The sequence below is a fragment of the Pezoporus flaviventris genome, unplaced genomic scaffold (genome assembly GCF_033815535.1).
Source record: "Pezoporus flaviventris isolate CSIRO_AGI_PZ_B2104156 unplaced genomic scaffold, CSIRO_AGI_Pfla_v1 ptg000116l, whole genome shotgun sequence".
NCBI classification, from domain to species: domain Eukaryota; kingdom Metazoa; phylum Chordata; class Aves; order Psittaciformes; family Psittacidae; genus Pezoporus; species Pezoporus flaviventris.
In genome coordinates this window covers 3,159,305-3,230,761 of record NW_026892664.1, presented here as the reverse complement: position 1 = coordinate 3,230,761, position 71,457 = coordinate 3,159,305, and the positions used below count along the sequence as shown (strand labels likewise).

At 46.8% G+C, this 71,457-nt stretch overlaps 5 protein-coding genes and 3 pseudogenes across 5 annotated transcripts; 4 read left to right on the top strand and 4 right to left on the bottom strand.

The window, feature by feature from the left end:
• Positions 1–2,728: 2,728 nt before the first annotated feature.
• On the bottom strand, positions 2,729–3,688 carry LOC133282305 (olfactory receptor 5AP2-like). Its single transcript, XM_061478338.1, has one exon. It carries the CDS (start codon positions 3,686–3,688, stop codon positions 2,729–2,731), a length of 960 nt encoding a protein of 319 aa, XP_061334322.1.
• A 5,021-nt stretch (positions 3,689–8,709) lies between these two features.
• LOC133282337 (olfactory receptor 5J3-like) lies at positions 8,710–9,652 on the top strand (annotated as a pseudogene).
• Positions 9,653–14,769: 5,117 nt separating this feature from the next.
• On the top strand, positions 14,770–15,723 carry LOC133282357 (olfactory receptor 8U3-like). Its single transcript, XM_061478378.1, has one exon. It carries the CDS (start codon positions 14,770–14,772, stop codon positions 15,721–15,723), a length of 954 nt encoding a protein of 317 aa, XP_061334362.1.
• Positions 15,724–23,481: 7,758 nt separating this feature from the next.
• LOC133282304 (olfactory receptor 5J3-like) lies at positions 23,482–24,559 on the bottom strand (annotated as a pseudogene).
• A 5,374-nt stretch (positions 24,560–29,933) lies between these two features.
• Positions 29,934–30,911, top strand: LOC133282303 (olfactory receptor 8U3-like). Its single transcript, XM_061478336.1, has one exon. It carries the CDS (start codon positions 29,934–29,936, stop codon positions 30,909–30,911), a length of 978 nt encoding a protein of 325 aa, XP_061334320.1.
• A 3,748-nt stretch (positions 30,912–34,659) lies between these two features.
• On the top strand, positions 34,660–35,594 carry LOC133282302 (olfactory receptor 5AP2-like; annotated as a pseudogene).
• A 7,370-nt stretch (positions 35,595–42,964) lies between these two features.
• LOC133282354 (olfactory receptor 5G9-like) lies at positions 42,965–43,897 on the bottom strand. Its single transcript, XM_061478375.1, has one exon. It carries the CDS (start codon positions 43,889–43,891, stop codon positions 42,965–42,967), a length of 927 nt encoding a protein of 308 aa, XP_061334359.1. The 5' UTR covers positions 43,892–43,897.
• A 6,121-nt stretch (positions 43,898–50,018) lies between these two features.
• LOC133282301 (olfactory receptor 5AS1-like) lies at positions 50,019–50,525 on the bottom strand (the record flags this gene model as incomplete). Its single annotated transcript, XM_061478335.1, has 1 exon — positions 50,019–50,525. A coding segment is annotated over exon 1 (507 nt), but the record flags the coding sequence as incomplete, so codon positions are not given.
• Positions 50,526–71,457: the final 20,932 nt, after the last annotated feature.

Here is a 71,457-nt window from a genome sequence, read left to right as displayed (position 1 = left end):
CAGAGAGTTTGTGGGTGAGAGATAAAGGGAGAAAAGCGATGGGGGACATTACTGTGGGGATCTGTTACAGACCGCCTGATCAAGGAGAACCTACGGATGAAGCTCTTCATAGACAGATAGGAACAGCCTCACGCTCACAGGCCCTTGCTCTCATGGGGGACTTCAACCACCCTGACATCTGTTGGAATGACGGTACGGCCCGGCACAAGCAGTCCAGGAGGTTCCTCGATTGTGTAGAAGACAACTTCCTTCTGCAAGAAATAGAAGAACCGACAAGGAGATGTGCCGTGCTTGACCTTGTGCTCACCAACAGGGAAGGGCTCGTTGGAAATGTGATGCTCCAGGGCAGCCTTGGATGCAGCGATCACGAGATGCTCGAATTTGAGATCCTCAGGACTGTGAGGAGACCGTGCAGCAAGCTCACTGCCCTGGACTTCAAAAGAGCAGACTTTGGCCTCTTCAGGAACCTGCTTCGGAAGGTTCCATGGGATCCAGCCCTAGAGGGCAGGGGGGCCCAAGACTCTTGGTTGATATTCAAGGATCACCTGCTACAAGCTCAGGAGTGCTGCATCCCAACTAGAAGGAAGTGCAGCAGGAGGGCCAGGAGACCTCCTTGGATGGATAAGGAGCTCCTGAGGAAAATTCAAATGAAAAAAGAGGCTTATAATAAGTGGAAGCAAGGACAAGTGGCATGGGAAGAGTACAGGGATGTTGTTTGGGAAGCTAGGGACCAGGTTAGGAAAGCTAAGGCCCAGTTAGAATTAAACCTAGCTAGAGGTATTAAAGATAACAGGAAGGGATTCTACAAGTATGTAGCAAATAAAAAACAGACTAGGGAAAATGTAGGCCCCCTCAGGAAGCTCTTGGGAGAACTGGCTACACAGGATTTGGAGAAGGCTGAGGTTCTGAATGACTTCTTTGCCTTGGTCTTCACTGGCAAAGGCTCTGACCGCACCACCCAAGTCTTGGAAGGCAGATGCAGGGACTGTGAAAATGAAGAACTTACACCACTGTAGGAGAGGAACTGGTTCGAGACCATCTTAAAAATCTGAATGAGCGCTTGACACTGTCCCACACAACATCCTTGTCTCTAAATTGGAGAGACATCAATTTGATGGATGGACCACTCGGTGGATAAAGAACTGGCTGGATGGCTGCATGCAAAGAGTTGTGGTCAATGGCTCAATGTCCGGCTGGAGACCAGTAACGAGTGGGGTCCCTCAGGGATCGGTATTGGGACTGGTCTTGTTTAACATCTTCGTCGCTGACATGGACAGTGGGATTGAGTGCGCCCTCAGCAAGTTTGCCGATGACACCAAGCTGTGTGGTTCGGTTGATACCCTGGAGGGAAGGAATGCCATCCAGAGGGACCTCGACACGCTTGTGAGGTGGGCTGATGCCAACCTCATGGAGTTTAACCATGCCAAGTGCAAGGTCCTACACCTGGGTGGGGGCAATCCCAGGCACAGCTACAGGTTGGGCAGAGAAGAGATTCAGAGCAGCCCTGCGGAGAAGGACTTGGGGGTGTTGGTTGATGGGAAAATGAACATGGGCTGGCAGTGTGCGCTTGCAGCCCAGAAAGCAACCATATCCTGGGCTGCATCCAAAGGAGCGTGACCAGCAGGTCGAAGGAGGTGATCCTGCCCCTCTACTCTGCTCTTGTGAGACCTCACCTGGAGCATTGTGTGCAGTTCTGTTGTCCTCAACATAAAAAGGACATGGAACTGTTGGAACAAGTCCAGAGGAGGCCACGAGGATGATCAGGGGACTGGAGCACCTCCCGTATGAAGACAGGCTGAGGAAGTTGAGGCTGTTCAGCCTGGAGAAGAGAAGGCTGCATGGAGACCTCATAGCAGCCTTCCAGTGTCTGAAGGGGGCCTATAGGGATGCTGGAAAGGGACTCTTCATTAAGGACTGTAGTAACAGAACAAGGGGTAACGGGTAAAACTTCAACAGGGGAAGTTTAATTTCGATACAAGAAGGAAATTCTTTCCTGTGTGGGTGGTGAGGCCCTGGAATAGGTTGCCCAGGGAGGTTGTGAATGCTCCATCCCTGGCAGTGTTCAAGACCAGGTTGGACGAGGCCTTGGGTGATATGGTTTAGCATAAGGTGTCCCTGCCCACGGCAGGGGGGTTGGAACTAGATGATCTTACGGTCCTTTCCAACCCTAATGATTCTATGATTCTATAAAACAAGCCAGGAGGTGAGAAAATCAGTTTTTTTCTCAAGATAGAGATGATTCTGTGCAGTACAGTCATGCAGATCCACACATTGAGTCCAAGTCTGTTTGTGTCACATTATGTCTAATACCAGTTTTATACATTTTATTTGTATTCCTCTGTCACACATATGTATATTTACACACATACACACATAGTACGCATATTGGAGGGGAGGGACAAGGTCAAGAATCTTGCAAGAAAAGTGGATATTTATCAGTGACAAAAGTGAGAATTGAATAAAGCTGATTGGTGTTTCCTGTGAGGAAAAAGAGGGCTGGGATAATTCAAGGTAATCTGTTCCTACACGCTGGTGGCTGAGAAGTGAAATGAAGTTTGAGGTTCCTGCTCCTCTTGGTTTCCTTCCAAGGAAGATGTGATGGGGGTTCTATTTCTCATTAAATGCTCTCATTGACTGTTGTGCAGGAACTGTGAAAGAAGATGTATAAAGTCATGAGGATTAGTGGAAAATCCCATTAGTTTAGGCGTTCTCACTTGATGTAGAGTATTCATGTCCTGCATGATACAAGTCTTGCATGTTGCCAGTGGTTGAACAACCTCCTCCCGCACTTCAGCAGAGCCCCCTTCACCTCCTTGTTCCTCAGGGTGTAGATGAAGGGGTTGAGCATTGGGGTGACCACGGTGTAGAAGACGGAGGCCACCTTATCCAGGCTCCCATGGCTAGAAGAAGGTTGTAGGTACATGAAGAATCCTGTCCCAAAGAATATAGAAACAGCCATCAAATGGGAGGCACAGGTGTGGAAGGCTCTGGCCCTGCTCTGTGCTGAGCACATCCTCAGCACGGTGCGGATGATAGAGATGTAGGAGAGCAAAATGACCACGCTCGTGCCCACTAAGTTGATGGTGACGAAGGCAAAGATGAGCATCTCGCTGCTGTGGGTGTCGGAGCACAGGAGCTTTACTACAGGAACTTTGTCACAGAAGAAGTGGTCAATGCGGTTGGGACCACAGAAGGAACCTCCAAACGTGCACCATGTGTAGATGATGGCACTGAGGAAGGCGAATAGGTAGGATGATGCTACCAGCTGCCAGCAGACACGGCTGGAGATGATGGTCACATAAAGCAGGGGCTGGCAGATAGCAACATGGCGATCATAGGCCATCATGGCCAGGAGGTGACACTCAATAGCGGCAAAGAAAGCAAAGGTGAGGAACTGCATCATGCAGCCAGTGAAAGAAATGGTTTTGTCCTCTGATAACAGATCTGCCAGCATCCTGGGGGAGATGACTGTGGAATAGCAGATGTCAGTGAAGGCAAAATGAGTGAGGAAGAAGTACATGGGGGTGTGGAGGCTGGGAGACACCCGCACCAAGATGATAATGCCGAAGTTCCCCACCAAAGTGACAATGTAAATCAATAGAAACAAGACTAAAAGAGGGGTCTGTGCATATGGGCTGTCTGTAATTCCCAACAGGATGAATTTAGTCTGCGTGTGATTTCCTCTCATGACCAGGTGGTACCTACCAAGGCAAAAGGAAGGAAAACATCAAAATCATTGCAAACAGAAATTCACTTTTGGACCATATTTAACTGCAATCGATCACCAGTTTAACTGCCATGTTTTGGTGGAATTAATATTTTGTATTGCATTTTTTAAACCCAAATTATATGATTTTGTTTTTCATTTGAGGTATTTGGAAAAGAACAGAGAGTGCAATGAAGCAAAAACTGCCATTTTTGTTCTTCTATGCTGAGAAACATAAACTATGGATTTATTCAAGCACCTGATTTTTCAGGTTTGAGTGAAGAATCAGATCTTTACTCACTTTCAGATTGGAGGCAGTTTGCGTCAGAAGACAGCTTAGAGGAACCTCATAGGAGCACACATAAACCTTGAGCAAGAGAAAGTCACATTCCCATTGAAATGATAGCTTACACATTAATGACCTCCAGAATTTTCCTTTGGTTTTTAGTTCTAATGCCAGTCTTCAGATTGCATTTATCAAAGTGTTATACATAATTCAAAAAGGATAAAATTCACATTGCTAAAGTCATGATTTATACCTTTCTGAGTTCCAGCATGCTGAAGCACCCTCACACCTATGGGCATTATGTTGCTTGACCCAAAAAAGAGTTGATGTTATAAGAGGCTGAATCCAAAGGCTGATTTGTTAGTGACCATATTCTGTTGACAATCTGAAATGCTGCATTTCTTTATAACAGAATAAGATTCTCTTAAATAAATCAGTTCATCTTGCTTTAGCTGCCGATGTAAAAGAAAGACAACATGCATCAGACATTGCTCCCTCTTCTTATAAAGAAAACCCACATTGGTAAGGCTGTTTTCTGACACAGCTTTACCTAAGAGGATGAGAGAACATGAAGAATCAAACCCACTACCTCACTGCAGGTGAGGCTCTGCTTTGTGTTGGTGTTACCTCCTGTGCCTTCCCTCTGCCACCGAATGATGGGAGCCAAGGATTTATCCCCAGTGCAGCAAAGAACATCTATGTACCGGCATCACTTCTGTTAAGCACCTGATGTGAAGAGAGGGGAGCTCCTGCCAGAGTCCAAGAGCCCAGCTTGTGGTGCTGGGGCTGTAAATACAGTTGCATGTGCTCTGCTGGGAGGAAGCCTCCAGGGCTGCTCGTGCTTTTGCAGAGGAAAACAAAGAAAAGGAAAAGCAAAGGGTGTGAAATCACCTCTGAAAGGCATTGTGGTGCTTGGGCACCTGAGAGTCATGGAGTGCATGAGCTGTCTTTGAGCACAGCTACACAGCAGCACCAGTGATGAGCAGCTCTTGGGATGCTTCTGACATACTTGTGGATTATGCCAAGCATTCTATCTCTCGTTGCCAACAGAGTAAGAATGGGTTTAAAGACATTTCAGATCTTGTAGAGAGTCTCTAAATGTGACAGGAACCACAAGTGACTCCTTCTCTGGAGCTGCTGATATCCCTCTGTGAACACTTGAGTGCCCATTTTTCCAGCCCCAGTGGGATTATCCACATATAGTGCCTGGATGGCCAACACCTGAGCTGGTGCCTTAGGGCTTCCACTGTATTGAAGGATGAGAAATGGGCATTTGAGGCAGTGATGAATTGTCCCAGGGTGAACTAATAGGCCTTTATCCCCCTGAGCAGCCTCAGCTGGGGCGTCATCCCCACCCTCCACCCATTTGCCCCCCACCTCTATTTAAGCTCAGCCCAGGGAAGTTGGGCTATTTTTGAATTTTTCTTTCCTTTTTAGCAGGAGTTGTGCACATCTATGGAATCCTTTGATGGTGACCAAAGCTTGCTCATGTGTCTTCCTAGCAATTGCTGAACCTGACCCTGATCAGGGGATTGATTTGACCTGTGTTGGCTTGGTTTGGCTTGGTCTTGGACCTGCCTCATAATCCCTTACTTACTTGACACCCTGGAATCTTGGCTGACCTTGGCCAAGGTCTCTGTTCCTGCCCTACTGCTCTTGCTCAGATACTGTGGGATGGGTCCTGCACCCCATGGTGTTCTCTTTTGGTTCTGTTTAGACAGATTTAGAAGACAAACCCCTGTGGCAGTCTCCAGGCTCCTGCAGACTAGAATCCGTCACCCTCTGCACCCAACAGCCCAGCCAGTGCTCACTGTTCTGCCAGTCCCTCTCCACCCAGATTCTATCCATACATGGGCAACTTAGGAGATAGTCTATTCAGTGAGGGAAATTAGAGTGAGAAATCGAACATTACATTCAAGTGTTATTTTCTGGTCTGATTTCAAAGGCCTCTGTCCTTCCTAACTTTTCATCATTTAATTGCATTGATTGTGGCTCCTTTGTTGACCACAAGTAGAAGACACTTTTCCCCGACCTAAGTCACCATCAACAGGCTTACTTTGTAAGTGACATAGACAATCTGGTTTTTCCTTGTGTGCTTTAGCATGAGCTGGTCATGGACATGGCATGTGGGTGCTTATTTCCATTTATCTCACCATTTAAGTAAATAGGACTTAAGATGAATGTACAACACCCCTTAATATGAATGGGATGAGCCCTTGATGTGCCCAAATTCTCCTTACCACTGGGTGGTCTCAGCACAGTTCATCATTCTCAGTTATGAATTCCATTGCTCACAATTCCCTTCTTTGAAGTGAAATCTCTTGTGAAGCTGCAGCCTGGGGAGGGATTCCCCCTCATATTCAAAGGTGAATAAGGCCAGGAGCAACCTGATGTTACCATGAAGACCACAGGACATAGTTATTGTTCAGAAAGGACATCTAGGAGGTCACTGTTCTTATGCTGAATGTTGTAACAGGTTAGACATCTTTGTGACAATAATTAGAAGAGATATTCCATCAGCCTGTGTGCATAGAATCATAAAACAGCTAGGGTTGGAAAGAACCTTAAGATCATCAAGTTCCAACCCCCCTGCCATGGGCAGGGACACCTCACACTAAACCATGGCACCCAAGGCCTCATCCAACCTGGTCTTGAACACTGCCAGGGATGGAGCAATCACAACCTCCCTGGGCACCCTATTCCAGTGCCTCACCACACTAACAGGAAAGAATTTCCTCCTTAGATCCAATCTAAAGCTAAGCCTTTATTAGTAGTTTAGGCTGTTGTGACTCATGGGTTCTCATTCAGGGGCCAGCAATATACAACCAAGGTTCACGTGTCTTAGAGCCCTGAACTGTCGCCAAAACTGTGACAAACCCTTGTTCCCCAAGTGTTTGTGTCTGTTGCCTGCAAAGACCTGCAGGGAGAGATATAAAAGCAACACATTGGTGCAAGTTAAGAACATCCTCTGATGAAAAAAGGCTGGAAGCTCTTGAAGGTTCAGGAGAGACATTCTTGTTTGGAAGCTAGGAGGATGCCTTCAAGAGATAATCCCCTTGATTTGCTATGCAGATATCCAGTGTCATCTAATGTGGAAGAGAACTTGCAGCTGTAAGAGGTGACCCCCTTCCACAGGTATGTGAGAACATACCATGGAAGGTCCATGTTAGCCCTGCTCTGGTAGAAATCACTGCAGCAACTGGGGAGGCTGCTCAGAATTGTGCCAGGTAAAGATTTGCTCCTCTGTGTTGGTTTTAAAGAGATGAAATATTCCTGCTGGGATGTACTTATAGAATCCCAGCCTGCTTTGGGTTGGAAGGGAGTTTAAAGCTCATCCAGCTCCTACCCCTGCCACGGGCAGGGACACCTTCCACTAGAGCAGCTTGCTCCACGCCCCTGTGTCCAACCTGGCCTTGAACACTGCCAGGGATGGGGCAGCCACAGCTTCTCTGGGCACCCTGTGCCAGCGTCTCAGCAACCTCAGAGAGAAGAGCTTGTGCCTAAGAGCTCATCTCAGTCTCCCCTCTGGCAGGTTCAAGCCATTCTCCTTGGCCTGTCCCTACAGGCCCCTGTCCAAAGCCCTTCTCCATCTTTCTTGCAGCCCATTTAGCCACTGGTGCTTATCATGGTGCTTATGGTATGTTTAAGGAACCTTGCAAAATAAGAGACGAGAAAACTCACAAGGACAGATGAACCTAACCACTGGCCCTGAAATAGTGATATTCACTTTAAAATGTAAAGAATATTTCTACAAAGAAATATTCTGTTGATGGAGAATGGATCTTCGCTGAGTCTTCTGGTCCTGACACTCATCTGGAGGGGTAAGATTTTAATTCTCATCTTTAATCCTGTAAAGATTTAATTGTTTTATTCCGAACCTTCATGTTATCAGGGACAGAAACCTGTAATTCACACTTTCATGAGGGTGAGCAGCTTAACTTAATGCCTAATTTAGACAACCAGAGTTGAGTGAGTTTGCCTTAGCAGAGCTCAATGGTCTCATCATGGTGTTGACTCCTCTTATTTGTATATTCTCTCAATTGTACCAAGGGAATAACATCTTCAGACCCATGTGATCTCCTGGCTTCACCTCCCCAAGGTTTCCAAGACTGTAATATTAAATTCTTCATGTCCTGAATGAGTTTTAGGGTCATGCAGCACCCCTTCCCTTCTCCTTCCTTAATTCCCAGCAAATTAAAGGCTCTTTTTCCTTCATCTCAATGACTTTTCCAAAACCACCCAAGGAAAGCTACAGTGCTTTTAGTCTTATATGAGTTATAGCCAGAAGCTGCTTCCAAAATCAGAGCTGTCTTCAGAGAAACTTGATCACAGGGGATCAAGGGCAGAGCTGGTGGCTTGGTTTGTGTCACATCGATCCCTCTCCGCTGCTGTAGCCATTGGTCTCATCAAACTGTAGGTACCAAAATGGAATTGAGTGATACAAATGGATCTGCTCAGAGGTGTTTGGGGAAGCTGGGATGCTCTCACTTCAGAAGGGGCCTCCTCTTTCCTTGGGCTGTGTAAGAGGGCAAGCTTAGAGCAGATGGCCACAGAGCAGTCCATTCCACTGTAGCTCCCTGGAAATGAATAGTGGGGATGCCCTCGGTGCACAGGGTGCTAATTGTCAAGTTATCCCATTCCAGTTCAAATAAAGGCATGGTTTCCACTGTCCTGTATTTTCCAGGGTTTTTTCCTTCCTTGCCAGATACAAAAGCCCTGAATGGCAGAGCAGAATCACACCTCAGCAGCAGAGTTCATCCTCAAGGGTCTCAGTGACCAAGTGGAGATGAAGGCAGCCCTTTTTTGTGCTGCTGCTGCTCATGTACACCATCACCCTTCTGGGCAACGCAGGGATAACTGTAGCCATCCGAGGTCACCCACAGCTCCACACATCCATGTAGTTCTACCTGGGCAGCTTCTCCATTGTTCACATCTGCTTCTCCTCTGTGGTAGCCCCCAGGACTTTGGTCAACTTCCTGTGGGAGAAGAAGACCATTTCCTTTGCTGGCTGTATGGGTCAAGCATTCTTCTACATCGTCTTTGTGACAACTGAGTCTTTCCTGCTGGCTGTCATGGCCTATGGCCAGTATGTGGCCATCTGTAACCCCCTGCTCTACTCCTCTGTCATGACTCGGAGGTTATGTGTGGGGCTGGTGGTAGGGTGCTATATTGGGGGTGTCCTGAACTCCATCATTCAGATGACCTTCATCATCAGGCTGCCCTTCTGCAGCTCCAATGTCATCAACCACTTCTTCTGTGATGTTCCTCCTCTCCTGGCTCTGTCCTGTGCCAGCACGTACATCAATGAGATGATCCTCTTCTCCTTGGCTGGTGTCATTGAGCTCAGCACCATCTCTGCCATTCTGGTCTCCCACGTCTTCATCTTCTTTGCCATCCTGAGTGTCCGTAATGCTGAGGGCAGGAAAAAAGCCTTTTCCACCTGCATGTCCCACCTGATTGTGGTGACCATGTTGTATGGAACAACCATCTTCATGTATTTACGCCCTAGCTCTAGTTACTTCCTGAACACTGACAAAGTGGTCTCTGTTTTCTACACGGTGGTGATCCCCATGCTCAACCCCCTCATCTACAGCTTGAGGAACAAAGAGATGAAGGATGCTCTGTGGAGAACTGCAGAAAGAATCACAGTCAGGCTTTGAAAACCCTGATCCAGGGATGTGGGTAACATGAGGCTTTGTTCCAGAGGCTGTGGAGCCTCCACCCATGGACATGTTCAGAAGCTGCCTGAATGAGGCCAGGAGCAACCTGATGTGACCATGACTAGTCACTGATGTGACTATGACCAGCAGGACATAGTTATTGTGCAGAAAGGACATCTAGGAGGTCTCTGTTCCTATGACTGGCAAATTATACACATAAACATATATGTATATGTGTCTATATATACAAAAACACAATATTAAATGCGTCCTAAACTATATATTTATATATAACACAATATATTCTTGTGTTAAATGTCAACACCAACACCCACGATACTGATTTTCCTTTCCTCAGTTTAGTTGGATTCTCAGTGGGTGGGGAGGGTCCATCTGCTGTGGGCTTTTCCCAGGAAGGATGGAAACCCAAGATCTAAATGGATGAACTGATCTTTTAATGCAGTTATGGAGCAATGGGATATTGTGCGTGAGCCAAGTGAGTGAAATGCAAATTCTTCAACAGGTCTGTGTTTGGAACCAGGCTGCTGAGTTAAATCACAGTCAAATTGGGCTTTGCCACCTCTATTCCGGCGGCTGTAGAACTTCACCCTTTCAGTTTTCCTCCTCAAGTTCTGCCTTTCTCAACGCCTTTAAGAGGAGCTCTAAGGAGTTTTCTAATTTATACCCACAGTGGTTTGTTAAAAACAAAGGCAAGAATGTTATCAGTAGAGTTTGCTGCAGGAGAGTTGCACTTTGGTTTGAGGCAATGGGGATTAAAGAAACCCAAAGCAAACATGGAAACACACCAACACTCTGAAACAGCCGGAAAATCGAAGGTAATTCCTTTTCCTATGTGATTTTTGTTCCTTCTTGGTACCATTGCTCTCTGTGGTCACCTCCAAGAGGTGCAAAATGGTCACAGGAGTCCCTTTAGGTATCAAAAGGCAGTAGTTTTGAAATAAGTGGCTAGAAAATCCTGGATCAGGATTTCTTATGCAACACCACCATCTATTGGACGTTGCTGGGAATAGCCACTCCTTTTTCTTTAAGATAAAAACTTTTTCTTACGTGCTGGGAAGCTTTGGGTGGCCAAGTGGCTTGTTCTTACCCAAGAAACTGAGAAATAATAGATAAATAAACTAAGCCCATCATGTTGCCTCTACAGTTGGCTGATCCTATGTAGACAGTTTATTTCCTGACCCTGTTAAAGCAATGTCAGATAGTTTAAAAGCTTCAAACAAAGTCCCCTCACATTTAGAAATGATGCTTTAAAACCCACTTTTGCTAATGCAGTTTTAGGCTGAGGCTTCAGGTTGTATGAAATGTAGATTACTGTAGAATCATAGAGTGGTTTGGGTTGGAAAGGAGCTTGGTTCCAACCCCCTGCCATGGTCCGGGACACTACACACTAGACCATGTCATCCAAGACCCTGTGTACAACCTGACCTAGAACATTGCCAGGCATGGGGCAGCCACAGCTTCTCTGGGCACCCTGTGCCAGTGCCTCAGCACCCTCACAGGGAACAGCTTCTGCTTTACATCCAACCTGAACTCCCCCTGTTTCAGTTTGAACCCATCACTCCTTGTCTTGTCATTCCAGTCCCTGATGAAGAGTCCCTCTCCAGCATCCTTGTAGCCCCCTTCAGACACTGGAAGCTGCTCTGAGGTCTCCACACAGCTTCTTTTCTCCAGGCTGAACAGCGCCAGTGTTCTCAGCCTGGCTTCATACAGGAGCTGCTTCAGCCCCTAATCATCCTCATGGCCTCCTCTGCACTTGCTCCATGTCCTTCTGATGTTGAGGATATCAAATTCACTCTGCCTTTTAAATGTTTTTTCTCTTAAATATTCTGTGCTATCCATACACAATTTGAAGTGCTAATTCATGGTGTTTTAAATGATTCCTCTCTCCATCAGTTGTTTCCTCTAGATCCACAGATCCCTCTCAGAAAGTGTCCCCATTGCACATCTTTACTCCTGACAAAGCCATCCCAGATTTTATAATGAAAGCAAAGGAAAACACATCAGATCTCAAAACAGGTAAGGTCTCAACCTTTATCCCATGTAGGTGAAGGATTTAATTCCTTGTTGTTGATGTATGTAAATCACACCCATCACCACCTAAATAATCCCAGGGGAGCAGCTGGGCTTCTTTAGGTGCTCTCTGATGCTGAATTAAATGGGTGAGGATGCCTATAGAGTAACCAAGTTCCTGGGCTACTGGTGGATCCATCCTGGTAACCTGCATGGGGTTGGAAACCCACCTTTTGTTACAGAGCATTAAGTTCTAGGCAGGAATAGCCAGGGTCATTCCCTCCTAAGGCTTTCGGGGAGTAAAGAGGTGATTTCTGTCCTTTCCTGGAAGGCCCTGCAGCCCCCTCTTATCTTTGGGAGCACAGTAATGGAAGCATTTCTGATTGAAAAGTAAAGGCATTTGCATCAAAATGAAAAGGAAGTTGTGCTTTTATATTTTCATTCTAAGTAGCAGCATGAACTGAGATAAAGGAAAGCTGGATTTCCCCTACACTGAGGGTTGAACGCATCTGAGAGTGCTTCCCAAGAGGTAATCTTCTTTTTGAATATGGATATGACACACTACATACTGCTATGTACTAAAAAACTACTTTTGGGGATTTTTGAAGGCTGGATAAAACTCTTAAAGACAACAGTTTTGGGCTGGTATTGTTCAAATAAGACCTTCTGGTGCCATTAATTTTAAAACCTGTTGGGTGTATCCTGACCTGGCTCTTGGGAGCCCTTTGGGCTGACCCTTGCCTGGTCTGACAGCTTCCTGGTGCTTAATGTGTAATCCCCTGACTTGTTTTACCCCTGGCTCTATGAATACCACAAAGGACAAGGCTCTGGAAGGACGGGTAGATGCTGCATGGGAGAAGACAGAGCAGCATTACCCTTCTAGCTGGAGCCTGGAGAAGCTGGGAGTATTAAAACCCATTTCAAGTGGATCTGAGAGCAAAGAGGAAGAAATCCCTGATATGAAAACCCTGCTTTGTCCTGTGGCATCCACAGGATCCACAGGCCTTGTAGCAAACCTTAACACCTCTGCTTTATTTCAGGGCAGCAGAAACCATCCCCTTGAGGAATCAGAGGGATGCTGGTGCTGTGAGCATGGGGCTCTTTTGCTTCATATTTTAAACGATCCCTTTCTTCACTCATTTGATAGTTTGTGCTGTAAGACTCTCGAAAGAGCAGCTAGCCAAACAGTGTGTTATAGATCTAGAGAGCTGGCACCTTCCCCTTGTTCCTGTACTGAGATCTTGAGGATAACATCCACCATGATGGCTTCGGACTGTCTGAGGGGAGATTGAGATGAGCTTTTAGGCAGAAGCTCTTCCCTGGGAGGGTGCAAGGCGCTGTCACAGGGTGCCCAGAGAAGCTGTGGCTGCCCCATCCCTGGCAGTGCTCAAGGCCAGGTTGGACACAGGAGCTTGGAGCAAGCTGCTCTAGTGGAAGGGGTCCCTGCTCGTGGCAGGGATTGGAGCAGGATGAGCCTTAAGGTCTCTTCCAACACAAAGTACTCTGGGATTCTATGGTTCTATGAGAGCAAGCTAACTGCTACCTAACCAGGAGGTTGTGATGCAAGGTTTTGCTTGGCTGTAGAGTCTCAACAGCAGCTGGATGTTCCCTTATCCATGTCAAGAGTTGCATCTTGGATAATACTAGCAACAGTCTGCTTGGTGAGCCCTAGGGCAGCTTGTTGAAAGCTTGGCCAAAAAACAAGATCTTACCAAATTGGAGTAGGAAAGCCACAAATGGAGGTCCTTTCCCCAGGAATACAGGGATAAATATTCAGTCAACTCTTCAGCAGAGTGTGGACCCACAACCTGCATGGATAATATCTAAACGAGGGCTGCAAGGTATGGATTTTCAGATTAATTTATCTCCATTCCAGTGAGTTTGCTCAAGCTGCAGGGAGATGTGATTTCTGGGGGAAGCTGTCGTGCATAGCACAAGCTGCAGCCTTAGACACATCCCAGGTTTCATATCTGCCCTTGGATCACTTCAGACCAAGCACTTGGTTTGTCAAGCAAGAAAAAGTGAGGGTGAACCTTTGTTAATTGTGAGCTTCAGGTCAATTCTCCCCTGGCAGGAGATGTGTGTGTCTGGGCAGGTGGATGTTACCTCAGGGGGAGGATTGAGACCCAGACCCAAACACTTCGATTTTCATTACTTGGGTCACGTTTTCCAGCTCCGTGTTGATGGCTCAGGAGCTGCTTTGCCTCCGGCATCTCTATGCGAGCAGTGAAAAGCAGCTCTAAATCCCCATTAACATCAGGAGACCACACACGTTGCTCACAGGACATCTGAAATGAGGAGTCTGGCTCTGGAGGGGGAGCTCACCCCTTCAGCAAAGGGTCATCAAATAATGATGACTTAAGCATGGCTCTGCTTGTCAGATACCAGCCACGCGCACTCCTGCTTTGCTCTCTGGTGTAACTCTGTCAAGTGATGATTAATGTTAGGCAAGATAAATCAATGAGGATTTATTCTACCTGTCGTAAGCTGTGATAATAGGAGCTGCTGATTTCTCCCAGGGAGAACTTATCTTTGGTCAAACCCGAATATATCTTTTGTCTCCAAGTTAGGCATTGTGTCTAAAGCAAAATGAGGCAAGAAATCCTGGTTCTGCACCATCCTACCCTAAGGAAAGCCACATTTGCTCTCAAAGAGCTCCTCCTGGGTCACAGAGAACAGCTATTTATTCCTCATGTACTTACACTGGACTGGCAGCACCCAAAAGATGAGAAATAATTCCCTTTTCCCAGCAGTTACTGGGGAATTCAAGGACTTCCATGTGTCAATGGCTTGAGAGGAACTATGAGGAACCCTGCAGTTTATTCATTCTGGTGTTGCCCTCCCTCCTTTGCCTTAAAATATCTACTTGCTTCTAAGTGTGTTTGTGATGGTTGTGGTGTTTAGCCTTGGGAACTTGGTGTTTTCCTCTCTCAAAGAGAATTTACCTTATATTGACTTGCATGTATGTAAGTGGTGTAACTGATTGATAGACAAAACCTGACATTCTTAGCATTATTGAGGGATTTGGGCCTATTCAGCATTTCAATTTGAAGACATAAATCAGGCAAACTGCTTATAGGTTCAATATGGTTGAAGATAATTATACGTCCCCCTCTGAGCTTATTCTCCTGGGCTTCACAAACAGGGAATACTTGCGGGTGATGTGCTTTGTCTTAGTCCTTGCCATCTATGTGGTTACCTTCATAGGAAACCTGCAATTAATTACATTAATCAGAACGGATTCCTGCCTACACACCCCCATGTACTTCTTCCTAAGCCACTTGTCTCTCCTGGATGTCTGCTACTCCTCTACCATCATCCCTCAAGCCTTGCTCCATGTTCTAGTGGAGAAGAAGGTGATTTCTTTCATTAGATGTGCCACTCAGCTCTTCTGCTTTGCAACCTGCGCCACCACCGAGTGCTACGTGCTGGCTGCTATGGCTTACGATCGCTACATGGCCATTTGTAACCCCCTTCTCTACTCCATGGTCATGTCCCAAAGGCTTTGCATTGGGATGTCGGCTGGTGCCTACTTAGCTGGCGTGATCAGCTCTACCATACACATGGTTTCCATATCTCGTCTCCCGTTCTGTCGCTCCAAGACGATCAATCACTTCTTCTGTGATGGACCACAACTGCTAGCCCTCTCCTGCTCTGACACCCCTGCCATTGAGGTGATGGTTGCTGCCGTGGTGGGGTTCAAGGTACTGATCACCACGGTCTTCATCCTCATCTCCTACTTGTCGGTCCTTTCCATTGTCATGCGGATGCGGTCTGTGGTTGGTCAACGCAAAGCTTTCTCCACCTGTGCCTCTCACTTCATCTCCATTGCTTTGTACTACGGCAGCTCCCTCTTCATGTACCTAGACCCCAGCTCCAGCCAGTCCTCGAAGCATGACGAGGTGGTCTCCATGCTGTACTCTGTGGCTGTCCCCATGCTGAACCCACTCATCTACAGCCTAAGAAATGCGGATATGAAGAACGCCATGAGGACAGCAAAAAGTAGAGTCTTCTCCTCTTTGTCCATTCATGGTTCCTAGTCAGCTGAAAGGAGAGGGCTACCCTGCCCTGGTGAGAAGCAGCAGGATGGATATTGCACCTTCAGGGATGGCTGGATATCGGACGTTAAAGAGGATGGCTGGATATAGCACCTTCAAGGACGGGTGGATATAGCACCTTCACAAAGCAGGGACTAAACATACTTGGAAGCATGACAGCTGGAAAACACGCTTCTCCTTAAACCAAGGCTACATTCTGTGCTGGCATGGACAGGACTTTCTCAGGCTGCAGCCTGAAACCTGACAGTGTGTCATGGTTTAAACCCAGTCAGGTAACTTGTTCACTCACTCCCAGTGAGTGGTGCCAAGCTGACAACAATCAAGGTCCGTGTCCGTCTCCCCCCCCCCCCCCCCCCCCGGCACCGGGGCTCTCCCCTTCCCCGCTCCTGGAGGAACGGGGAGGAGGATCGAGAGAGTGCAACTCCTACGGGTTGAGACAAGAACAGTCCAGCAACAAATCACCACCGCTACTATCAGCTAAAACAATGATAAGGGAAAATAACAAGGGAACAGAATACGATACCACCGGCCAAGAAAGCGAGTTCCACCTGGAAGCCCCTGTCCTTCCGGGTAACTCCCAGTTACCCCCCACCCCGGGCATGACGTGCTGTGGTATGGAATACCTCCCTGGCTAGCCCGGGTCAGGCGCCCCGTCTCTGCTTCCTCACAGCTTCCCCTCCTCCCTGGCAGAGCATGAGCCTCACAGTGTCCTTGGTCAGGGTAAACATCACTTAGCAACAACCGAAAACATCGGCTTCACCAACACTGTTCTCAAGCTGGAAGTCAAAACACAGCACTGTACCAGTTAACACAAGGGACAAACATGACTGCTACTGCTGAACCCAGGACACAGTGACTGTGTATTGGAAAGAAAGTTGTTGTCCAAAGTGAGTGTTACTTAAATATTACTTGAAATTAATATATTTTATTATTTAAATGCTATTAAACATAACAATAAACTTTCTTTCAGGGTTCAGAGAGCAAAAGGGAGAAGGTGGTGGCTTTGCCCTGCTGGCATCAAATCAGCGGGTATCTAAGCTAATGTCTTGTATTAGCAAATGATTTCTGGTGTTATTTCTGGTTTTAAGGAAATATTAATCGATATGTCCAGGTATTTCAAGTCCAGACTACAAGTTTTTTTCACGTGAAATGACAGAGGGGATATTGAGGTGAGCTGTTAAGCAGAAGTTGCTCCCTGTGAGGGTGCTGAGGCGCTGGCACAGGGTGCCCAGAGAAGCTGAGGCTGTTGCTTCCCTGCCAGTTTTCAAGGCCAGGTTGGACACAGGGGCTTGGAGCCAGCTGCTCTAGCGGCAGGGGGCCCAGCCCAAAGCAGGGGTTGGAGCTGGATGAGCTTTAAGGTCCCTTCCAACACAAACTGCGATGCGATTCTAAGAAATAAAGCTTTGACAGTCTGTTGGTCAACAAAGCCCTTGTGCTAAATGAGGACAAGTCATATCTGAGGCTCTGCTCTGCTGCGATTTTAAGTAGGGGTGTAAAGGGGCTGAGTGCTGTTACAATGGAGGATCTTCTTCCCTCCTGAACAGCCAAGGTGCTGCTGGCCTGGGTATCCCGACAAAGCTGATGGGACTGTCTGCTTCTGGGACTTCAAGCTGCATTATTCACCCTGCACAAGTGCACCCATGTATTCTTAGTGCCTGTTTTTGAATTCATGTAGTTCTTTTCAATAATCTTTGAATTATATATTGTTCTTCTTTTCTAAATTTGGTTAAGGGTTATTTCTCCCTCTGTTATATTGATTTTCCCACTTCACAAGCCTTGGTCTTAGCCCAGTACTCAATGGGGAAGAAAGACATTCAAAATCACTCAGAAATCCTTTTCTACCCTCCTCCAGTGCATCTCCCCGACTGTCAGTCTGGTGCCTTCAAGCAGAAAAACAGGTTGACGTTGAAAACATCTAAAGCCACCTGTATACTTCTCCTTCTTCCTTCCCCACACTTTCATAGCTTGGTTTTCTCCTCTCATTGCCCCATTCTTTGTCTTTTCTAAATGTCTGGGGCAAGGTTATCATTTAATATTTCTACTAAGAGTTTTATCATGTCTCTTCATCTAGGAGAAGCATTCAGGGCACACCGGCACTCGGGATTCTTCGGATGAAGACTGGGAAATCTGACTTCATCCTGCTATATCCTCAAAGCAGCCACGTTTTGAGCCAATGCTTTTGACCAAAGTGTTGTACAATCACTAGTCAAGTGTATGGAAATAAATGCACCTGATGGAAAGGAGTCCTCATGACCAGCACAAGCCATCTACACAGAGGATGCTTTGTTGTGCTTGTTTTCAGCTCCCTTCAATGCAACATTAGATGATCTCTGTGAATGTAAAGGGCTTCCTCAGGGAAACACTGAAAGGAAGAGGTATGTGATAGATGGGCAAGGACAGAGCAAACTGTCCTGGGCCTGTCTTCCTGGGTAGGTCTCTGCAGGAGAACTGGTCTTGGAGGTGCTGATGCAGCCAGGAAGACTTTGGGGAGAGAGGACTTGAGAGGTTGTTTTGCTGATCAAGTCAAACTAATTATCCGATGGAGGAGGGTCCTTTGGGAGAACAGTTTGCACAACACAAGCCTCTGAGGTAATGCCTCCTGTGAGATAAAACCCCTCCACCAGCCAGCCTGGAGCATCCTGCTCCCAGGCATTTCTCCTTCAACCCATCGCATGGTCTCCAGGAGGAGCTGCAGGCACTGCATCCACCACCACCTTCCTCTTTAACCAAGCAGGTACAAAAGGGTTTGATGGGTGGTGGGTCCAGTTTGACCCTGGTCTTGCTGCCTCTCACATGCTTGATGGCATGTTGAATTTCACTCTTCTTCAGGGACTGTAGCGATAGGGCAAGGGGTGATGGGTTTGAACTGAAACAGAGAAATTCAGGTTGGAGATAAGGAAGAAGTGCTTTACTGTGAGGGTGCTGAGGTGCTGGCGCAGGGTGCCCAGAGAAGCTGTATCTGCCCCATCCCTAGCAGTGCTCAACGCCAGGTTGGACACAGGGGCTTGGAACAAGCTGCTCTAGTGGAAGGAGTCCCTGCCCGTGTCAGGGTTTGGAGCTGTGTGAGCTTTAATTTCCCTTCAACCCAAACCATTCTATGATAACCCATGGTGTGAATAAAAGTGCCCTAGTATGGGGTAGGTTTGCTTCAAAAACACCAATATTCCTGACCCCATCTACAACTGATTTAGCGATATTTTAGCATGAGAATATCCAAGCTAAAGCCTTAAAATTTTGGTTTATATATGGTATGTTTTGTATTTTACACCCTTAGGTGGATATTTGGGTTGGTCATAGGAAGCTCACTGCATTCACAGCAAGGCTCTGCTGGAGCCAAGTCCACTGCTTTCCCTTAACATTATGCATATTGGGGGTTCTTCAAAAGCAGATAAACTTAGAACTTAAAACAAATTTCAAGTACATGGCTTTGTGTGGTGTTGAAAAGGATGCAGCACAAGTAATGAAGCCACAGAAGAGCACTGATCCACTCTGAAAAATACAAAAAAGAGAGAAAAATAAACCTTAAAATTCCCAGAAATCAGTGAAGAAAATACAAAATCTTTTCTGTTTTCCACATTTTGAGATGCACTTCTTTGATTTTATTGTATTACGTTTGGATAGACGTGATGTTTTGCAGTGTTTCATTAGTGATGTGTGTATCAATCATGGTAAAATTATTCTCTTTTAATTTCAGGCTGTGTAATGAGCTCCTTCACCTCTTTGACTTCAGATCTTGGGCTACACAGAGAAATACAGCATTACAAATATATCATTTTCCATTGCATTGACTTTATGGATTAAACTCCAACTAAACTTCCACATTATTTCTCTTGTAGGGATGTATTTCAGTGATTCCTTTCATTTCAATCCAAATCCATCAACTTGTTGAAATGACAGATACAGGAAACCTCACTGTTCTAACCAGCTTCATCCTCTTGGGTTTCTCTGATGCCCCAGAGCTACGAACCACCATCTTCACAGTCTTCTTATCCCTCTATGTTTTAATGGTGCTGGGGAACCTGATGATGATCCTGCTGATCAACACTGACCCCCACCTCAACATCCCCATGTACTTCTTCCTGAGCCACTTATCTTGCATGGATGTTTGCCTTTCCTCTGCTATCATCCCAAAAGCTCTAGAGACCTTCCTGCTGGGGAGAAGCCACATCTCCTTTTGGGGTTGCTTTGCCCAGATGTATATTTTCGTGGCTCTGGCTGTCTGTGAGAGCTTCCTGCTTGGGGTAATGGCTTACGACCGATACACGGCTGTGTGCAAGCCCCTGCTCTACACCACTACCATGACCAGGGCGCGTTGCTATGGCATGATGGTGCTGGTGTACACCATCGGGTTCCTCACCTCCCTGGTGCACATCACACTGGCAGGGAGGTTGTCCTTCTGTCAGGCCAGGAGCATCAACCACTTCTTCTGTGAGCTGCCCACCCTCCTGCAGCTCTCCTGCTCAGACACAAGCACAAATGAGGTCTTCCAGGTTTACCATGCTGTGTTAAACACCGTGGGCCCTCTCCTGATGATCCTGGTTTCCTACACCTACATCCTCCACACCGTCCTGCAGATCCCTTTGGCCACGAGGAGGCTGAAGGTCTTCTCTACCTGTGCTTCCCACTTGGTTGCCATCACCATCTTCTACGCACCCGTGATCCTCACCTATGTCCAGCCTCATGAGGCATCCAGATGTTGATGCAGCCAGAAGGAGTCTGGGGAATGAATGGTTCCTTCAAACAGCTTCAGGTGATTTTAAGCATGGACTGAGTCTTTGATAATTCATCCAAATAAGTATCAGTTATTTAATAGCAGGACTGAGACAGCACCATGGTGGTTTGTGTTTAAATTGTGCTAAATGAAAGTAGTTCCCACAAAAAGGAGGCTCAGCCTTGAGGTAAGGCAGTGACCACTGTCTCCATTGCCTGGTTGATAACTGTTCATCCCAAGTGAGCTTGAAGATCTGAGGGAAGGACCAAAGGTTCAATACAGCTCTGGTATCCCCTGCAGTTCTGATACAGTTTTGGTGTCTATAGAATACTAGAATCATAGAATAGTTAGGGTTGGAAAGTACCTTAACATCACCTAGTTCCACCCCCCTGCCATGGGCAGGGACACCTCACACTAAACCATGCCACCCAAGTCTCTGTCCAACCTGGTCTTGAACACTGCCAGGGATACAACATTCACAACCTCCCTGGGCAACCCATTCCAGTGCCTCACCACCCTCACAGGAAGGAATTTCTTCCGTATATCCAACCTAAACTTCCCCTGCTTCAGTTTTAACTCGTTACCCCTTGTCCTGTCACTACAGTCCCTAATGACGAGTCCCTCGCCAGCATCCCTATAGACCCCCTTCAGATACTGGAAGGCTGCTCTGAGGTCTCCCCGCAGCCTTCTCTTCTCCAAGCTGAACAGCCCCAACTTCCTCACCCTGTCTTCATACAGGAGGTGCTCCAGTCCATGAGCATCCTCGTGGCCTCCTCTGGACTTGTTCCAACAGTTCCATGTCCTTTTTATGTTGAGGACACCAGAACTGCACACAATGCACAAGAGCGGAGCAGAGGGGCAGGATCAACTCCTTTGACCTGCTGGCCACTCTCCTTTGGATGCCGCCCAAGATACGGTTCGTTTCTTGGCTGCAAGCACACACTGCTGGCTCATGGTCCTTTTCTCATTGACCAGCACCCCCAAGTGCTTCTCTGCAGGGAACATAAGAAGGCCATGGAGCTGCTGGAGTAAGTCCAGAGGAGGCCACGCGGGTGCTCAGGGGCTGGAGCAGCTCCCGTATGGCGCCAGGCTGAGAACACTGGGGCTATTGAGCCTGGAGAAGAGAAGCTGCTTGGAGACCTCAGAGCAGCTTCCAGTGTCTGAAGGGGGCTACAAGGATGCAGGAGAGGAATTCTTCATCAGGGAGTGTAGGGATAGGACAAGGGGTGATGGGTTCAAACTGAAACCGGGGGGATCCAGATTGGATTTGAGGAAGGAATCCTTCACTATGAGGGTGCCGAGGTGCCGGCAGAGGGTGCCCAGAGAAGCTGTGGCTGCCCCATCCCTGGCAGCGTTCAATGCCGGGTTGGACACAGGGGCTTGGAGCAAACTGCTCTAAGTGGAAGTTGTCCCTGCCCATGGCAGGGGTTGGAAGTTGAGAGCTTTTAGGTCCCTTCCAACATAAACCAGTCTGGGATTCTGTGATACCTGATATGAGCATCCAATACATTTATCCCACGTAAGTGAGCTGGAGCAGTGCTAAGGACTTGTGATAGGCACACATAGGTTAACATGTGGCCAGAAGTGTGTCCCAACTAAAATCTTCCTGGGATGTGTGGTCCTTACATCTTTTCCTTTCTGGATGCTCAGTACCAGGTCTGTGCTTTGTGGATTTGACCATGTCACATCCCCTTCTGTATGTCATCACATTATTGAGGAGGAAGATGCTCTAAATGAAACAGTAGATGGAGGGGTTTTAACATTTAATCCAAACACACCATTTCTGTTTAATGAACTGTACAATTGCTGGAAGAACATGTACTTGTATAATGACAAACTGAATAAATTTGTGGTTAAAATAAGTACCTTTGGAAACCGTGGTCTTCTGCATCATGCATCATGCAAACAGCACAAACAGCTCTCAATGAGAGGCAAGACCCTCTGGTGTCCAAGCTAGGGACAAGGCAAGCTCTAATAGAAACTAAGTGTTATAAACATCTCCCCCTCCTTGTCTGTGTCTGTTTCCAGGTCTCTATTTGCTACATAAAGAGCTTATTGCTAAAGGTCTCTAACAGGTTGCAGTTGGTTATTTCTGCTTTGCAGAGCATGAAGTTCTGCAGCATTCCTCAGTGGTACCTTCTCAGTTAACAGGTTGTGTTGGGGAAGAGTTGGGTGGGAGGAAATATCACTTACAGCAGCCCCACAACAAGAAAACAGGGGAAAAATCATACTTCTCCCTAAAGTCATTACATTCAATCACACTAAAATCCTTGGCAATAGGGGAAAATCCTACTCTCAGCTGCTACTTCTCCTAAACCAGATGTGAGATGAAGCCCACAGCAAGGAAGCAAGGAGGTAAGAAATAGGTGGCCTTAATCTCCCTCTAACCCACACTGTGCTGAGACCTCTTTGGCTGAGCTGGATGTTTGCAGTGGTAGGAAGGAAGGTGCAGGATGACAGACACAGCTCTGCTGCCTCCAGGCTGGGATGTTCTGGTCACACAGAGATTCAGCATCTTCCCAATACTCAATCACAGCACCTACCATGCTCATCCTCTGGCAGCTCAGTGGCTCTGCTTCTCCTCCCATTTCCTTACTTTGCACTGCACACCCTTCTGGAAGCAAATGGGATTTTATGCATTTTCTTGCATTAGCCCAAAGTAAAGTGATGTTTTTCAGATGTACCTCCTCAAAACCCTTCATCCCTCCTTGAACATGCCTCCAGATGAATCACTGCTTGAATCAGTGCAACTTCTAAAGCTAAACTGAAGAGGGAAATTCCTCATGGGCTTATTTTTGCCACCTCCTATGATATCACATCTATTTTCCCCAAAACAAAAACCCCAAGAGATGACAAGAGAATATTTATCAGAGACCTATATTGATGGGATGCTTAACATCACAGAGCCTCTGCAGAGTTTAAAGCATGGTTAGGATGTGCTGTACCTGCTCCTGTAAAGACATTCAGTTCTTTCCTCCTCCAGACAGCTGACACAAAACAAGTTAAAAAGGGAAAGAGGAGGAGTTCTATCAACCAGCTGGGACCGGGTTGGTCAATGAGCAGCTCGCAATGAGGTTACTTGCTGTTGCTTTTCTAAGGGCATCTTTAACATCCTTGTTCCTCAAGCTGTAGATCAGAGGGTTGAGCATAGGGACAAGGAGGGTGTAAAACACAGCGGTGTCTTTCTCTTTCTCCAGGGAGTACTTGGAAGCTGATTGCATGTGGCTGAGCCCAGCAGGGACATAGAACAAGGTAACGGTCAGGAGGTGGGAGGCACAAGTAGAGAAGGCTTTGTGCCTTCCTTCAGCAGACCTAATCCTCAGGATGGACAAGAGGATATATACATAGGAGGTGATGATGAGGACCAGCACAGACATGGAAATGCTCCCATGAAGAATTACAAGCAAAAGCTCATTGAGGTGGCTGTTGGAGCAGGAAAGCTTCAGCAAAGGGTTAGTGACACAGAAGTAATGGTTGATGGTGTTTGGACTGCAGAAAGGCAACAGCAGCAAGCAACAGGTTTGGATTAGGGAGTTCAAAATCCCCCCCCCCCCCATGTATGATGCAGCCACCAGCTGAACACAGACCCCGTGGGGCATGGAAACCATGTAGAGCAGTGGGTTGCAGATGGCTACATAGCGGTCATAAGCCATCACAGCCAGCAAGAACACCTCTGTGGTCACAAACATGAGGAAGAAGAAATGCTGCAGGAAGCAGGCAGGGTAAGAGATGGTTTTGTTTTCCACCAAGAAGGCAAGAAGCAGCTTTGGAGCAAAGACAGAGGAGTAGCAAAGATCGAGAACAGAGAGATTGCAGAGGAAGAAGTACATGGGGGTGTGCAGCCGGGGGCTTGTCTTGATCACTGCCATCAGCCCAAGGTTGCCCATAAGAGTGATGAGATAAATCATGACGAAGATTACAGAGAGGAGTCTGCATCTTGGGCTCGCTTGTCAGGCCGAGGAGGATGAAGTGGGTCACTGCGGTGTGGTTGCCTTCAGCCCCGTTACTGTATTGCGTGGCAGCATCCCTGCGGGAAGGAGGAAAGATGGAGTGAAATAGGGAAGAGCAATGCCATGTGGCTTGCATGTACTCTGTCAGGTTGGACATTAGAACAATAAAGATTTGATAGTTGAGGCAACGCTTAACTGTGGTTCTTGGTGAATCTTCACAGGCAGAGAAACACATCCAAAAGCCCTTCAGAAATCTCTTAATCATGAGGCTAAATCAGACCTTTTCTTTTAAAATCCCAAACCCAATCTTGAACCATTTGAAAACTGGAGAAGAGGTGAAGAACTTGCAAACTGGTCATCACATTTCATTAGGGAGGCAGAAAAAGGGACTGTACATTCCATTTGCTCCATGAGAAAGACTGAAAATATCTGAGTGTGATGCCCCAGGAGCCCTGAATCCATCACCCCAGCTCTGATACAGCATTGCTGGATCCCCAGCTGCCCACAACAACTCATTGAGTGAGATACTCGAGTCTCAGGAGGTTTCCCTGGCAGCGTGGGGCAGAAAGTCCTGTCCTAGACAGCAAAAATAGGCTAAGCTGACACACTGCTGTCAGTAGAATCGTAGAACAGTTAAGGTTGGAAAGTACCTTAAGATCATCCAGTTCCAACCCCCCTGCCATGGGCAGAGACACCTCACACTAAACCACCTCACCCAAGGCTCTGTCCAACCTGGCCTTGAACACTGCCAGGGATGGAGCATTCACAACCTCCCTGGGCAACCCATTCCAGTGCCTCACCACCCTTACAGTAAAGAACTTCTTCCTTAGATCCAACCTAAACTTCCCCTATTTAAGTTTTAACCCATTCTCCTTTGTCCTATCACTACTAGCAGTTTTGGTCAGGTTCCAGCACAGAGAGAAATATTCCCCTCAGTGTGGCAGATGAGTCTAACAGAGAGTCAGTGCACTTAACTTCTGTTACCTGCTCCAGCTCAGGTATTAAAAGGCTTTAAACTAGATGTGTTGGGGGAGGGGAGCATCATTCCATTCCAACACACCCAGTCAGTTGCCAGAACCTATAATAAATGCCTGGAGCAATGTAGAGATATCCCAGCCGCTCCAGCCAATGAGCCGGCTTCAGTTGGAGCTCGGCTCAGATGCCTCTATACAAATGCCTGTAGCATGGGGAACAAAGAAGAGGAATTAGAGATGCGGTCACATCTATGGGGGAATGATATAATAGGCATCACAGAAACATGGTGGGATGGCTCCTATGACTGGAGTGTCGGAATGGAAGGTTACAGGCTCTTTAGGAAGGACGGGCCTGGCAGGCGGGGAGGGGGAGTTTCCCTTTGTGTTAGGGATACGCTGGAGAGTATGGAACTCTGTCTGGGGACAGGTGAGCAGTCCACAGAGAGTTTGTGGGTCAGGGTTAAAGGGAATATAGCTCTGGGAGACATTACTGTGGGGATCTGTTACAGACTGCCTGATCAAGGAGAACCTGCGGATGAAGCCCTCCATAGACAGATAGGAAAAGCCTCACGCTCACAGGCCCTTGTTCTCATGGGTGACTTCAACCACCTTGACATCTGTTGGGAGGACGGTACGGCCCGGCACAAGCAATCCAGGAGGTTCCTCGATTGTGTAGAAGACAACTTCCTTCTGCAAGTAATAGAGGAGCTGACAAGGAGAGGTGCCATGTTTGACCTTGTGCTCACCAACAGGGAAGGGCTCGTTGGAAATGTGATGCTCCAGGGCAGCCTTGGATGCAGCGATCATGAGATGCTTGAATTTGAGATCCTCAGGACAGTGAGAAGAGCGTGCAGCAAGCTCACTGCCCTGGACTTCAAAAGAGCAGACTTTGGCCTCTTCAGGAACCTGCTTAGGAAGGTTCCATGGGATCCAGCCCTAGAGGGCAGAGGGGCCCAAGACTCTTGGTTGATATTCAAGGATCACCTGCTGGAAGCTCAGAAGTGTTGCATCCCAACCAGAAGGAAGTGCAGCAGGAGGGTCAGGAGACCTCCTTGGATGGATAAGGAGCTCCTGAGGAAAATTCAATTGAAAAAAGAGGTTTATAATAAGTGGAAGCAAGGACAGGTGGCATGGGAAGAGTACAGGGATATTGTTCGAAAAGCTAGGGACCAGGTTAGGAAAGCTAAAGCCCAGTTAGAATTAAACTTATCTAGGGGTATTAAAGATAACAGGAAGGGATTCTACAGGTACATAGCAAATAAAAAACAGACAAGGGAGAATGTAGGCTCCCTCAGGAAGCTCTTGGGAGAACTGGCTACACAGGATTTGGAGAAGGCTGAGGTTCTGAATGACTTCTTTGCCTCACTCTTCACTGGCAAAGGCTCTGACTGTACCACCCAAGTCTTGGAAGGCAGATGCAGGGACTGTGAGAATGAAGACCTTGCACCCACTGTAGGAGAGGAACTGGTTCAAGACCATCTTAAAAATCTGAACATGCACAAGTCCATGGGTCCTAATGAGATCCATCCGTGGGTCCTGAAGGAGCTGGCGAGTGAAGTTGCGAAGCCGCTGGCCATCATATTTGAGAAATCATGGCAGTCAGAGGAAGTTCCCGATGACTGGAAAAAGGGAAATATAACCCCCATTTTCAAGAAGGGGAAAATGGATGACCCGGGGAATTAGAGAGCAGTCAGTCTCACCTCTGTGCCTGGCAAAATCTTGGAGCAGATTCTCCTGGAAGGCATGGTAAGGCACATGAAAATCAACAAGGTGCTTGGTGACAGCCAGCATGGCTTCACTGAGGGGAAATCCTGCCTGACCAATTTGGTGGCCGATGACACCAAGCTGTGTGGTTGGGTTGATACCCTGGAGGGAAGGAATGCCATCCAGAGGGACCTCGACACGCTTGTGAGGTGGGCTGATGGCAACCTCATGAGGTTTAACCATGCCAAGTGCAAGGTCTTACACTAGGGTGGGAGCAATCCCAGGCACAGCTGCAGGTTGGGCAGAGAAGATATTCAGAGCAGCCCTGCAGAGAAGGACTTGGGGGTGTTGGCTGATGAGAAAATGAACATGAGCCACCTTCAGTGTGTGCTTGCAGCCCAGAAAGCCAACAGTATCCTGGGCTGCATCCAAAGGAGCGTGACCAGCAGGTCGAAGGAGGTGATCCTGCCCCTCTACTCTGCTCTGGTGAGACCTCACCTGGAGCACTGTGTGCAGTTCTGGTGTCCTCAACATAAAAAGGACATGGAACTGTTGGAACAAGTGCAGAGGAGGCCACGAGGATGATCAGGGGACTGGAGCACCTCCTGTATGAAGACAGGCGGAGGAAGTTGGGGCTGTTCAGCCTGGAGAAGAGAAAGCTGCGTGGAGACTCTACTTTTCATCACTGAAAAACTACCTCCTAATTTGCTCATGTAGGGACATGCTCTGGATGGAAAATGACTGTCAGAGCAGTGAGCTCTGGCTGGGCTGTCAGGTGCAGAGGGTGATGGGTTCTACTCTGCAGGAGCCTGGGGACTGCCACAGGGGTTTGTCTCCTTTATCTGTCTAAACAGAACCAAAGGAGAACACCCTGATGTGCAGGGACAATCCCACGGTACCTGAACAATAGAAGCAGGGCAGGAACAGAGACATGGACCAATTTCAACCAAAGCTCCAGAGCATCAGGAAAGCTGGTGATGAGGAGGCAGATTCAAGACCAAGCCAAGTCAGGTCGAGTCAATCCCTTGTTCAGGATCAGGTGAAAAAATTGCGAGGAAAATATATGAGAAATCCTAGATGACCACCAAAAGATTGCATAGGTGTGCTGAACTCCTACTGAACTGGAAACCAGAACTCCTCTAGTAAAGCTCAATCTTCCTGTTCCGAGTTGAAATAGAGATGGGGGAACAACAGGAAGAGGGTGGGGATGGAGCCCCAGCTGAGGCTGGTCAGGGGGATAAAGGCCTATTAGTTAATTCTGGGACAAATCCTCTCTGCCTCAAAATGCCAGTTTTTCACCCTTGAATACAGTGGAAGTCCAGAGGCACCAGCTCAGCCGTTGGACATCCAGGCACTATATGTGGGTAACCCCATTTGGGCTGGAAAACTGTCCCTCCACAGAGGGACATCAGCAGCTTCAGAGATGGAGTCACTTCTTCATGTCCCATTTGAGGACCGTGTGCAAGATCTGGAATGTCTCTAAACCCATTTTCATTGTGTCAATATGTTCAGACCAAAACATTTGCATGGTCCACAAGTATGGAGGAAGCATCCTATGAGCTACTCATTACTGCTGCTGTTCAGCTGTGCTCAGGCACGGCTCACCCACTCCATGACTCTCAGATGCTCAAGCACCACAATGCCTTTCAGAGCTGATTTCACACCCTTTGTTTTTCCTTCTCTTTCTTTTCCTCTGGTAAAGCATGAGCAGCCCTGGAGGCTTCCTCCCAGGAGAGCACATGCAACTGTATTTACAGCACCAACACCACTAGCTGGACTCTTGGAGTTTGGCAGGAGCTCACCTCTCTTCACATCAGGTGCAACAGAGCTGATGCTGGCACATAGATGTTCTCTGCTGCATTGGGGATAAATCCTTGGCACCCATCACTCGGTGGCAGAAGGAAGTCACAGGAGGTAACACCAACACAAAGCAGAGCCTCACCTGCACTTAGGCAGTGGCCTTGTGTCTGCATGTCCTCGTGTAATCTGTGGTAAAGCTTTGTCAGAAAGCAACCTTATCAATGTGGGTTTTCTTTATAATAATATGGAGCAACGTCTGATGCAGGTTGTGTTTCTTTTGCAAAGGCAGCTTAAGCCAGATACATTGATTTATTCAAGAGTTAAATGAGGATGAATCTTATTCTGTTATACAGAAATGCAACAGTTCAGACTGTCAGCAGAATATAGTCACTAACAAATCAGCCTTTAGAATCAGCTTGTTATAACAGCAACTGTTTTTTAAAGCAAGAAACTGAATGCCCATAGGTTTAGGATGCTTTATCATGCTGGAGCTCAGGAAGGTATAAATCATGAGTTTAACAAAGTCAATGTTATTTGTTGTTAATGATCTCAAATAGTTTGTTTAAATGTGATTTGGTGACTGGAATGACAATCAAAAGCCAAAGAAAAGTGTCTGGAAGTCATGCATGTGTAAGCTGGGCTTTCACTGAGACTGAGAAATTCTCTTGCTTCACGTTTACGTGCAATCCTATGAGGATCCTCTGAGGTGTCTTCTGACACAAATTTCCTTCAAACTGAAAGTGAATAAAGATCTGATCCTTTGCTGAAACCTGAAAACACACCTGCTTGTCTAAAGCCAGTGTTAATTGTACCAGCATAGAAAAATAAAAATGCCATTTACTGCTTCAATGAACTACCTGTTCTTTTCTGATTACCTCATCTGAAAAACATAATATATGCATATAATTTTGGTTAGAAAATATATTAGAATAATCTAATGTGTGGCAGGTATAGTGGTCATTGATTGGAGATAGATGTGGTCCAGATTTGAATCTCCATTTTTGATCAGTTTGATGTTTCTCTTCCTTTTGCCTCAGCAGGGACCACCTGGTCATGGGAGGAAATCACACACAGACTGAATTCATTCTCTTGGGAATTACAGACAGCCCATGTCTGCAGACCCCTCTTTTTGTCTTGTTTCTATTGATTTACATTGTCACTCAGGTGGGGAATGTTGGGATTATCATCTTGGTGCGGGTGTCTCCCAGCCTCCACACCCCCATGTACTTCTTCCTCACCCATTTTGCCTTCACTGACATCTGCTATTCCACAGTCATCTCCCCCAGGATGCTGGCAGACCTGTTATCAGAGGACAAAACCATTTCTTTCACCGGCTGCATGATGCAGTTCCTCGCCTTTGCTTTTTTTAGTACTATTGAGTGTCACCTCCTGGCCATGATGGCCTATGACCGGCACGTTGCTATCTGCCAGCCCCTGCTTTATGTGACCATCATCTCCAGCCGCATCTGCTGGCAACTGATAGCATCATCCTACCTATTTGCCTTCCTCAGTGCCATCATCTACACATGGTGCCTGTTTGGAGGTTCCTTCTGTGGTCCCAACAGCATTGACCACTTCTTCTGCGACGAAGTTCCTGTGCTGAAGCTCCTGTGCTCTGACACTCACAGCAGTGAGATGGTCATCTTTGCTTTCATCACCATCAACGTGGTGGGCACAAGCATGATCATTTTGCTCTCCTACATGTCTATCATCCACACCGTGCTGAGGATGTGCTCAGCACAGAGCAGGGTAAGAGCCTTCCACACCTGTGCCTCCCATTTGGTGGCTGTTTCTATGTACTTTGGGACAGGATTCTTCATGTACCTACAACCTCCATCTAGTCACAGGAGCCTGGATAAGGTGGCCTCCATCATCTATACCGTCATCACCCCCATGCTTAACCCATTCATCTACAGCCTGAGGAACAGGGAGGTGAAGGGGGTTCTGGTGAAGTGCAGGAGCAGGCTCTTCAACCACTGGCAACATAAGAAAGTTCGATCATCTAGCACAGGCACAGTTCATGTCAACTGAGAAAGCCTATGGTACACTAAAACATTTTTTTCCAATACTCCCCATGATTTGATGTAGATTCTTCCACAGTTCCTGCACAAAAGTCAATGACAGTATTGAATGAGAAACAGACCCCCAAAATCACACCGTTCTTGGAAGGAAATTCATTGCATTTGTTTGTGCCTTTCAAAGAGAAGAAGCAGGTAAGGATCAAGGTCTCAAGCTGCACCTTTGAATGTCAAGGGGAATCCCTCTCCTGTTTGCAGCTTCACGAGCAATTTCACTTAAAGGAAGACAATGTAGATAACATAATTTGTAATACAGGATGATGAACTGTGCTGAGACCACCCAGTGTTAAGGACAATTTGGGCACATCAAGGGCTCCTCCCATTCATTTTAAATGGTGTTTTACATTCATCTGAAGTGCCATTTACTTAGATGGTGATATAAATGGAATTCCAGCTGGTGATAATCACCCACATCCCATGTCCATGCCAAGACCATGCTTAAGCACAACAGGAAACCAAACTGTGTATTTCTTATAAAAGTTAGGAATGTGGCTAGTTTCCCTAGATGAAAGAGTAAACTGAACACAGAATCAATGGTAACTGAGAGCTGCCTGCCTCTCAAAGAAGCCAAAACACACCGGTGTGGGAAAATCTCTTTCTCTTACCTGTTTTGAGTGGAAATCAACTTATATTTATCAAGTATGTGGGTGGTGAACAGTGTGTGCTCTGTCAAACAGCATCTAGATGGGAGATGTTGTCTTAGGTCTGGGGAAAGTGGCTTCAATATTTGTGAACGAGTGAGCCAGAATCGATGCCATTAATTGCTAAAGAGCTTGGTAGCACAGAGACCTTTGCTATTAGGTATGTGGCCCATATAGACCTGAGCATTTAAGACTGTCTTCTTACATATATAGAACCTATATATCCATAAAATATATAGACTCTTTGGATAAGTTATCTTGCTTTATCAGTTAGATAAGAGAGCTGACAGAAATTACAAAGCAGGGCCTAACATCAATGAGAGAAATGCATCTTTCATCTTAAAATAATCTACTTCATTAAATAATACCATTACAATTCCTGTACTTCACTAGAAAAAAGAAGAAGCCCCTGAAAATAAGATGAGGTCATAATGTAGGTTTGAAGCTATCACCTGGAGATGCTGGCAGCTTTGGAATATATTTTTGACAGGGCTAGCAAGGAGCCTGGTGGAAATGTCAAGTGTAGATGGGAAAAGACCTACACACAGGAGAAAAAAAAACAACCCAGTAAGGTCAATAAAAGAGTGTAGATAAATCAGATTGTCTGTGGTCTTGTTGCACAAACCAGTCACAGGGAGAAATCAAGACTTAGAAATGGTTCCAAAGCAAGCCTGGAAGCCTAAGAAAGAGGCTGGGGAAGCCAAAGTCCTCGGTATCACTGAAGCTCTGGTGTCCTCTGTCACAAAACCAGCAGATGAACATCATGCCAAAGCTACATCCAAACCAAAGTGTTGCCAATCTGCTGAAGAATGAAAGTCTAATGCTGTACTTGGTAAACGAGAAAGCACTGAGGAAAAGATAGTAACAATTGAAAATAAGGTTCAATTTATTACTCTACTCACCTCACTGAAAAGACTGTCTCCTAATTTCCCATGTAGGGACATGCTCTGGATGGAGAGGGACTGCCAGAGCAGTGAGCACTGGCTGGGCTGTTGGAGTGCAGAGGGTGATGGGTTCTGCTCTGCAGGAGCCTGGGGACTGCCACAGGGCTTTGACTTTTGAATCTCTATCAACAGAGCCAAAGAAGAGCACCACAGTGTGCAGGGACCATCCCACGGTACCTGAGCAAGAGAAGTAGGGCAAGAAAAGAAGACTTGGGTTAAGTTCAGCCAAGATTAGAGTGCATCAGGCAAGCAGGTGATTATAAGGCAGATCCAGGACCAAGCCAAGGGTCAAGTCAATCCCTTGTTCAGGAACAGGTCCAAAAAATGCTAGGAAGATAAATGAGAAAGCCAAAATCACCATCAAAGAATTGCAAAGGTGTGCAGAACTCCTGCTAAAGTTCAAAACAAAACTCATCTAAAAAACCTCAGTCTTCCTGAGCTTTGATAGAGATGGGGGACAAATAGGCAAAGGGTGGGGATGGAACCCCAGCTGAGGCTGCTCAGGGGGATAAAAGCCTATTAGTTAAAGCTGGGACAATTCATCACTGTGTGAAAATACCCATTTCTCACCCTTGAATACAGTGGAAGCCCAGAGGCACCAGCTCAGCTGTTCGACATCCAGGCACTGCATGTGGATAACTCCACTGGGAATGGAAAACTGGGCTCTCAAGTGTCTACAGATGGACATCAGCAGCTCCAGAGATGGAGTCACTTGTGCTTTATGTCCCATTTGGGGACACTACAAGATCTGAAATGTCTCTAAACCCATTTTTGATTCCATTGCCAATGTCAAAACAAAACCTTTGAATGATCCACAAGTACATCAAAAGCATCCTATGAGCTGCTCCTCACTGCTGTTGTGTAGCTATGATCAGGGATAACTCATCCACACCATGTCATTCAAATGCCCAAGCACCACAATGCCTTTCAGAGCTGATTTCACACCCTTTGCTTTCCCTTCTTTTTGTTTTCCTCTGGTAAAGCATGAGCAGCCCTGGACGCTTCCTCCCAGGAGAGCACATGCAACTGTATTTACAGCCCCAGCACCCCAAGCTGGGCTCTTGGAGTCTGGCAGGAGTTCACCTCTCTTCACATCGGGTGCTTAACAGAGCTGATGCTGGCACGTAGATGTTTTCTGCTGCACTGGGGATAAACCCTTGGCTCCCATCACTCGGTGACAGAGGGAAGTCACAGGAGGTAACATCAACACAAAGCAGAGCCTCGCCTGCACTGAGGCAGTGAGCTTGCTTCTTCGTGTTCTAGTGTCCTCTTTGGGAAAGCTGTGTCAGAAAACAGCCTTACCAATGAGGGTTCTTTTTATAAGAAGAGGGAGCAATGCCTGATGCAGGTTGTGTTTATTTTACACAGGCTACTAAAGCAAGATTCAAGAGTTAAATGAGGATGAATCTTATTCTGTTATAAAGAAATGCAATATTGCAGATTGTCAGCAGTATATCGTCACTAACAAATGAGCCTTGGGAATCGGCCTGTTATAAGATCAACTCCTTTTTAAAGCAAGGAACTTAATGCCCATGGGTTTAGGATGTTTCAGCGTGCTGAAGCTCAGAAAGTCATAAATCATGTATTTATCCATGTGAATGTTACTGTTGCAAATGATCTCAAATGATTTGATAAATGTGATTTGGTGACTAGAATGTAACTATAAGCCAGGGGAAAATGTCTGGAGGTCATGCATGTGTAAGCTGGGATTTCACTGGGAATGTGACTTTCTCTTGCTTCAGGTTTACATTCACTCTTATGAGCTTCCTCTGAGGTGTCCTCTGACACAAATTGCCTCTGAACTTAAAGTGATTGCATATCTGATTCTTTTCTAAAATCTGAAAAACCCACATCCGTGAATAACCCCATAGTTTTGAGTGTCCCGGCATAGAAAACTGAAAAATGGCATTTGTTGCTTCAATGTGCTCTTTGTTCTTTTTGAAATACCTCAACTAAAAACAATAAAGCATATAAAATTTGGGTGAAAAAAAATGTAGTAGAATATACTAAAGTGTAATGTTTTAAATGGTCACTGATTAGAATTAGTATGGTCCCAATCTGAATCTCTATTTTTCATTAGTTTCCTTCCTTTTGCCTCAACAGGTAACACTTGGTCATGGGAGGAAATCACACCCAGATTGACTTCATCCTGTTGGGAATTACAGACAGCCCATGTCTGCAGACCCCTCTTTTTGTCTTGTTTCTATTGATTTACATTGTCACTTTGGTGGGGAACTTTGGCATTATCATCTTGGTGCGGGTGTCTCCCAGCCTCCACACCCCCATGTACTTCTTCCTCACCCATTTTGCCTTCACTGACATCTGCTGTTCCACAGTCATCTCCCCCAGGATGCTGGCAGACCTGTTATCAGAGGACAAAACCATTTCTTTCACTGGCTGCATGATGCAGTTCCTCACCTTTGCTTTCTTTGCTGTTAGTGAGTGTCACCTCCTGGCCATGATGGCTTACGACCGGCACATTGCTATCTGCCACCCTCTGCTTTATGTGACCATCATCTCCAGCCATGTCTGCTGGCAGCTGGTAGCATCATCTTACCTATTTGCCTTCCTCACTGCCATCACCTACACTTGGTGCCTGTTTGGAGGTTCCTTCTGTGGTCCCAACAGCATTGACCACTTCTTCTGCGAGCTTTTCCCTGTGCTAAAGCTTGTGTGCTCTGACACTCACAGCAGTGAGATGCTCATCTTTGCCTTCGTCACCATCAATGCGGTGGGTGCAATCGTGGTTATTTTTCTCTCCTACATGTCTATCATCCACACGTGCTGAGGATGTGCTCAGCACAGAGCAGGGCCAGAGCCTTCCACACCTGTGCCTCCCATTTGATGGCTGTTTCCATGTACTTTGGGACAGGATTCTTCATGTACCTACAACCTCCTTCTAGCCACAGGAGCCTGGATAAGGTGGCCTCCATCTTCTATGCTGTGCTCATCCCCATGCTCAACCCCTTCATCTACAGCCTGAGGAACAGGGAGGTGATGGGGTCTCTGGTGAAATGCGGGAGGAGGATTTTCAGCTGCTGGCAACACTGAAGCTTTCTGTCATCCAGGACACGAACAGTTCATCTCAAGTGAGAAAGCCTATGGGGCACTAAAACAATGGAATTTTTCCCAATAATCCCCATGATTTCATTTAGATCCTTCCATGCTTCCTGCACAAAACTCAATTACAGTTTTTAATGAGATATAGATCCCCCAAATCCCAATTTCTTTCCTTGGAAGGAAACCAAAAGGAGAGGAACCTCATACTTCATTTCACTTCATAGTTAGCAGCCTGTAGGAAGAAATTACCCTCAATTATCCCAGGCCTCTTTTCCTCACAGGAAACACCAATCAGCTTTATTCAGTTATAGCTTTTGTCACTGATAAATATCTATTTTTCTTGCAAGATTCTTGACCTTGTCCCTCAGCTCCAATAAAATTCCTCCCTCTTACCTGTGAGCTCTTTATTAAAGCTGCTGGGGTGGGAGGGAAGAGGAAGTGTAGTTTTACATTTGCTTGTTGAAAAAGAGTTACAGAAAAGGTTTCAAAAGATTCATTGCATTTGTTTGTGCCTTTCAAGGAACAGAAGCTGGTGGGAATAAAGATCTCAAGCTGCGTCTTTGAATGTTAAAGGGAATCCCTCCCCAGGCTGCAGCTTCATAGGAGATTTCATTTAAAGGAAAAACTTACAGACAATATAATTCATAATGGAGGATGATGAACTGTGCTGAGACCACCCAGTGTTAGGGACATTTTGGGCACATCAAGATCTCCTCCCATTCATTTTAAGTGGTGTTTTACATTCATCTGAAATAACCTTTTACCTAAATGGTGAGAGAAATGGAATTCCACTTGGAGATAAGCACCCATATCCCATGTCCACGCCCTATTCATGCTCAAGCACACCGCGAAAACCAAATTGTCTATTTCACATTAGAATTAACTTTGTCGGAAGCTTCCATAAATGAACGAACAAAGAATTGATGGTAAGTGAGAGCTGTCTGGGTCTCAATAAAGCCAAAACACATTGATAGGGGAAAGTATCTTTCCCTTACCTGCTGTGAGTGAGAATTAACTTATATTGGGAAAGTATATGGATGGTGAACAGAATTTTTATGTGCTCAGAAAAACAACAGTATGAAAGCATACACGGTCATCGGTGGTGGGGCAACGTGGCTTTGACCTGCAGTCAATGAAGGAGCCAGAATTTGTATCATTAAATGCTAAAGGGCTTGGCACCTTGGATATCAGAGGGCTTCCTTCAAAATCTTCACCATATCTTGTTTTCTTCCATTTTGTTGGATATTTTGGCTTACACTATACATATAGAATCATAGAGCCACAGAAAGCCCAGGCTGGGCCTCAAAAGATCATCTGGTCTGAGCTTCTGTAGAAACAGGAGTCTAGATGTGCAGTCTCATGTGTAGGGCTCATCGCTGCTTGACGAATTAGCCCACTCTGGTGTCCTTATTTCCTCTTGTGTTTAAGAAAGTTTCCATTTCAGAGACAACTGAAATGCTCAAACATTTACCAGACTGGATGATACTTCACTAATAGAGCTCTAGATTGCCATAGTCTTGTGTGGAGGAAACTGCTCAGTGAGCTGGCAATAGAAACCTCAGTTTAACATGCCGGGGAGGCAGCATGGTGAATTCCAGCAACACAAGAAATAGGCTTGAGGTTTTGGAAATACATTTCATACTGAGAGGGGTCCTCTGCATAAGTGGTTCTGATACCTCAAATAGCAAGCACCTTTCTGGTAGGAAGAGCTGGACATGGGTCTCTTTGCCCTGTGCTTCAGGTGCTGTTAGATCAGCCTAAATGTTTTGGAGAAGGATATTGGTTTTTGAGGAGATGATTCAAAACCGGGCCTCTATTGACATGAACATTAAAGATGATATTCATATGACAGCCTTGTTAACCTAACAATTAGTTAGCAATTCTCATCTTTAGATACCATATAGTCCCTTCAGATCATCCAGTCCCAACCCCCTGCCACAGGCAGGGTCACCTTTCGCTAGAGCAGCTTGCTCCAAGCCCCTGTGTCCAACCTGCCCTTGAACACTGCCAGGGATGGAGCATTTACCACTGCTTTGGGTAAACAGAAGTCATGAAGTAACGTGTGTCTGTTCCTGAGCTGTCCCAGTTATTTCTTCACGATGATGTCTGCACCACACAGACATAATTCCATCGTCCTAGACCATTATCCCAGTGAAACATTCACATGAGCATGGGTAGGTGGATCAGATTGGATGAACCATGTCAGGAAGCATAAAGGCATCTGGGACAGAGTTCAGTTGCCTGAACATTGACTATTAACACCCTGGAGATGCCCCTGGGGCTCACTCTGAGCTTTCAGGTGTTGCTCCAGAATGACCCAACCCTTCTGAAGGTTGCAGGATGTACATGTCAAGTGCTTGCCAAGGTCCTGGGCACTTCAGGACAGAGCAAATGACACCACATTTCTATATAAGGGAGACCAAACCTGACCTGTGGCATTTCATTGCATCTGACTCCTTCCCTGCAACTTAAGTGACAGTTTCCACCACCAGTTATAGGAAAACATGCAAAAAAAGTGGTTTCTTAGTCCTTCAATTATCTTTTATTTTTTCCCCCTTTATAAAGTTTTAGTACAACTGAAAAGACAACTAAATTAACTCTTTCGAGACTGTTGGGAGGAGGGATTAGGAGTTCTGAAGTAGTTTCACATTCTTCAAATTTAGATGAATAAAAGTTGAGTCACTAAATCACAGTTTTGTGTCTCCATCCGTGCTCAGTGAAGGTGTGTTTCTGTATCTCTAGTATTTGTTCAGATAAAAAGAGCAGTTTCAAGAGTTCAAGTTTTAACACACACACAGACACACACAGACCTCTCTCCCCTCACTGTGTTTCCATCCCCATCAGAGGCTGTGGTCAGGCTGCATGAACTGGGCTCCTTTTAGACTCATTGAATCAACCAGGTTGGAAAAGCCCTTCAAGCTCATCCAGTCCAACCATTCCCAGCCCTGCCAAGGCCACCACTAAGCCATGGCACTGAGGGACACATCTACACAGTGTGTAAACACTTGCAGGGATGATGACTGCAGCCCTGCCCTGGGCAGCCTGTTCCAATGCCTGAGCACCCTCTGGGGCAGGAATTGTTCCTCAGCTCCAACTAAACCTGCCCTTGTGCAGCTTGAGGCCGTTCCCTCTTATCCTGTCTTTTGGATTAAAAGAAACTGAAAATAGTTTTGAGGGGGCAACTGATGCAGTTTGACCTCTAGGAGGCCTTCAGATCCTGACTGGAATTAGTTTAATCCAGAGAAAGCTATTCTGACATGCATATACATGTCCTTCTGATGTTCAGACCTGCTCTGGACCACATGCATTCTCACCAGCTCTCCTAGGATGTGATAAAACATCCTTTTATTCCAAACCACCCTAGAAGGGACCTGACTATCTCATAACTAGACAATGAATTTTAGATGTTGAGTCGGGTGACCCATGCTTATTCACCAATCCAAAATTCATAATGGTAGGGAAATCACATTTATGAAAGCCAGTCAGACATGGAGGATGGATGTAGTGGACTTCAACTTGCCTCAGTTTAACAGTTTAAGAACATTTTTAACAGGTAAAGAACTAAAGAGAGACACAAATAAATCCATCCCAAGACAACTAATCACAAGAAATTCAATGTATGAAGTGTCCTTGAGGAGGCTGAAAAGTGAAGAGAAATGCAATGAGCTTCCCCAGCTCCCTTTATTAGGGGTCAAAAGTAGGAAGGGACAAAGCAACCCATTAGCAAGAACCACATGATCTGCACATGCCATGAAGACAGGGATGTGTCTTTAAAGAGAGAGTAGGACCAAGCTTGCATGGGCACAGAAAGCCCTCCAGCAGGCCCGAGATCCAGGCTTTCACAATACAAGCACTCACAGCTATTTCCATCACAAGTGATACTGCTCACTTGCCAAAGCAAGAAGTGGTCCTTGGGGACCAACCACCCTTCCAGGAGTCATCAGCTTTAACAAGACCTTCTGGGGTTTACCAAGGAAGTTTCCTCATCACCACGAAAGCTTCTCAGAAAACTTGGATGTGATTTCCCTCACTCTTCATAAGAAGCCATCAGAGATTAATTAGGTGGGGATAACAAGAAAGAAACTTTCTTCTTTGCTAACAACAAAGTTCACTTCTACAGCTGCTTTGCTTGACAGAGATGGTTCATGTCCAAAGCCAGTGAGCTGGAGTGTCAGTGTGTTGGCATGTTTGTGTATTAAGGACAATTTCATGGGCCTGGATCATAGAATGCCAGAGAAGTTTGGTTTGGAAGGGCCCTTAAAGCTCCTCCAGCTCCAAGCCCTGCCACGGGCAGGGACCCCTTCCACTGGAGCAGCTTGCTCCAAGCCCCTGTGTCCAACCTGCCCTTGAACACTGCCAGCGATGGGGCAGCCACAGCTTCTCTGGGCACCCTGTGCCAGCGCCTCAGCACCCTCACAGGGAAGAGCTTCTGCCTAAGAGCTCATCTCAGTCTCCCCTCGGGCAGGTTCAAGCCATTCCCCTTGGCCTGTTCCTACAGGCCTTGGTCCAAAGTCCCTCTCCAGGTTTCCTGCAGTGCCCCTTATGGTATTGAAAGGACACAATAACATCTCCCTGAAGCTCTTTTCCCCTGTTGCTTCCCATTTCAGTCTTTTACTACACTCCTCACTGTTCCTCCCCGTCTCCTTCCTTTCCCTTTTCGGGCACCGCTCCCTCAGGCTCTCCTTTGTCTGGAAAGCCACACACTGGAAAGGAATCACATCCCCAGTGTAGAATCTACACATTTGAAACCCAAGCATTGAAATCCTTTCCAATCAAAATAGATAAAATACATTCCTCATGTGTTGACAGTTTAAACTCACCAGCTAAGGGAGACATACCAGACATCTCCAAAGAGGAGGGCACTCACCCTCTTTTAGACATGACTTGCATTAAAAACCAAACATGAGTGTCTCTCCTTACCTATTTATGAGCCAAGGTCCCATTACAGCTAAGGAGACTCAGGCCAATGCAATCAGCAGAGCTCATTCAGATCTCTTCAGCTGGAGCAATGGAGGTGTCTGCCTTGCAGTGAGAGGCATGAACCCCACCAAATCTCCCTCAACAATAAAGGAAACTGATGGACCCAGTAAACACATAGGAGTGACATGGTGCATTCAAATGTAAGGAGATAAGTGCTTGCCCAAGAACATAGGAGATGATTCCTATTCCAATCACTAAGTACCCAAAGAAGGGGAGGTAGCTCCTACCCAGCATTTGCTCAGCTGCCTTTAAACCAGATTTAACTACAATGAAAGCAGCTCCACCTGAGTGTGGGGAGCTAAAGCCATTAGGAGCTCCTCAGCAGGAATGCCAGAAGCAAGGCACCTCATTGCCTGCTCATCATGACCCAGCAGGAAGATTCATTGCAATGCTGGCTGCTGCTTCTGCTTCCTGGAACCTCATATGGTGTTTGCTCTCATGGTCAGATGATAACCCCATTGAAGGCAATGGCATCCCTTAGACACAGCAAACCACTGGTTTCCTTAAACACACACAACAAGGAGGAAAAAGCTTTCCCTTTTGAGAGCAGCACCTCCGAAGTGAAGCCACAATGAGCAGAGCAATAGGGTTGTACACACAGACTTGTGTTTTTGAGAAACTAAGAGCTCATATTCCTGTTTAAACACTTGGTGATGGTGAAGGAGAGAACAGCTGGACATAAAGTCATTGAATATTGTTGCAGAAGGCACCAGAGAGACCTTGTTGTGGCCTTTCAATACCTTAAGGGGACTACAAGACACCTGGAGAGGGGCTTTGGACAAGAGCCTGTAGGGACAGGCCAAGGGGAAATGCTTTAACCTGCCTGAGGGGAGACTGAGATGAGCTCTTAGGCAGAAGCTGTTCCCTGTGAGGGTGCTAAGGCGCTGGCACAGGGTGCCCAGAGAAGCTGTGGCTGCCCCATCCCTGGCAGTGTTCAAGGGCAGGTTGGACACAGGAGCTTGGAGCAAGCTGCTCTAGTGGAAGGTGTCCCTGCCCGTGGCAGGGGGATGGAGCTGTGTGAGCTTTAAGCTTCATCTGGGTTAAATAATAACCAGAGAATTATCAGGAAGCTTTGGGAACAAAGCAGGATTCAGATGATTGACCCTGGGTGCCTGTTAGCTGTGTGTTGTTAAGGAATAAGCATACCACTTAGATCCTGACTTAACTGAATCCAGCTGTTAGCGTAAGAACTGACACATAACCACCGGAATGGTTATATGAGGTGCTTTATTGCAGCGCTGGGAAACCAGGGGCACGCTCCCAAATCTGGCTTCAACCCCGTTACATCGCGCTCACAATTTATACACTAAAAATGTCGTCACTAATACATATTCAACACAGATTACATCATTGACTAATACATATGCATCAAGGATTGCCACATCAGTCTATTACGACATCAGCCTCTTCTGCCCTTGCGCATCCCCCCTCTGGTGGTCGTCCTGATGCAGTAAGGAGTCTTCCTCAGGTCATCCTGTTCACTTTTCTGTTCCTTGGACATGTCCCAATCATTATGTGGACGCCAGCATTCTCTTATTTTCACTTGACTACTCCTGGTATCTTCGTGAGTTCTGCTTCGGTAGAGTTTCACAATACTCCCCTGGATCCACCCATATACCCTTCCCCATATATGGCTATGTTAATTGCTTATCATTATAGCTACCATTGTAATATTTAGTTATAAAGTAACTAAGATACACAATAACAGGATTTCAACTTGTTCTTAATACAAAAGAAACCCTCTACTGATTAACAGATTTTCAAATGTAATCATCTTTTCTCTTTGTATTATTGTTTCAATGCACAATTTCACCTATTACTAACACAGCCATGGAGCTTCTCCCTCCAACCTAGGTTATTATTGTGTCTACGATATCCCTAAAGCTCAGCCATAGCTCTGGGTTTCACCATGGTCCTGGCAGAGGCTGCAGCTCTATGGGCTGAGGTAATGAACACAGTGGAGTATTTTGGGGTGGTTTAGGTATGCAATGTTTGCCCATCACCAATCAGCTCTCTGTGAAGGAAAGCAACAGGAGAGACATCAGGGCAGGCAATGCCATTGCTCCAGGCTGCCATGGGCTGCCACGTATCAGGTCTGAAGGCTGCTGAGCAACACAACAGCTCCTGTGCTCTGTTGTGATCAGGCTGCCATGGAGATCATGGCTTTTATTGCTGCCAACAGGGAGCTCAAAGGCAAAGGTGCGGAGCAGTGGATGGGGATTCCTTGATAGTTTCTGCCCTTTGCTGGGTATTAATCACTATCACGTCTTAAAACTCTTTCAAACTGTTTGCAGAAAACCCCACAATGTTGTTCAACCAAAACCAGAGCATCTCCCCCAGTACATCCATTCTATCTGGTCCTAAACTTACAACAATAAAGATCATTTTATTTTTGTGAGCTTCCTCAAAGCCTCCTTCACCTCCTTATTCCTCAGGCTGTAGATCAAGGGGTTCAGCATGGGAGTCACCACGGTGTAGAGCACCACAGCCCATTTATCTGCTGCCCTTGAGCTGTCTGAGCTGGGGAATAAATACATAAAAAAGCATGCCCCATAGAAGATGCTGACAGTGGTGAGGTGGGAGGTGCAGGTGGAGAAGGCTTTGCGCTTGCCCTCGGCTGAATTGATGCTCATGATGGTGGGGATGATGGCCACGTAGGAGAGCAGGATAACCAGGCTGCTGGACACACCAAAGAGAGATGCTGCAGTGGTCAGGATGATGTGGCTGAGGGTGGTGTCAGAGGTGGAGAGCGAGATGAGAGGGGAAATGTCACAAAAGAAGAGGTCGATGGTGCTGGAGCTGCAGAAGGACAGGGTGGACATGCTGATGGTCTGTCCCACGCCATTGGTCAGCCCCATGAGGTACGAGGCAGTCACCAGCTGGAAACAGCACTTTGGGGACATGACAAGGGGGTACAGCAGGGGATGGCAAATGGCCACGTAACGGTCATAGGCCATCGAAGCCAGCAGGAGGCATTCAGATACTGCAAAGATATCAAAGACAAACACCTGAGCAACACACCCAGCATAAGCAATGCTCTTCTTCTCTGACATCAAGTCAACCAACATCCTGGGGGTGATGATGGTGGAAGAACAGAGGTCCACAAAGGCCAGGCTGCCCAGGAAATGATACATGGGGGAGTGGAGGTGGGGGCTGGCCCTGATTAAGATGATGATGCCCAGGTTGCCCACAATGGTGACAACGTAGGTGAGCAGGAAGAGCAGGAACAAGTAGACCTGAGTCACCGGGTCCTGTGTGAAGCCCGCCAGGCTGAACTCGGTCACTTGGGTGCAATTGCTTTGTGCCATGGGCTGGATGGTGCTTTGTGTGTGAGCTCCTGGCTGGGGGTTTCTTCTCCAAGAGGCAGGGATGTCCCAGGTGGAAAAGGCTCTGTGTGGTGGGAGCTGCTCAGAGACAGTCCTGCAGGATGGAAAGGGAGAGTTCAGGCACAGCTCAATGAGGAAGAGCTTGGTGAAAGTCCTGTGCCAGCACAGGTAGAACAAAGGGGTGCTCAAGCAGTTAAACACCATGGCACAACGCGGTGCCTGCTCCTGTGACTCACCTTGAGATGTTGAGCAATGACCACTCTGGAAAGCAGTGGGAAGGTTGCACACCCAGGTAGCTTTACCTTAGCGCTGCAATTCATTGCCTGTGATAGTGCTGAACCTGGGGCTTGGAGACCATCCGGCTCAACCTGGAACACAGAGAAACATGGTGCTTTCGCAGTGCAGAGCTGATCCCTCATACTCTTGTGGGCTTTTCCCAACCACCCACTTCCTCCCTCTCTGCTTGAGTTTCTTCCTAACTGGAACGAATTCCTGACCTATGGAAAGTGCAGGTTGGACAGGGCAACCTGCTCTAGTGGAAGGTGTCCCTGGCCATCACAGGGGCTTGGAAGTGGGTGAGATTTAAGGTCTCTTCCAACACAAGCCATACTATGATCCGATGCAACCTTACACAGTGGTTAGTATCGGTTTTCCCTCCCCCTTGACACACTCTGTCAGATCTAAAACATTTTCATGGTTCTTTAACCTTTCCCTTGAGTCTCCAACAGAAATGGGCAATCCCCAGAGCTCAGCAATCCCTACTTGCACACATGTTTTGGGGAAAAAAACTCACCTTTTGGAGCTGCCTCATCTCAGCAATGGGGAGCACCCTGAATGTCCTGTACAGGAAAGTTTCTGGTGCTCATCCAGGAAACCTTTTTTGCTCAGAGGTGAGGAAGCCTCCTGAGGGTGCTCTCCACCAGGGTGATCTCCAAACCTGCCTTCTCAGCAGCTGCATGGGGAGCACACAGCACAAGCAGTTCCTTGGGAAGCCCAGAGCATCATCAAGAAGCCCACAACCCTGCAGTAGGGCAGGAGATGAAGACAGGAGTTGCTGGCTGTTGGCAAGGGAGAACCACAGGAGAATGATGGGCTGAAAGATGCTGCCCCTCACTTACATCTCAGCTCTGTCTCTGCTGCCCTCCTCATGCTCCTGGAGAAGGATGTGAAGATGAACGTGCCTGGAGCTGTGCAGGGAGCCTGGGAATGAGCCAGCATCAGCAAACCCCCTTCCTATTTCAAGTGATGTGGGGATGTGGGACTGTGAATCTCTTTGTGCCCCAGGAGGTGACAAAGCCCAAAGCAGGTCATTATCTCTTCTCTGTGCTGCTTGGTTTGGAGAAGAAATGTACCCAGCTTGAGCAAGCAACAGGGCTTTGGGCTCCCTTAGAGCAAAGCACAGAACAAGCCCAGCTTTGACATCCACTTCTGGAGCATTTCTGAGGCAGTTACAGCTTCACAAGGGCCATGGTTGACATTATCATGGCAGGGAGATGAGGGGAACCTCGCCAATGGGAGCTGGTACCAGGGTCCATCAGCAATCCCAGCACCACAGGCAATGAACCAGATTTAAACCCATTTTCAGTTCCTTGTACTCAAACCATAGCTCACAATTTTGGCTGCAAAGGAGCCAACAGAAGATCATGGTGACCTTGCTAACAACGAGGTAAATGCTGTCCTCTACTTCTTGTCCATGCAAACATCAATGCTCACATCACCCAAGGCACTCGGGCTGGTCAGGCGTGACTTGGCCTTGGTACCTCTGTGCTGGCTGCTCATGGTCACCCTCCTGTCCTTCCTCTGCCTGGACAGGGCTTCCTGGGGAATTTGGATCTTAACCTCAGTGGGCCTGAGGCAGCCCCAGTCCTTGTGCTCTCCTTGATGATGACATTCACCTTCTTCCACCCATCATGCTGGAAGCACAAGAGACAAAGGAGAGCCTGAGGGAGCGGTGCCCAAAAGTGGAATGAAGGAGATGGGGAGGAACAGTGAGGAGTGTGCTAAAGGACTGAAATGGGCAGCAACAGGGAAAAAGGCCCTTCTGAAGAGTGCTTTAGGGTTGCCCTTGTCACTGGTGGCCCTGATGGATGCTCCCAATCCCATCACAGAATCCCAGAGAGGTTTGTGTTGGAAAGGACCTTAAAGCTCATCCAGTTCCAACCCCTGCCATAGGCAGGGACCCCTTCCACTGGAGCAGCTTTCTCCAAGCCCCTGTGTCCAACCTGGCCTTGAACACTGCCAGGGATGGGGCAGCCACAGCTTCTCTGGGCACCCTGTGCCAGCGCCTCAGCACCCTCACAGGGAAGAGCTTTTACCTAAGAGCTCATCTCAATCTCCCCTCGGGCAGGTTCAAGCCATTCCCCTTGGCCTGTCCCTACAGGCCCTGATGAAGAGTCCCTCTCTTATTCTATCTGAGTAAGTTGCTTCACATGTTGTGTTCTCTTTTCTTGAGAGAATTGTCCAAATGTCTCTATTTTTCATGAAAACTCCATCGGAAACTTTGATTAAAAGCTTATAAAGTGAGCATTTCACTTCACACCAACCTAAATTCGATTTTGACTGGTTGCCATTGCATTCATTCATTATTCATCACAGTTCTTTGCAGAAGACCACGGTTTCCAAAGGTGCTTATTTTAAACCACAAATTTATTCAGTTTGTCATTATACAAGTACATGTTCTTCCAGCAGTTGTACAGTTCATTAAACAGAAATGGTGTGTTTGGATTAAATGTTAAAACCCCTCCATCTACTGTTTCATTTAGAGCATCCTTCCCCTCAATAATGTGATGACATACAGAAGGGGATGTGACATGGTCAAATCCACAAAGCACAGACCTGGTACTGAACATCCAGAAAGGAAAAGATGTGAGGACCAGACATCCCAGGAAGATTTTAGTTGGGACATACTTCTGGCCACATGCTAACCTATGTGTGCCTATCACAGGTCCTTAGCACTGCTCCAGCTCACTTACATGGGATAAATGTATTGGATGCTCATATCAGGTATCACAGAATCCCAGACTGGTTTATGTTGGAAGGGACCTAAAAGCTCTCAACTTCCAACCCCTGCCATGGGCAGGGACAATTTCCACTAGAGCAGTTTGCTCCAAGCCCCTGTGTCCAACCTGGCCTTGAACACTGCCAGGGATGGGGCAGCCACAGCTTCTGTGGGCACCCTGTGCCAGCACCTAGGCACCCTCATAGTGAAGAATTCCTTCCTCAAATCCAATCTGGATCCCCCTGCTTCAGTTTGAACCCACCACCCCTTGTCCTATCCCTACACTCCCTGATGAAGAATTCCTCTCCTGCATCCTTGTAGCCCCCTTCAGACACTGGAAGCTGCTCTGAGGTCTCCAAGCAGCTTCTCTTCTCCAGGCTCAACAGCCCCAGTGTTCTCAGCCTGGCGCCATACGGGAGCTGCTCCAGCCCCTGAGCATCCTCGTGGCCTCCTCTGGACTTACTCCAGCAGCTCCATGGCCTTCTTATGCTCCCTGCAGAGAAGGACTTGAGGATGCTGGGTGATGAGAAAATGAACATGAGCCAGCAGTGTGTGCTTGCAGCCCAAAAACCAACCGTATCTTGGACTGCATCCAAAGGAGAGTGGCCAGCAGGTCGAAGGAGGTGATCCTGCCCCTCTACTCTGCTCTTCTGAGACCTCACCTGGAGCATTGTGTGCAGTTCTGGTGTCCTCAACATAAAAATGACATGGAACTGTTGGAACAAGTCCAGAGGAGGCCACGAGGATGATCAGGGACTGGAGCACCTCCTGTATGAAGACAGGGTGAGGAAGTTGGGGCTGTTCAGCTTGGAGAAGAGAAGGCTGCGTGGAGACCTCAGAGCAGCCTTCCAGTATCTGAAGGGGACCTATAGGGATGCTGGCGAGGGACTCGTCATTAGGGACTGTAGTGACAGGACAAGGGGTAACGAGTTAAAACTGAAGCAGGGGAAGTTTAGGTTGGATATACGGAAGAAATTCCTTCCTGTGAGGGTGGTGAGGCACTGGGATGGGTTGCCCAGGGAGATTGTGAATGCTCCATCCCTGGCAGTGTTCAAGACCAGGTTGGACAGAGACTTGGGTGATATGGTTTAGTGTGAGGTGTCCCTGCCCATGGCAGGGGGTTGGAACTGGATGATGTTAAGGTCCTTTCCAACCCTAACTATTTTATGATTCTAGGATTCTATAGACACCAAAACTGTATCAGAACTGCAGGGGATACCGGAGCTGTATTGAACCTTTGGTCCTTCCCTCAGATCTTCAAGCTCGCTTGGGATGAACAGTTATCAACCAGGCAATGGAGACATTGGTCACTGCCTTAGCTCAAGGCTGAGCCTCCTTTTTGTGAGAACTACTTTCATTTAGCACAATTTAAACACAAAACACCATGGTGCTGTCTCAGTCCTGCTATTAAATAACTGATACCTATTTGGATGAATTATCAAAGACTCAATCCATGCTTAAAATCACCTGAAGCTGTTTGAAGGAACCATTCCTTCCCCAGACTCCTTCTGGCTGCATCAACACCTCCAAGACCAGTTCTCCTGCAGAGACCTACCCAGGAAGACAGGCCCAGGATAGTTTGCTCTGTCTTTGCCCATCTATCACATACCTCTTCCTTTCAGTGTTTCCCTGAGGAAGCTCTTTACATCCACAGAGATCATCTAATATTGCATTGAAGGGAGCTGAAAACAAACACAACAAAGTATCCTCTGTGTGGAAATATTGAATGATAACCTTGTCCCAGACATTTAGAAAAGACAAAGAATGGGGCAATGAGAGGAGAAAACCCAGCTATGAAAGTGTGGGGAAGGAAGAAGGAGAAGTATACAGGTGGCTTTAGATGTTTTCAGTGTTAACCTGTTTTTCTGCTGGAAGGCATCAGACTGACAGTCCAGGAGATGCACTGAAGGGGGGAAGAAAAGGATTTCTGAGTGGTTTTGAATGTCTTTCTTCCCCATTGGGTACTGGGCTAAACTGAAGGCTTGTGAAGCGGGAAAATCAATATAACAGAGGGAGAAATAACCCTCAACCTAATTTAAAAAAGAAGGACAATATAATTCAAAGATTAGTGAAAAGAACTACATGAATCCAGAAAGAGGCACTGAGAATACCTGGGTGTGCTTGTGCAGGGTGAATAATGAAGCTTGAAGTCCCAGATACAGAATGCTGGGTACTGCCCTTGCTACATCAGCTTTGTCAAGATACCCAGGCAAGCAGCACCTTGGGTGTTCAGGGGAGAGGAAGACCCCAAATCCTCCGTCCTAACAGCACTCAGGCTCTTTACACCCCTACTTAAATTTGCAGCAAAGCAGAGGCTCAGATATGACTCGTCCCCATTTAGCACAAAGGCTTTGTTGACCAACAGACTGTCAGAGCTTTATTTCACAGAATCCCAGCCTGGTTTGTGTTGGAAGGGACCTTAAAGCTCCTCCAGCTCCAACCCCTGCCACAGGCAGGGACACCTTGTACTAGGGAAGCTTGCTCCAAGCACCTGTGTCCAACTTGGCCTTGAACACTGCCAGGGATGGGGTATCCACAGCTCCTCTGGGCACTCTTTGCCAGTGCCTCAGCACCCTCACAGGGAAGAGCTTCTGCCTAAGAGCTCATCTCAGGCTCCCCTCTGGCAGCTTCAAGACATTCCCCTTGGCCTGTCCCTGCAGGCCCTTGGCCAAAGCCCTCCTGCAGGTTTCTTGTAGTCCCCTTCAGACACTGGAAGCTGCTCTGTGGACTCTAAGCAGCTTTAGACACAAAACACATGGTGCTGTCTCAGGCCTGCTATTAAATACCTAATAATTATTTGGATGAATTACTGAAGGCTCAGGCCTCGCTTAAAACAATCTGAAGCTGTTTGAAGAGAACCATTCGTTGTGCTGGTTCTGTGTACCCTGCACTTGCTGTAATAATGACCAGTAGTGAGCTATAATGACCAATAATGGCCAGTAATGCTCAATTCCATAATCACATATTCCACATATTCCTTCCTTACCTCCACAGTACTGAAGAGCTCCAAACGTACTTTCAAACCCTGCATAGATGGGGCAGCAGCTTTCGCTCCCACAGCCTCCTCAGAGCCCCCTTCACCTCCTTGTTCCTCAAGCTGTAGATGAGGGGGTTGAGGGTTGGGGTGAGGATGGAATAACACACCGACACGAGCTTTGCCTGATCCCATGAGGATGCCTCATGAGGCTGGACATAGGTGAGGATCGCGGGTGCGTAGAAGATGGTGATGGCAGCCAAGTGGGAAGCACAGGTAGAGAAGACCTTCAGCCTCCTCGTGGCCAAAGGGATCTGCAGGACGGTGTGGAGGATGTAGGTGTAGGACACCAGAATCATCAGGAGAGGGCCCACAGTGTTTAACACAGCGTGGTAAACCTGGAAGACCTCATTTGTGCTTGTGTCTGAGCAGGAGAGCTGCAGGAGGCTGGGCAGCTCACAGAAGAAGTGGTTGATACTCCTGGCCTGACAGAAGGACAACCTCCCTGCCAGCGTGATGTGCACCAGGGAGGTGAGGAACCCGATGGTGTACACCAGCACCATCATGCCATAGCAACGCGCCCTGGTCATGGTAGTGGTGTAGAGCAGGGGCTTGCACACAGCCGTGTATCGGTCGTAAGCCATTACCCCAAGCAGGAAGCTCTCACAGACAGCCAGAGCCACGAAAATATACATCTGGGCAAAGCAACCCCAAAAGGAGATGTGGCTTCTCCCCAGCAGGAAGGTCTCCAGAGCTTTTGGGATGATAGCAGAGGAAAGGCAAACATCCATGCAAGATAAGTGGCTCAGGAAGAAGTACATGGGGATGTTGAGGTGGGGGTCAGTGTTGATCAGCAGGATCATCGTCACGTTCCCCAGCACCATTAAAACATAGAGGGATAAGAAGACTGTGAAGATGGTGGTTCGTAGCTCTGGGGCATCAGAGAAACCCAAGAGGATGAAGCCGGAGGGAACAGTGAGGTTTCTTGTATCTGTCATTTCAACAAGTTGATGGATTTGGATTGAAATGAAAGGAATCACTGAAATACATCCCTACAAGAGAAATAATGTGGAAGTTTAGTTAGAGTTTAATCCACACAGTAAATGCAATAGAAAAAGGTGTACTTGTAATGGCGTATTTCTGTCTGTAACTCAAGATCTGAAGTCAAAGAGGTGAAGGAGCTCATTACACGACCGGAAATTAAAAGAGAATAATTCTACGATGATTGATATACACATCACTAATGAAACAGTGAGAAACATCATGTCTATCCAAACGTAATACAATAAAATCAAATAAGTACATCACAAAATTTGGAAAACAGAAAAGATGTTGTATTTTCTTCACTGATTTCTAGGAATTTTAAGGATTATTTTTTTCCCTTTTTTGTATTTTTCAGAGTGGATCAGTGCTCCTCTGTAGCTTCATTACTTGTGCTGCATCCTTTTCAACACCACACAAAGCCATGTACTTGAAATTTGCTTTAGGTTCTAAGTTTATCTGCTTTTGAAGAACCCCCACCCTGCATAATGTTAAGGGAAAGCAGTGGACTTGGCTCCAGCAGAGCTTTGCTGTGGTTGCAGTGAGCTTCCTATGACCAACCCAAATATCCACCTAAGGGTGTAGAATACAAAACATACCATATATAAACCAAAATTTTAAGGCTTTAGCTAGGATATTCTCATGCTAAAATATCTCTAAATCAGTTGTAGATGGGGTCAGGAATATTGGTGTTTTTGAAGCAAACCTACTAGGCATACTAGGGCACTTTTATTCACACCATGGGTTATCATAGAATGGTTTGGGTTGAAAGGAAATTAAAGCTCACACAGCTCCAAACCCTGACACTGGCAGGCACACCTTCCACTAGAGCAGCTTGCTCCAAGCCCCTGTGTCCAACCTGGCGTTGAGCACTGCCAGGGATGGGGCAGCCACAGCTTCTCTGGGCACCCTGTGCCAGCACCTCAGCACCCTCACAGTAAAGCACTTCTTCCTTATCTCCAACCTGAATTTCTCTGTTTCAGTTTAAAGCCATCACCCCTTGCCCTATCTCTACAGTCCCTGAAGAAGAGTGAAATATAACATGCCATTAAGCATGTGAGAGGCAGCAAGACCAGGGTCAAACTGGACCCACCACCCATCAAACCCTTTTGTACCTGCTTGGTTAAAGAGGAAGGTGCTGGTGGATGCAGTGCCTGCAGCTCCTCCTGGAGACCATGGGATGGGTTGAAGGAGAAATGCTTGGGAGCAGGATGCTCCAGGCTGGCTGGTGGAGGGGTTTTATCTCACAGGAGGCATTACCTCAGAGGCTTGTGTTGTGCAAACTGTTCTCCCAGAGGACCCTCCTCCCTCGGATAATTAGTTTGACTTGATCAGCAAAACAACCTCTCAATTCCTCTCTCCCCAAAGTCTTCCTGGCTGCATCAACACCTCCAAGACCAGTTCTCCTGCAGAGACCTACCCAGGAAGACAGGCCCAGGACAGTTTGTTTTGTATTTCCCCATCTATCACACACCTCTTCCTTTCAGTGTTTCCCTGAGGAAGCTCTTTACATCCACAGAGATCATCTAATATTGCATTGAAGGGAGTTGAAAACAAGCACAACAAAGTATCCTCTGTGTAGATGGCTTGTGCGGGTCCTTTCCATCAGGTGCATTTATTTCCATACACTTGACTAGTGATTGTACAACACTTTGGTCAAAAGCATTGGCTCAAAACGTGGCTGCTTTGAGGATATAGCAGGATGAAGTCAGATTTCCCAGTCTTCATCTGAAGAATCCCGAGTGCCAGTGTGCCTTGAATGCTTCTCCTAGATGAAGAGACATGATAAAACTCTTAGTAGAAATATTAAATGATAACCTTGCCCCAGACATTTAGAAAAGACAAAGAATGGGGCAATGAGAGGAGAAAACCAAGCTATGAAAGTGTGGGGAAGGAAGAAGGAGAAGTATACAGGTGGCTTTAGATGTTTTCAATGTCAACCTGTTTTTCTGCTTGAAGGCACCAGACTGACAGTCGGGGAGATGCACTGGAGGAGGGTAGAAAAGGATTTCTGAGTGATTTTGAATGTCTTTCTTCCCCATTGAGTACTGGGCTAAGATCAAGGCTTGTGAAGTGGGAAAATCAATATAACAGAGGGAGAAATAACCCTCAACCAAATTTAGAAAAGAAGAACAATATATAATTCAAAGATTATTGAAAAGAACTACATGAATTCAAAAACAGGCACTAAGAATACATGGGTGCACTTGTGCAGGGTGAATAATGCAGCTTGAAGTCCCAGAAGCAGACAGTCCCATCAGCTTTGTCAGGATACCCAGGCCAGCAGCACCTTGGCTGTTCAGGATGGAGGAAGACCCCCATCCTCCATTGTAACAGCACTCAGCCCCTTTACACCCCTACTTAAAATCGCAGCAGAGCAGAGCCTCAGATATGACTTGTCCTCATTTAGCACAAGGGCTTTGTTGACCAACAGACTGTCAAAGCTTTATTTCTTAGAATCGCATCGCAGTTTGTGTTGGAAGGGACCTTAAAGCTCATCCAGCTCCAACCCCTGCTTTGGGCTGGGCCCCCTGCCGCTAGAGCAGCTTGCTCCAAGCCCCTGTGTCCAACCTGGCCTTGAAAACTGGCAGGGAAGCAACAGCCTCAGCTTCTCTGGGCACCCTGTGCCAGCGCCTCAGCACCCTCACAGGGAGCAACTTCTGCTTGACAGCTCACCTCAATATCCCCTCTGTCATTTCACGTGAAAAAAACTTGTAGTCTGGACTTGAAATACCTGGAAATATCGATTAATATTTCCTTAAAACCAGAAATAACACCAGAAATCATTTGCTAATATAAGACATTAGCTTAGATACCCGCTGATTTGATGCCAGCAGGGCAAAGCCACCACCTTCTCCCTTTTGCTCTCTGAACCCTGAAAGAAAGTTTATTGTTATGTTTAATAGCATTTAAATAATAAAATATATTAATTTCAAGTAATATTTAAGTAACACTCACTTTGGACAACAACTTTCTTTCCAATACACAGTCACTGTGTCCTGGGTTCAGCAGTAGCAGTCATGTTTGTCCTTTGTGTTAACTGGTGCAGTGCTGTGTTTTGACTTCCAGCTTGAGAACAGTGTTGGTGAAGCCGATGTTTTCAGTTGTTGCTAAGTGATGTTTACCCTGACCAAGGACACTGTGAGGCTCATGCTCTGCCAGGGAGGAGGGGAAGCTGTGAGGAAGCAGAGACAGGGCGCCTGACCCGGGCTAGCCGGGGAGGTATTCCATACCACAGCACGTCATGCCCGGGGTGGGGGGTAACTGGGAGTTACCCGGAAGGACAGGGGCTTCCAGGTGGAACTCGCTTTCTTGGCCGGTGGTATCGTATTCTGTTCCCTTGTTATTTTCCCTTATCATTGTTTTAGCTGATAGTAGCGGTGGTGATTTGTTGCTGGACTGTTCTTGTCTCAACCCGTAGGAGTTGCACTCTCTCGATCCTCCTCCCCGTTCCTCCAGGAGCGGGGAAGGGGAGAGCCCCGGTGCCGGGGGGGGGGGGGGGGGGGGGGGGGAGACGGACACGGACCTTGATTGTTGTCAGCTTGGCACCACTCACTGGGAGTGAGTGAACAAGTTACCTGACTGGGTTTAAACCACGACACACTGTCAGGTTTCAGGCTGCAGCCTGAGAAAGTCCTGTCCATGCCAGCACAGAATGTAGCCTTGGTTTAAGGAGAAGCGTGTTTTCCAGCTGTCATGCTTCCAAGTATGTTTAGTCCCTGCTTTGTGAAGGTGCTATATCCACCCGTCCTTGAAGGTGCTATATCCAGCCATCCTCTTTAACGTCCGATATCCAGCCATCCCTGAAGGTGCAATATCCATCCTGCAGCAACCATCACCTCAATGGCAGGGGTGTCAGAGCAGGAGAGGGCTAGCAGTTGTGGTCCATCACAGAAGAAGTGATTGATCGTCTTGGAGCGACAGAACGGGAGACGAGATATGGAAACCATGTGTATGGTAGAGCTGATCACGCCAGCTAAGTAGGCACCAGCCGACATCCCAATGCAAAGCCTTTGGGACATGACCATGGAGTAGAGAAGGGGGTTACAAATGGCCACGTAGTGATCGTAAGCCATAGCAGCCAGCACGTAGCACTCGGTGGTGGCACAGGTTGCAAAGCAGAAGAGCTGAGTGGCACATCTAATGAAAGAAATCACCTTCTTCTCCACTAGAACATGGAGCAAGGCTTGAGGGATGATGGTAGAGGAGTAGCAGACATCCAGGAGAGACAAGTGGCTTAGGAAGAAGTACATGGGGGTGTGTAGGCAGGAATCCGTTCTGATTAATGTAATTAATTGCAGGTTTCCTATGAAGGTAACCACATAGATGGCAAGGATTAAGACAAAGCACATCACCCGCAAGTATTCCCTGTTTGTGAAGCCCAGGAGAATAAGCTCAGAGGGGGACGTATAATTATCTTCAACCATATTGAACCTATAAGCAGTTTGCCTGATTTATGTCTTCAAATTGAAATGCTGAATAGGCCCAAATCCCTCAATAATGCTAAGAATGTCAGGTTTTGTCTATCAATCAGTTACACCACTTACATACATGCAAGTCAATATAAGGTAAATTCTCTTTGAGAGAGGAAAACACCAAGTTCCCAAGGCTAAACACCACAACCATCACAAACACACTTAGAAGCAAGTAGATATTTTAAGGCAAAGGAGGGAGGGCAACACCAGAATGAATAAACTGCAGGGTTCCTCATAGTTCCTCTCAAGCCATTGACACATGGAAGTCCTTGAATTCCCCAGTAACTGCTGGGAAAAGGGAATTATTTCTCATCTTTTGGGTGCTGCCAGTCCAGTGTAAGTACATGAGGAATAAATAGCTGTTCTCTGTGACCCAGGAGGAGCTCTTTGAGAGCAAATGTGGCTTTCCTTAGGGTAGGATGGTGCAGAACCAGGATTTCTTGCCTCATTTTGCTTTAGACACAATGCCTAACTTGGAGACAAAAGATATATTCGGGTTTGACCAAAGATAAGTTCTCCCTGGGAGAAATCAGCAGCTCCTATTATCACAGCTTACGACAGGTAGAATAAATCCTCATTGATTTATCTTGCCTAACATTAATCATCACTTGACAGAGTTACACCAGAGAGCAAAGCAGGAGTGCGCGTGGCTGGTATCTGACAAGCAGAGCCATGCTTAAGTCATCATTATTTGATGACCCTTTGCTGAAGGGGTGAGCTCCCCCTCCAGAGCCAGACTCCTCATTTCAGATGTCCTGTGAGCAACGTGTGTGGTCTCCTGATGTTAATGGGGATTTAGAGCTGCTTTTCACTGCTCGCATAGAGATGCCGGAGGCAAAGCAGCTCCTGAGCCATCAACACGGAGCTGGAAAACGTGACCCAAGTAATGAAAATCGAAGTGTTTGGGTCTGGGTCTCAATCCTCCCCCTGAGGTAACATCCACCTGCCCAGACACACACATCTCCTGCCAGGGGAGAATTGACCTGAAGCTCACAATTAACAAAGGTTCACCCTCACTTTTTCTTGCTTGACAAACCAAGTGCTTGGTCTGAAGTGATCCAAGGGCAGATATGAAACCTGGGATGTGTCTAAGGCTGCAGCTTGTGCTATGCACGACAGCTTCCCCCAGCAATCACATCTCCCTGCAGCTTGAGCACATTCACTGGAATGGAGATAAATTAATCTGAAAACCCATACCTTGCCGCCCTCGTTTAGATATTATCCATGCAGGTTGTGGGTCCACACTCTGCTGAAGAGTTAACTGAATATTTATCCCTGTATTCCTGGGGAAAGGACCTCCATTTGTGGCTTTCCTACTCCGATTTGGTAAGATCTTGCTTTTTGGCCAAGCTTTCAACAAGCTGCCCTAGGACTCAACAAGCAGACTGCTGCTAGTATTATCCAAGATGTAACTCTTGACATTATGGATAGGAGAACATCCAGATGCTGTTATGATCCTACAGCCAAGCAAAACCTTGTAGCATAACCTCCTGGTTAGGTAGCAGTTAGCTTGCTCTCATGGAACCATAGAATCCCAGAGTTATTTGTGTTGGAAGAGACCTTAACGCTCATCCAGCTCCAACCCTTCCCGTGGCAGGGACCCCTTCAACTAGAGCAGCTTGCTCCAAGCCCCATCGAACCGGACCTTCAACACTGCCAGGGATGGGGCAGCCACAGCTTCTCTGGGCACCCTGTGCCAACACCTCAGCACCCTCACAGGGAAGAGCTTCTGCCTAAGAGCTCATCTCAATTTCCAGTCTGGCAGTCTAAAGCCATCATAGTGGATGTCATCCTCAAGATCTCAGTACAGGAACAAGGGGAAGGTGCCAGATATATGAAGTTATAACACACTGTTTGGTTAGCTGCTCTTTCGAGCATCTTACAGCACAAACTGTCTAATGAGTGAAGAAAAGGATCGTTCAAAATATGAAGCAAAAGAGCCCCATGCTCACAGCACCAACATCCCTCTGATTCCTCAAGGTGATAGTTTCTGCTGCCCTGAAATAAAGCAGAGGAGGTAAGGTTTGCTACAAGGCCTCTGGATCCTGTGGATGCCACAGGACAAAGCGGGGTTTTCATATCAGGGATTTCTTCCTCTTTGCTCTCAGATCCACTTGAAATGAGTTTTAATACTCCCAGCTTCTCCAGGCTCCAGCTAGAAGGGTAATGCTGCTCTGTCTTCTCCCATGCAGCATCTACCCGTCCTTCCAGAGCCTTGTCCTTTGTGGTATTCATAGAGCCAGGGGTAAAACAAGTCAGGGGATTACACATTAACCGCCAGGGAGCTGTCAGACCAGGCAAGGGTCAGCCCAAAGGGCTCCCAAGAGCCAGGTCAGGATACACCCAATAGGTTTTAAAATTAATGGCACCAGAAGGTCTTATTTGAACAATACCAGCCCAAAATTGTTGTCTTTAAGAGTTTTATCCAGCCTTCAAAAATCCCCAAAGCTAGTTTCTTAGTACATAGCAATATGTAGTGTGTCATATCCGTATTCAAAAACAAGATTACCTCTTGGGAAGCACTCTTAGACATGTTCAACCCTCAGCATACGAGAAATCCAGCTCTCCTTTATCTCAGCTTATGCTGATACTTAGAATGAAAATATAAAAACACAACTTCCTTTTCATTTTGATGCAGCTGCCTTTACTTTTCAATCAGAAATGCTTCCATTACTGTGCTCCCAAAGATGAGAGGGGGCTGCAGGGCCTTCCAGGAAAGGACAGAAGTCACTTCTTTACTCCCCAAAAGCCCTAGTAGGGTATGACCCTGGCTATTCCTGCCTAGCACTTAATGCTCTGTAACAAAAGGTGGGTTTCCTACCCCATGCAGGTTACCAGGATGGATCCACCAGTAGCCCAGGAACTTGGTTACTCTATAGGCATCCTCACCCATTTAATTCAGCATCAGAGAGCCCAGCTGCTCCCCTGGGATTATTTAGGTGGTGATAGGTGTGATTTACATATATCAACAACAAGGAATTAAATCCTTCACCTCCATGGGATAAAGGTTGAGACCTTACCTGGTTTGAGATCTGATGTGTTTTCGTTTGCTTTCATTATGAAATCTGGGATGGCTTTGTCAGGAGTAAAGATGTGCAATGGGGATACTTTCTGAGAGGGATCTGTGGATCTAGAGGAAGGATCTAGATGGAGAAAGGAATCATTTAAAACACCAGGAATTAGCACTTCAAATTGTGTATGGATAGCACAGGCTATTTAATGAAAAAAACATTTAAAAGGCAGAGTGAATTTGATATCCTCAACATCAGAAGGACATGGATCAAGTGCAGAGGAGGCCACGAGGATGATCAGGGGATGGAGCAGCTCCTGTATGGAGCCAGGCTGAGAACACTGGGGCTGTGCAGAATGGAGAAAAGAAGCTGTGTGGAGACCTCAGAGCAGCTTCCAGTGTCTGAAGGGGGCTACAAGGATGCTGGAGAGGGACTCTTCATTAGGGACTGGATTGACAGGACAAGGGGTGATGGGTTCAAACTGAAACAGGGGGAGTTCAGGTTACAGATAACAAAGAAGCTCTTCCCTATGAGGGTGCTGAGGCGCTGGCACAGGGTGCCCAGAGAAGCTGTGGCTGCCCCATCCCTGGTTATGTTCTAGGTCAAGTTGGACACAGAGTCTTGGGTGACATGGTCTAGTGTGTGGTGTCCCTGACCATGGCAGGGGGTTGGAACCAAGCTCCTTTCCAACCCAAGCCACTCTATGATTCTACAATAATCTACATTTCATACAACCTGAAGCCTCAGCCAAGAACTGCACTAGGAAAAGTGGGGTTTAAAGCATCATTTCTAAATGTGAGAGGACTTGAAGCTGTTAAACTATCTGACATTGCCTTAACAGGGTCAGGAAATAAACTGTCTACATAGGATCAGCCGACTGTAGAGGCAACATGATGGCCTTAGTTTATTTATCTATTATTTCTCAGTTTTCTGAGAACAAGCCACTTGGCTACCCAAAGCTTCCCAGCACGTAAGAAAAAGGTGGTTTTATCTTAAATGAAAGGAGTGACTATTCCAGCAACGTCCAATAGATGGTGGTGTGGTATAAGAAATCCTGATCCATGAGTTTCTAGCCACTTATTTCAAATCTTCTGCCTTTTGATACCTAAAGGGACTCCTGTGACCATTTTGCACCTCTTGGAGGTGACCACAGACAGCAATGGTACCAAGAAGGAACAAAAATCACACAGGAAAAGGAGTGGATTTTGTTCAGAAGTAGATGAAATGCAGCTTTGAAGGGGAAAGGGGCATCTAAAGAGCAGGCATACGTGGATACTGTCATGTCCTGCTGGCAACAGTACGAGTCAGCGTCAGGCTGGTAACTTTAGTAAACAGTTAGAACAAAGAATAAGAGTAGAGAATAAGAATATATAGATAATATATATATATATAAATTAAATATATATAACAAATACAATGTAAATTATAAAGTATAAAAGAAGAATAAAGATTTATTTCTTAGTGCTGGCCAGGGTCACATCCTTGTTTGGGTTATTTTCCCCTGGATTAAAGAGTGTTTTTCCCACTGGTGATGCCACAGCTCAAGTGACCACAGGTGGAAAATCCCCATCCAGGACTCAGCCAAGCCTTCTCCTTCCTATCAGCCCATCAGCTCCAAATCCATTCCCAGAGGAGCTTGTTAACACAGTTGGATCAGGGACATCTCTCACCTTTGAGTGATGAGCTGCTAAAGAAATAGGGAAGTTTTGGGTGTGTGGGGAAACCCTGTGGTGACTGTTTCCCCTGGTGGCATTGTGATTTTATAGCAACCAAGATATGGGGGAGCTGCAATTTGTGCCAGGAATGACTTCTTGCATAGGAAATAAAGACTTTTGGTTGGGTTTTTCCATTACCTTCAATTTTCCTGTTGTTTCTCTAATCCCCATTGCCTCAAACCAAAGTGCAACTCTCCTGCGGCAAATTCTACTGATAACATTCTTGCCTTTGTTTTTAACAAACCACTCTGGGGATAAATTAGAAAACTCCTTAGAGATTCTCTTAAAGGCTTTGAGAAAGGCAGAACTTGAGGAGGAAAACTGAAAGGGTGAAGTTCCACAGCTGCCTGAAAAGAAGTGGCAAAGCCCAATTTGACTGTGATTTAACTCAGCAGCCTGGTTCCAAACACAGACCTGTTGAAGAATTTGCATTTCACTCACTTGGCTCACGCACGATATCCCATTGCTCCATAACTGCATTAAAAGATCAGTTCATCCATTTAGATCTTGGGTTTCCATCCTTCCTGGGAAAAGCCCATAGCAGCTGGGCCCTCCCCACCCTACAAATCACTGAGACCCCAACTAAACTGAGGCAAGGAAAACTAGTATTGTGTGTGTTGGTGTTGACATTTAACACAAGAATATACTGTGCTATATATATATAGTTTAGAATGCATTTAATATTGTGTTTTGATATATATACACACATATATATGTGTTTATGTGTATAACTTGCCCATCATAGGAATAGAGACCTCCTAGATGTCCTTTCTGACCAATAACTACGTCCTGCTGGTCATAGTCACATCAGTGACTAGTCATGGTCATGCTAGTCATGGCCGCATCCGGTTGCTCCTGGCCTCATTCAGGCAGCTTCTGAACATGTCCATGGGTGGAGGCTCCACAGCCTCTGGAACAAATCCTCATAGAATCATAGAATAGTTATGGTTGGAAAGAACCTTAAGATCATCAAGTTCCAAACCCCCTGCCATGGACAGGGACACCTCACACGAAATCATATCACCCAAGGCCTCGTCCAACCTGGCCTCGAATGCTGCCAGGAATGGAGCATTCACAACCTCCCTGGGCAACCCATTCCAGTGCCTCACCACCCTAACAGGAAAGAATTTCCTTCTTATATCCAATCTAAACTTTCCCTGTTTAAGTTTTAACCCATTACCCCTTGTCCTGTCAATACAGTCTCTAATGAAGAGTCCCTCTCCAGCCTCCCTATAGACCCCCTTCAGATACTGGAAGCTGCTCTGAGGTCTCCCCGCAGCCTTCTCTTCTCCAGGCTGAACAGCCCCAACTTCCTCAGCCTGTCTTCACGCGGGAGGTGCGAACTGCCACGCAAACTGCCTCGACCCGCTCTGTTCGCCGGGCTCCTGGTCGCTCGCGCTTCCTGGGGCAGGTCATTAACCAGTCAGGGTTAGTGCCACTGCTTCAGGCTCCACCCTGTGTGAGTCAGCTGCTCGCGTAAGCTGAGCTGCCGGGTCCTGGGCAGGTCCTCTCGAGGACTTGAGGCTCCCTCAGTGGCTCTTGTCGCTCTGAGTTGAGGCTCCTGGACCCTGATCTCCCCCCGCTCCGGTGTTGAAGGCGTCCTCTCTCAAGCTACTCACCTCAGCAATTCAATGGTAACGAAGAATAATCCCTTTCAACACGATTTAAGTGTCCAATGCTGTGCCGACCATTAGAGGGGCCCTGCCTCCAGCCAGGTGGAGGTAGCGGACAATTGGATTTACTGGACTGTGTGGATCAGATGGCCTGGCACATCAGTCCCACACAAGTATAAGACTCTAGTAGATAACAGCGCACAGTGTACCCTGATGCCATCAAGTTGGCAACGGGTGGAACCCATCTATATTTCTGGAGTAACAGGAGGATCCCAAGAGTTGACTGCTCTGGAGGCTGAAATCAGCCTGACTGGGAGGGAATGGCAAAAGCACCCTATTGTGACTGGTCCAGAGGCTCCATGCATCCTCGGCATAGACTACCTCAAGAGAGGGTACTTCAAAGACCCAAAAGGGTACCGGTGGGTTTTTGGTACTGCTGCTTTGGAGACTGAGGAAATTGAGCAGCTGTCCACCTTGCCTGGTCTCTCAGAAGATCCTTCTGTTTTGGGGTAGCTGAAAGTCAAAGAACAACAAGTGCCAATTGCGACCACAACAGTGCACCGGCGGCAATATCGCACCAACCGAGACTCCCTGATTCCCATCCATCAGCAGATCCGTAGACTGGAGAGCCAGGGGGTGATCAGCAGGACCCGCTCACCCTTTAATAGCCCCATATGGCCAGTGCAAAAGTCTAATGGAGAATGGAGACTAACAGTAGACTATTGTGGCCTGAATGAAGTCACACCACCATTGAGTGCTGCCGTACCGGACATGCTAGAACTTCAGTATGAACTAGAGTCAAAGGCAGCCAAGTGGTATGCCACGATTGATATTGCCAATGCATTTTTCTCAATTCCTTTGACAGCAGAGTGCAGGCCACAGTTTGCTTTTACTTGGAGGGGTGTCCAGTTCACTTGGAACCGACTGCCCCAGGGGTGGAAACACAGCCCTACCATTTGCCACGGACTGATCCAGACTGCACTGGAACAGGGGCAAGCTCCAGAACACCTGCAATACATTGATGACATTATTGTGTGGGGCGATACAGCGGAAGAAGTCTTTGAGAAAGGGAGGAAAATAATCCAAATCCTGCTGAAAGCCGGTTTTGCCATAAAACGGAATAAGGTCAAGGGACCTGCACAGGAGATTCAATTTTGGGGAATAAAATGGCAAGATGGACGTAGACAGATCCCCACAGATATGATCAAAAAGATAACAGCAATGTCTCCACCAACTAATAGGAAAGAAACGCAAGCTTTCTTGGGTGCTGTGGGGTTCTGGAGAATGCACATCCCAAATTACAGTTCGATTGTAAGCCCTCTCTATCATGTGACCCGGAAGAAGAATGATTTTAAATGGGGCCCTGAGCAGCAACAAGCCTTTGAGCAAATTAAACGCGAGATAGTTCATGCAGTAGCCCTTGGACCAGTCCGGACCGGGCCAGATGTAAAAAATGTGCTGTACACTGCAGCTGGGGAGAGCGGTCCTACCTGGAGCCTCTGGCAGAAAGCTCCAGGGGAGACTCGAGGTCGACCCCTCGGCTTTTGGAGTCGGGGATACAAAGGATCTGAGGCCAGCTATACCCCAACTGAGAAAGAGATACTGGCAGCCTATGAAGGGGTTCGAGCTGCTTCGGAAGTGATTGGCACTGAAGCACAGCTCCTTCTGGCACCCCGGTTGCCCGTGCTGGGCTGGATGTTCAAAGGCAGGGTCTCCTCTACACATCATGCAACTGATGCTACATGGAGTAAATGGGCTGCACTAATTACACAACGAACTCGAATAGGAAATCCCAGTCGTCCAGGCATTCTAGAAGTCATCATGGACTGGCCAGATGGCAAAGATTTTGGAATGTCACCAAAGGAGGAGGTGGTGCGCGCTGAAGAGGCCCCACCATATAATAAACTGTCAGAAAGTGAAAAGCAGTATGCCTTGTTTACTGATGGCTCTTGCCGTATTGTGGGCAAGCATCGGAGATGGAAGGCAGCTGTATGGAGTCCTGGACGACAAGTTGCAGAACCTGCTGACGGAGAGGGTGAATCAAGTCAGTTTGCGGAGGTGAAAGCCATCCAGCTGGCCCTGGACATTGCTGAACGAGAAAAGTGGCCAGTACTTTATCTCTATACTGACTCATGGATGGTGGCAAATGCCCTGTGGGGGTGGTTGAAGCAATGGAAGCAGAGCAACTGGCAACGCAGAGGTAAACCCATCTGGGCTGCTGCACTGTGGAAAGATATTGCTTCCAGGGCGCAGAACCTGGTGGTGAAGGTACGTCATGTAGATGCCCATGTAGCCAAGAGTCGGGCCACTGAGGAACACCAGAACAACCAACAAGTGGATAAAGCGGCTAAGATTGAAGTGGCTCAGATGGACTTAGATTGGCAACATAAAGGTGAATTATTTTTGGCCCAGTGGGCCCATGACACTTCAGGTAATCAGGGCAGTGATGCAACATATAGATGGGCCCGTGATCGAGGGGTGCACTTAACAATGGACACTATTGCCCAGGTTATTCATGAGTGTGAAACGTGTGCTGCAATTAAACAAGCCAAATGGTTAAAGCCTCTTTGGTATGGAGGACGATGGTTGAAGTATAAATATGGGGAGGCCTGGCAGATTGACTATATCACACTGCCACCAACCCGCCAAGGCAAGCGCCATGTGCTTTCCATGGTGGAAGCAACCACCGGGTGGCTGGAAACATACGCTGTGCCCCATGCCACTGCCCGGAACACTATCCTGGGCCTTGAGAAACAGATTTTGTGGCGACACGGCACCCCAGAGAGAATTGAGTCAGACAATGGGACTCATTTCCGGAATAACCTTATAGATATTTGGGCCAAAGAGCATGGCATTGAGTGGGTATATCACATCCCCTACCACGCACCAGCTTTTGGGAAAATCGAACAGTACAATGGGCTGTTAAAAACTACACTGAGAGCAATGGGTGGGGGAACTTTCAAGCATTGGGATACACACTTACCAAAGGCCACCTGGTTGGTCAACACCAGAGGATCTGCCAACAGGGCTGGCCTAGCCCAGTCAGAACTTTTACATATTGTAGAGGGGGACAAAGTTCCCATGGTGCATATGAAGAATTTGCTGGGGAAGACAGTCTGGGTAATTCCTGCTTCAGGTAAAGGCAAACCCACTCGTGGGATTGCTTTTGCTCAGGGACCTGGATATACTTGGTGGGTAATGCGGGAAGATGGGGAAGTCCGATGTATACCTCAAGGGGATTTGATTTTAGGGGAAAACAGCCAGTGAACTCAATTGTATGCTGTTGCCTGCTGTGTAATGCTTTTATAGCCCGCTGTGTAATGCTTTTATAGCCCGCTGTGTAATGCTTTTATAGCCCATCAACTAGATGTCTCCAGGTCACCAGCGACTGGCCCTGACTTCCCTCCAGCCATCATCCCAACAGAGAATGAACTTTGAACATCATGGACCGAATATAGGGATTGGTCCATGCACTAAGAAAATTATCTTTTCCTCTTGGTCTGTATGTATATGCATGTATATATATGGGAGAGCGATGGTGTATTGAAAATGTGGGAACTGAGCACGACATGAATGGTATGGAATAAGGGGTGGATAATGTCCTGGGTTCAGCAGTAGCAGTCATGTTTGGTTTTTTTCTCCGTTGTGGTAGCTGGTACAGTGCTGTGTTTTGACTTCCAGCCTGAGAACAGTGTTGGTGAAGTCGATGTTTTCAGTTGTTGCTAAGTGATGTTTACCCTGACCAAGAACTTTGTGAGGCTCATGCTCTGCCAGGGAGGAGGGGAAGCCGGGAGGAAGCAGAGACGGGGCGCCTGACCCGGGCTAGCCAGGGAGGTATTCCATACCACAGCACGTCATGGCCGGGGTGGGGGGTGACTGGGAGTTACCTGGAAGGACACGGGCTTCCGGGTGGAACTCGTTTTCTTGGCTGGTGGTATCGTATTCTCTTCCCTTGTTATTTTCCCTTATCATTGTTGTAGTTGATAGTAGCTGTGGTGATTTGTGTACATTGGTTGCTGGACTGTTCTTGTCTCAACCCGTGGGAGTTGCATTTTTTCGATCCTCCTCCCCGTTCCTCCGGGAGTGGGGGAGAACCCCGGTGGGGGGGGGGACACGGACCTCGATTGTTGTCAGCTCGGCACCACTCACTGGGAGTGAGTGAACAAGTTACCTGACTGGGTTTAAACCACGACACCATTGCAGGGGGGGTTGGAACTTGATGATCTTAAGGTCCTTTCCAACTCGAACTATTCTATGATTCTATGATTCTATGACTCCTCTATGACTCCTCTATAAAACCTCTATGACTCCTCTATGCTTCTTTATTGACTGCTCTGACATCTTATTGACTTCTCTACGACTGCTCTATGCCTTCTCTAAGACTCCTCTATGTCTCTATGACACTATGACTCCTCTAAGACTTCTCTATGACTCTATGATACTATGACATCTCTATGACTCCTGTATGAGTCCTATATTCCTCCTCTATGACTCCTCTATGACTCCTTCACGACTCCTCTGACTCCTCTATGACTCTGCTATTACTCATCTATGAACACTCTACAACTCCTCTATGACTCCTCTATTACTGCTCTATGACTCTTCTTTGACTCCTCTATGACTCCTCTATGACTCTTCTATGACTCCTCTTGAACCAACCTACGACACCCCTACGATGCCTCTATGACTCCACTGTGACTCCACTGACTCCTCTATGACTCCTCTATGACTCCTTTATTACTCCTCTATGACTCCTCTATGACTCCACTATGACTCTACTATGACTACCCTGTGACTCCTCTATGAATCCTCTATAACACTATGACTCCTCTATGACTTTGCTATAACTCTGTGACTACTCTATGACTCCTCTACCACTCCTCTATATCTCTATGACTATAATTTGTCTATGACAGATATTTGAATGCTCTATGACTCCTCTATGACTTGTCTATGACTCGTCTATGACTCGTCTATAACTCCTCTATAACTCTATGACTATGATTCGTCTATGACAGATATTTGAATGTTCTATGACTCCTCTATGACTCATCTATAACTCCTCTATAACTCTATGACTGATTCCTCTATGAAAGATATTTGGATGCCCTATGACTCCTCTATGACTTGTCTATGACTCTTCTATAACTCCTCTATAACTCTATGACTATGATTCCTCTATGACAGATATTTGAATGCTCTATGACTCCTCTATGACTTGTCTATGACTCGTCTATAACTCCTCTATAACTATGACTACTCTATGATTCCTCTATGACAGATATTTGAATGCTCTATGACTCCTCTATGACTTGTCTATGACTCGTCTATAACTCCTCTTGGACACCTCTATGACAACTCTATGACGCTTCTGTGATGCCTGTATGATGCCCCTATGAAGCTTTTATGACTCCTCTGTGACTCCACTGTGACTAGATTGTGACCGTCGTATGACTCCTCTGTGACTCCGCTGTGACTAGATTGTGACCATTGTATGACTCCTCTATGACTCCTCTGTGACTCCTCTATGACTTCTCTATGACTCCTACATGACTCCTCCATTACAAATCTATGAATCCTCTATGACTCCTCTATGACTACTCTATGACTCTTCTTTGACTCCTCTATGACTGCTCTATGACTCCTCTATGACTCCTCTTGAACGCCTCTAAGATGCCTCTATGACACCTTTATAACGCCTCTATGACTCCACTGTGTCTGTATTGTGACTCCACTGAGACTCCACTGGGACTCCTCTATGACTCCTCAATGACTCTTATATGACTCCCCTATGACTCTTCTATGAATCCTCTATAAATCTATGACTCCTCTCTGACTCCTCTATGTCTCCTCTATGACCTCTCTATGACTCCACTATGACTCCTCTATGACCCTTGTATGACTCCTCTATGGCTCCTCTATGACTCTGTATGACACTATGACTCCTTTATGACACCTCTACGACTCTTCTATGACTCCTCTTGGACGTCTCTATGATGCTGCTATAATGCCTCTATGAAGCCTCTATGACTCCACTGTGACTCCTCTGTGTCTCCTCTATGACCTCTCTATGACTCCACTATGACTCCTCTATGACCCTTGTATGACTCCTCTATGGCTCCTCTATGACTCTGTATGACACTATGACTCCTTTATGACACCTCTACGACTCTTCTATGACTCCTCTTGGATGTCTCGATGACGCTGCTATAATGCCTCTATGAAGCCTCTATGACTCCACTGTGACTCCTCTGTGTCTCCACTGTGACCCCTGCATGACTCCTCTATGACTCCTCTATGACTCCTCTTGGATGCCTCGATGATGCCTCTATGACGCCTGGATTACTCCTCTATGACTCCTCTATGACAGTATGATTCCTCTATGATGCTACGACTCCTCTATGACTCTACGACACCTCTATGACTCCTCTATGACTCTAAGACACCTCTATGATTCGTCTATGACTCTTCTATGACTCCACCTTGACTCCACCGGGACTCCACTGTGAGCCCTGTATGACTCCTCTGACTCCTCTATGATTCCTCTATGACTCCTCTATGACTCCTCTATGACTCCTCTATGACACTATGAATCCTCTATGACAATATGACTTCTCTATGACTCCTCTATGACTCTATGAACACTCTATTGATTTATGAGCCCTCTATGACTCTCTGATTCCTCCTTGACTCCATGACTCCTCTATGACAGCTAAATGACAATATGTCATTATGACTCCTCTCCGAATCCTTTATGACTCCACTATGACTCATCTAAGACTCCGCCATGACTCCTCCATGACTCCTCTACAAGTCTTCTATGAGTTCTCTGAGTCCTCTATGACTTCACTATGACTTTTCTGTGACTCCTCTATGACTTTTCTATGAATCTATGACTCCTCTATGACACTATGACTACTCTATGACTCTCTGACTCCTCTCTAACTCGACTCCGACTCCTCTATGACACCTCTATGACTCCTCTATGACCGCTCATTGACGCCTCTATGTCTGATCTATTATTCCTCTAAGGCGTCTCTATGACGCCTCTGTGACGCCCCTATGACTCCACTATGATTCCTTTATGACTCCTCTATGACTCCTCTATAACAATGACTCCTCAATGACTCATCTACTCCTCTCTGACTCCTCTCTGACGCCTATATTATGCCTCTTTGATGACTCTATGACTTCACTATGATTCATTCATGTCTCTCCTATGACTCCTCTATGACTCCTCTATGACTCTATGACTCCTCTGTGACTCCTCTTTGATTCCTCTATGATTACACTATGTCTCCTCTTTGACTCCACTATGACTCTTCTTTGACTCCTGTAGGACTCCTGTAGGACTTCTCTATAACTCTATGACTCCCCTGTGACTCCTCTGTGACTCCTCTGTGACTCCTGTTTGACTCCACTATGACTCCACTTTGACCCCTCTAAGACTCCTCTATGACTCCTTCTAAGACTGTTCTGTAACTCTATGATTCCTCTGTGACACCTCTATGACTCCTCTATGACTGAACTGTGATTCTTGTTTGACTCCACTATGACTACACTTTGACTCCAATATGACTCCACTAGGACTCCTCTAGGACTCCTCTTGGACTCCTCTAGGACATCTGTATGACATATCCATGACACTGTGACTCCTCCATGACATCTCTGTGACTACTCTTGGACGCCTCTATGACACCTCTATAACTATAATGTGATTGCACTGTGACTCCACTGTGACCCCTGTATGACAACTCTATGAATCCTCTATGACTCTTCTCTGACTCCTCTCTGATCCCTCATTGACTCCTCTTTCACTCCTCTATGACTTCTCTATGACACTATGACTCCTCAAGGACTCCTCCGTGACTCCTCTGTGACTCCTCTGTGACACTTCTCAGACTCCTTAATGACTCCTCTATGATTCCACTATGACTCATCTTTGACTCTATGACTCCTCTGTGACTCGTCTATGACTCCCCTAGAACTCCTCTAACACTCCTCTATGAGTCATCTATGATTCCGTTAGGACTATTCTAGGATTCCTCTAGGACTCCCCTATGACATCTCTATGACTCCACTAAAACTCCACTATGATTCTTCTATGACTCCTCTAGGACTCCGCTATGACTCCTCTATGACACTTCTAGGACTCCACTATGACTCCAGTCTGACTCCACTATGACTACTCTATGACTCCTCTGTGGCACCTATATGACTGCCCTTAGACTCTTCTATGACTCCTCTAGGACTCCTCTATGACTCCGCTAGGACTCCTCTACGACATCTCTATGACTCCACTATGACTCATCTATGATTCGGCTATGACTTTGCTATGACTCCCTTATGACTCCTCTGTGACTACTCAATGACTCCTCTGTGACTCCTATACGACACTATGACTCCTCTATGAATCCTCTCTAAGTCCTCTGTCTCCTCTATGATACCCCTATGACTCTATGATACTATGACTACTCTCTGACTCCCCTATGACACCTCCATTACTCCTCTATGACTCCTCCATGACTCCTCCATGACTCCCCTATGACTCCTGTAGGACTCCTTATTGACTGCTCTGACACCTTATTGACTCCTCTGTGACTCCTCTATGACTCCTCTATGACTCCTGTATGAATCCTCTATGACTTCATGGAACAATGACTACTCTATGACTCCTCTATGACATCGCTATGAATGCTCTGTGACACATCTATGAATCTATGACTCCCCTATGACTCCTCTATGACACATCTATGAATGCTCTATGACACATCTATGAATCCATGACTCCCCTATGACTCCTCTATGACTCTTCTACGAGTTCTCTACGATTCCTCTATGACTCTATGACACTATGACTCCTCTATGAATCCTCTATGACTACTCTATGACTCCTCTATGACTCCTCTATGACCCCTCTATGACTCCTCTTTGACTCTATTACTCCTCTATGACTCCACTATGATTGCTCTATGACCAGCCTAAGATGGCCCTATGACTCCTCCATTACCCCTCTAAGACTCCTCTATGAATCCTCCATGACTTGTCTAAGACTCCTCTATGAACACCCAATAACCCCTCCATGACTCCTCTAGGACTCCTCTAAGACTCCACTAGGACTTTTCTAGGATTCCTCTAGCACTCCTCTAGGACACCTCTCTGATGCCTCTCTGACTCCTCTCTGACTCCTCTAAGACACTATGACTCCTCTAAGACACTATGACTCCTCTATGAATCCTCTTTGAGTCCTCTGTCTCCTCTATGACACCCCTATAACTCTGTGATACTATGTCTACTCTCCAACTCCTCTATGACTCCTCTATGACTCCTCTATGACTCCTCTATGACTCCTCCACGACTCCTCTATGACTCCTGTAGGACTCCTTATTGACTGCTCTGACACCTTATTGACTCTCTGACTCCTCTATGACTAATCTATGATTCCTCTATGACTTCTCTATGACTCCTCTATGACTCCTCTATCACTCCTGTATGAATCCTCTATGACTTTAGGCAATGACTCCTCTATGACACTTCGATGAATGCTCTACAACACATCTATGAATCTATGACTCCCTTATGACTTCTCTATGAATCCTCTGACACCTCTATGACTAATCTACTATTCCTCTTCCACTCCTCTACTTCTCTGTGAGTAATCTGCGACTCCTCTACGACTCCTCTATGACTCCTCTCTGACTCCAATATGACTCCTCTAAGA

Excerpts from the sequence above, each read along its gene's own strand:
- LOC133282305 (XM_061478338.1), bottom strand. The coding sequence starts at position 3,688 with ATGAGAGGAAATCACACGCAGACTAAATTCATCCTGTTGGGAATTACA.
- LOC133282357 (XM_061478378.1), top strand. The coding sequence starts at position 14,770 with ATGGTTGAAGATAATTATACGTCCCCCTCTGAGCTTATTCTCCTGGGC.
- LOC133282303 (XM_061478336.1), top strand. The coding sequence starts at position 29,934 with ATGGGAGGAAATCACACACAGACTGAATTCATTCTCTTGGGAATTACA.
- LOC133282354 (XM_061478375.1), bottom strand. The coding sequence starts at position 43,891 with ATGGCACAAAGCAATTGCACCCAAGTGACCGAGTTCAGCCTGGCGGGC.